This window comes from Chiloscyllium punctatum, chromosome 16, assembly GCF_047496795.1.
Source record: "Chiloscyllium punctatum isolate Juve2018m chromosome 16, sChiPun1.3, whole genome shotgun sequence".
Classification (NCBI taxonomy): domain Eukaryota; kingdom Metazoa; phylum Chordata; class Chondrichthyes; order Orectolobiformes; family Hemiscylliidae; genus Chiloscyllium; species Chiloscyllium punctatum.
The window spans coordinates 26,796,402-26,864,685 of record NC_092754.1 but is presented as its reverse complement, the minus strand read 5'-3'; the positions used below and the strand labels follow the sequence as shown (position 1 = coordinate 26,864,685).

Sequence of the window (68,284 nt, the reverse complement as noted above, 5' to 3'; positions counted from 1 at the left end):
CCTTACCATTAAGTGTACAAGTCCTGTTAAGATTTGCTTTCCCAAAATGCAGCAGTTTGCATTTATCTAAATTAAACTCCATCTGCCACTCCTCAGCTCATTGGCCCATCTGAACAAGATCCCGTTGTAATCTAAGGTAACCTTCTTTTCTGTCTTCATACCTCCAATTTTGGTGTCATCTGCAAACTTATTAACTATACCTTCTATGTTCAAATCTAAATCATTTATATAAATGATGAAAAGCAATGGACACAGTACTGATCCTTGTGGCACATCTCTGGTCCCAGGCCTCCGGTCTGAAAAGCAACCTGCTACCACCACCCTCTATCTTCTACCTTCAGGCCAGTTCTTTATCTACATGGCTAGTTCTCTGTGTATTCCATGAGATCTAACCTTGCTAACCAGTCTATTGTAGCATGAGGAAACTTGTGAAATGCCTTACTGAATTCCATTTGGATCATGTCCCCTGCTTTGCCCTCATCAATCCTCTTTGTTACTTCTTCAAAAAACTCAATCAAGTTTGTGAGACATGATTTCCCACGCACAAAGCCATGTTGACTACGCCTCATCAGTCCTTGCCTTTCCAAATACATGTACATCCTGTCCTTCAGGATTCCCTCCAACTATTGCCCACCCCACCAATGTCAGGCTCAATGGTCTATAATGCCCTGGCTTTTCCTTACTACCTTTCTTAAATAGTGGCACCACATTGCCCATCCTCCAGTCTTCCGGCATCTCACCTGTGACAATCGATGATATAAATATCTCAGCAAGGGGCCCAGCAATCACCACTGTAGCTTCCCACAGAGTTCTAGGGTACACCTGATCAGGTTATGGGGATGTATCCACCACAGTTCCACTCCCTCATTAAAGGGAGAGATTGGTGTTTAACCTGAGGGTCTCCATGCCTCAAGCTTGGGAAGAGCTTGAGAAGGGGCGGGGGGGGGGGGGGGGGTGCGCTTTCACTGTAATCTCAGCTGGTGCTGGAGTTTAACCCATGCTATCAGTATCCCTCTGCATTACAAGCCAGTCATCTGAGCTAACTATCCCCCACTAAGGTGCACGTACTAAACTGAGATTTCAAGACTTTAATAAAAGGTAACATGTTAATAAATCACCTTTAATATGGTAATACTCCTGATTATTTTCCAAAAATAAATCATTCCAGGGATCTGTGTTTATTGAAAAATCAACATTCATTGCCCATCCCATCCCTTATTGTCCCTGAAAAAGTGGTGCGCAGTTTGTCTCATGAACTACTGCAGTCTTGTGGTGGAGGACTCCCACAGTGCCATTCGATAAAAAGTTCAGAATTTTGACACAGTTACCATGTAGCCACAATGATATATGTCCAAGCTGAGTGATGTGAAACCCAGAGGTTATGTGTTCCTTTGTACCTGCTGCTCCAGGCAGTGGGTTTGGGAAATAGTGTTGGAGAAGCCACTGAGTTCAAAATCCACAGATTCTTTGCTGAACTACTTGATTTCACTCAGGCCCTAAGTTGGTTTCAGTATCCTTTCATTTGGAAAGAGTGGGTAAGTTCAGCTAGGAGTTTTGGCCCTGACCTTTATCAAAGTTCCCGGCTTGTTTTGGACCAGACCAAATCCTCTCAAAATAGTTTAGGAGAGTAGCCTAGACCCTAATTTGTTTTATTTTAAAGGGAAATGTAATGTGTCTGTTCCAGATGCAATGCAACTGGTCAAAATACTGAACATGAAACAAAATGTAAATTATTTGAACACCGTACAGTCAGTTCTGCGGTAACACGATTGTTCCATTTTCGTGCAATCACATGTTCCAAGAAAATAATGTAATAGCAGCAGCGTTTAAACGAATGGGGCCAGAATCGCATTATAACCAATACACACTTTAAACGTTTGCCCTATAGAAACAATGTCCACAATTTGTCAATTGCGTTATAGTGCATTCGCATTAACGAAACACACATTACAGCAGAATGACCTGTAGTTAAAACACAGCCAAAGAAAGAGAAATTTAGAATAACTTAACACTAATGGAAAACTTAACAGAATAATGGAAATCATAACTATTACTAATTAACTGTCCAATATAGTAACATCCCATAAAAAGTAAAATTCAGACACTGATTCTCATATGTAGTTCTCCATCCACGAGGGAAAAAACATCAAGAGAAAATTCAGTGAGTGTAACTGCAAGAAGACATTCACTGAGGCTTCCAACTCTGTTGAGATCCTCAATAGCTTCTGATGCTACTGAAATAGTAAAACTCAGAAATCCTGGTCTATGAGAGCTGGCCACATCCATCCAGATTGTTAAAAAATCCCCAAGGCCTCCGAAGCTGTTCACTCAAGTGATCTTAAACTAACCAGCTTGTCACCTCTCCTTCAATCTCTCTCTTTAAATAAAACCACGAGGACAAAATAACCTCTTAAAGTGAAGCTCCATCACATTCTTGACAGCACAAGCTTTGGATGTTGGGTGAAGAGAAGATTGGGTTTAATGCCTTGTCTCCAGAGCCAAGCTATTCCTTAACCTGATTTCCAAATGAAACTTTCTATATAGACCCTCATTGTCTGGCTGCACACTTGGCAAATGGACTCTTGGGTGAAATATCTGAGTGGGGCTAGGACGGTGGAACCCAAACATCAGCAAAGGTGGGGATAAAATACAGAGAGTAATGCAAGTGTGAAGGTTTTGTTTACCATATCAAGTGGAAGATGTACAGTAATGCGTTGTCTTAATAATAGAACAATCTCTCCAGGCTGAATCTATTCATGGCTTTCAGTGCAAGTTCCTTCTGAACATATTTATTAAAGGAGCAGGTGAGGAACTGGAATACCCTGTGTTGTTCTCCCCAGCCTGGACCCTGTCTATTGTGCAATGGAGCAAGACCAACAGAATCCCAGCCTAAAGCAAGCAGAAGGAATCATTCAGTTGAGAAAATCAACTGGGGCCTGGGAGGCAGGATGACAAAGAGTTGGATCTCCTGAACCCACCTCCACAATGAAGACAGAGTGAGTGAGAATGGAGCCATTTCATCCTTCTTTTTCCTTCCCAATCCTTTTAAAGTCCACAGAAGGGAAGGAATGCAGGAAGGTGCGAACTGACTCAGCAAAAAATAACTGGGAGGTTCCAGTAATTTGAGCGATAATGATTTCAGGACTTTCCAGGTGAAGATTGGTCTTGTTGGGACTGGCTTAGAAGCAAAAAAATTCAAGGCCACGCTGACTCAATGCATCAGTAGTCTCATCAATGTGCTGACTCAGATCTGATCGTGTCTTGGTTATCAGTGTCAGTTCCTCGACCTTGCTCAATACTTCAAGGTAAATACAGAGAGGGAACGATCATCTCCCTTTATGGCAAAGTTCAAAAGGGGGCGGGTTCACTTTAAATCAGGTCAGGTTCAGACAGGGTTTGCAAAACCTGTTCACGTTGAAAGACCAACATCGTAAGACAATTACTAGATGATTGTAATTTGTATTTTTATCATATATTTTCATGAGAAACAAACAAGCCTGGTAATGCGTTGCCAAGTAAACTTTCTAAAGTGTGGCAAATTTTCTTGGACAACAAATGCTGGTGGCAGTGAATGTAACAAAACCAAACCATCTTGACATCTATTATACATGCTGCAGGAGTCACTGTTGGCCAGTTTCACTTTGAGGTTAAGAACTATATTTTGCAGGAACTAATCGACTCATTCATTGTATTGCAGATTGACCAACTTCCATTCCTTTTCCGAGCCAGTAGAAACATTGTTTTTGTACCAAAGCCAACTAGTCCTCATATATCAGTCACTGTCCAATGCACCAACTGTTTGCCAGTATTATGAGCAGATATCCCTGAAGGCTTGTGGGAGACTGACTCTTGCTCAGCAGTTGATTGTATTTTACGTTTTAAAAAAAAGTTTATTAATTGCATTTTTCAGTGACATCAGGAAGTATTTAATAATAGTACAGTGTAGTACAACTTATAGTGCCTCTTCAACAACACAGTTATTAGTTATCTTGTCCATTCAACTGAATGGGTAGATTATATACCATCCCTTATATATCTATACGCTGCCCTTTTAGCAGCAGAGATATGAATACAGGTGTCCCCCACCAACCACCCCACTCCCGTATCTGCAGGTGATATGTTCCAAGGCCTACCACGGATGCCCGAAACCACAAATAGTAGCAAACCTTATCATTTAAATGGGAAATTTACCTATCCAAGAGCCTCCTGGAATTATTTCTGGCATGTTCCATGTAATATTTTTGGGCTGTGGTAAACTGCAGATAACTGAATCTGTGGATATGGGGGTTCTACTGTATACTGTTCCTTGACGTGTTTGGTAAAATACTAAAAATCTGCTCTGTTAAGTTTCTCTCAGAAGCTGAATCTCAAGCCTAATTTGCAGTCTCTCAATCAACATGATCCAGATTTTGTTTCCAAATCCTCTCAGGTTAGACCAAAGGCTGGAGCAAAACTCCAGAAGAGATGGTCAGGGACAAGACCCTCAACGTGGCCCTTCAAAAATGGGCATTAATCTGTAACCGGGGAGAGGAACACATTCTGTTTCAAAGTGTGTGCTTCAGCTGCTGAACCTGGTCTCCAAGGGAACAGGAGCTAAATCATTCTCTGATTCGCCTCTCTCTTTATGTGTAGTGCACAGCCTCCATTCTCCAACAACCAAAGTCAGGGGCTGCACACGTGTACAATTTAGTTTCAAGGTTCTATTCAAATTTGTCTTAAAAATAGCAACATTAAATATATTACACCGTTAACCAAAGTAAAACATCCCAAGGTGCTTCACAGGAGCATTACAAAGCTAAATTTGGTCAGAGGATCAAAAATTTGGCCAAATAGGAGAAGCTTTAGGGAGTGTCTTAAAGGAGGAAAGAGAGGGAGAGGTGGAGAGATTAAAGGAAGCAATTCCAGACACACTGCTACGAATCCCAACAGTGATGGGTGCACAGGACACTAGAGGAGCACAGATAAAAAGTCATATTTATATGTCTCTTCCCGTCAACTTTCTGTTGTTTTTTCTCTCTCTATGTCACTGCAGGACAAACAGTTCTGAGGTAAGATTCCATTAAAGTGCGGTTTATCTTGGGTGAGGTCAGGCAGAGATCGATGTTGTGCTGGCTGACCCTCAGCCAGGACTGACCCTGCCCTCACCTGTCAGTTGTACACATTCATTTCCCATGAGAGAGAGGAATTAGTGGCAGCAATCCTGAATGACTCTGCCCCAGCCCGAGGTGCTGTACTGATCAATTGCAGCTGATGTAATACATTTGCAATTGGATATCTGTGTGCACCCTTAGACATTTGCTGAAAGCAGTAATGAAAAGTAACTGGAAGATATACCAATACTGGCTGATGACGGGGTGCCCACGCATAGATTAAAGCAGATACCTACATTTGCATGGTAACCATGGAGATCACTACAAAAAAAGACAAGCCGGTGTAATTTGAAACACACACACAACATGCCAGAGAATGCGTTCAAACTCAGCACAGTTAACACAGATGTTATCTTTCTGATGGTATCTGCTGATAGTGGAGGCATCTTGCATTGTAACGTAGGTAGATTAATGAAGAGAGCAGTGCTACCTTGGCATAGACAACTATTTACTGAGACTAGGAGAAAGTGAGCACTGCAGATGCTGGGGATCAGAGTCAAAAAGTGTGGTGCTGGAAAAGCACAGCAGGTCAGGCAGCGTCTGTGGAGCAGGAGAGGCGACGTTTCGGGCATAAGGCGTTCATCAAGAATGATGATAGTCTTACGCCTGGAATGTCGCCTCTCCTACTCCTTGGATGCTGTCTGACTTGCTGTGCTTTTCCAGCGCCACACTTTTTGGCTATCTACTGAGATCGTCAGACTTAACCATGAAATGTGCCAGTTGAGTGAGGCAGTATAGCAGGGATGTCCCCCTGTATGATGGGCAGAACATTTTCACCCAGCCTGTACAGACAGGGATCCTGCTTAAAGTTGGGTTTGGTGAGGCTTCACCCTGGTGACCGAAGCTTTAACAATCAGAACACTGTGGGGAGAAAGGTAGAGGGGCCAGGATGAGATCAAGCTGCTCACGCTGACCCCACAGCCTGGCTTCGAGCCTGAATGCAGTCAGAAAGAGTCACTGATTTCTTTGGTTTACTTTGCCACTATTTATGTTGCAATCAGAGAAGTCCAGGGCACCCGGATTGTGTCAAGACCCAAGTGTTGTGAATTTCTCCAATGCAAGATCAATCCTTGATGGATGTTTCTGACATTAAAGCCGCCCAAAGGTTACATTCCAATATCTGTGCTGGTGAGAACAGAATGACATAATTAATCGTCTGCCAAAGAAGTATCATAACAATTGGCATATTTAGACTTCTGTGAGAGTGTCCATCATCAGAAACTGAACCTGTTTTTTTTAATCTGATATGTCTGTGTGTTGAATGTACTGAATGTATATAATGATAGCAACAACAACAACAAAGGCTGGGGCAAAGTGGTGGGTTTTAACCGGCATATTAAAGGAAAATAAGGGAGTTAAGATTAGGTTCCTTACAGTGTGGAAACAGGCTCTTCGGCCCAACAAGTCCATACCGACCCGCAACCCACCCAGTCCCAATCCCCTACACCTAACACCACAGGCAATTGAGCATGGCCAATTCACCTAACCTGCACATTTTTTTTGAACTGTGGGAGGAAACCAGAGCAAACCCGGGGAGAAGATGCAAACTCCACACAGTCAGTCGCCTGAGGCGGGAATTGAACCTGGGTCTCTGGTGCTGTGAGGCAACAGTGCTAACCACTGTGCCACCATGCTGTCCAGAAACGGATTCCAGAGTTTAGGAGTGTGGGTAGCAGAAGGCACAGCCACATATGGCAGAGTGATTCTGATTGGGAATGCTGAAAGGATCAGAATTCAACGTTCACAGATATCTTGGAGTGTTATGGCGCTGATAAGAATAGAAAGGGTAGGGTGAGGGCGTGGATGATTTGAAAGAAGGATGAGAGTATTAAATATCCAGGTGCTATTTAACTGACAAACTGGGTAGGTCAGTGAATATGGGGGAGATATGTAAACAAGGCTTTGGTGTACGTAAGGAGTTTGGCGTCAGAGTTAGAAAGTCAATCTTCAGAAGACCATTTAAAACCAATTGGTTTCATGGAAATGTGTCCAATGATAGAATTTATATATAATTACATAAAATTAACAGCAAAAGGTCATTTAACCCATTTAGTCTATGCCAGTGTTCAAGCCATGAGTGAGCATCCCCTCTCCTTTCTTCATCTCACCCTTATCAGTATAACCCTTGATTCTCTCTCCCTCACGTCATAGAGTCATAGAGGTTTACAGCATGAAAACAGGCCCTTCGATCCAACTTGTCCATGCTGCCCAGTTTTCACAATTCAACTAGTCCCATGTGCCTGTGTTTGGTTCATAAATCTCCATATTTATCCCATCCATGTACCTGTTCAAAAGTTTCTTAAATGACAAAATTGCACTCGCCTCCACCATTATCACTGGTAGCTCGTTCCAGAAGCTCACCAGCCTCTGCGTGAAAAAATTGCCCTCTGGACCCCTCTCACCTTAAACGAATGCCCTCTAGTTTTATATTCCCCTATCTGTTGCCTTCTCAATGTATCTACTTATTTTGACTGCTCCCTGTCTATTTGCAACTACACTCTGCTTTTCTTAAAAATATAAATATGTGTGTTTTCCTCCAATGTTATCCTTTCCTAAGAGTACTGAATCCAAGTGGTGCTACAGTTTCACCAACACTAGTTGTTTTTTAGTACAAAAGAAAGTCAGACCACGACTTGGAAGTGAGTTCCACATTCCAAACGATCCTTGCATACAGATATTCCACTTGAATTTCCTATTGGATTTACTGGTGATTTAATTATTTGTGTATAGCCCAATATGTCTAACTATATGGAGCTCCCATACAATTTATCATCCTTTTTCTGTTTAATAATATCTGATGAATGTGGCTTGCACCAAATGTCAGGTCATCAGATCAGCGCCACATTATAAAATGCATTGACTCTCCTGTACACTAAAAGACAACTGAGTTAATGAATCTATACAACCACCATGATTCAATCCTTTCAGGAAAGGATAACGTTGGAAGAAGAGCAAGTATATATTTTTTTAAGGGAAGCATAATGCAGTTGCAAAAGGACATGCTATGCCAAACATGTGAGTTTCTGAAACAATGTTCATGGTCAATACTGGAAGAAATAAATATTTGCCTTTACTTGGTGTTTTGCATGACTGTTGGACACAGGTTTTGACAGCCAATGAAGTTTTTTTGAAGTGTAATCACTGTTTGTAATGTAGGAACCGTGATCGCTAACTGGACTACACCTCGGACAAACAACTACTTGCTTATATCCAAGCAATCTGTCTTTTAAGGCTGTTGACTGAGGGATAAATATTATCCCTAGCCAAGGGGGTAACTCCACAGCTCCTCATATATCAGCCTGACCAGGCAGAGGGGATAATGGAGGGGTATAAATATCTCCTGGAAGTCTTATTTAAACTGAGGATTGCCTCAATATGCTGTCACCTATTTTGAATTTGTTCCCCACTTTTCAGAAATTATTTTTTTCAAAAACGTGACATTGCAACAACTTACCTTTATATTGCGCATGTAATGTCATGAAACATCCCAAGGTGCTTCACAAGAGCAATACAACACAAAGTATGGTCCCAAGTCACATTATTTGATTTGGTTCATTTATTGTCATGTGTATTTACTACAAATACAGTGAAGTATTGTTTAGTGTCACAGTCTCCGGCGTCATTTTAAAAGTCAGAAAATAAACCAAAAAACAGAATACAAAGCCAGAAAAATAAAACAATAAAGGTCATCTTATAGCCATATCTCAACAAAGTGAGGCGGGTCTTTGGAATAGGTCCCACTTCGAGGCCAGCCAGGGGCCTGGGTCCAGGCTCCTTCACCACGATGCCTTGAGTCCATGTGGCCACATTGATGGCACTGCTATAACTGTGCTGGAACAAAATGTCACCACTCTCCGGTGCCATGGGTTCACGCTGGGCTGACCTCACAGATGCAGCAGCCACTGTCAATTCCAAACTTGCTGCCGTCTGGTAGCTGGGCCTAGCTGCAGTCCTGGAGCCTCAGCTCAGCCTGTGGGTCTGGACAGGGGCATGAAGCTTGGGACCGGCTCCTCACTGGCTGGGAGAGCTCGGGCTGCGGTGAAGCCACATCCATCTCGTCCTGGCATTGATGCCGCTGCCATCAGACACCTCCTCCTTCAACTTTTACAAGGCCTCACTACTCCCCGGGCCCACATCGCCCAGGAGATCGAAAAGCAAAGTTCTGTAGATTCAGAAGTTGCACCCTGAAGGAGAGTCAAATTGGACATGGAATTTCAAATCTGTCTTTATTTCCCATAAGAAGATACCGTATCTGATGACAACAGTTTGGTCACAGAGGTGCAGTTCAGGACACCACATCTTGGGAAGGTGTGGATGCATTGGGAAAATCGAGACTGTTTTCCTTGGAGAGGAGTTGGCTAAGAGCAGATTTGGGAGAGGTTTTCAAAATTATGAAGAGTCTGGACAATGTAGACAGGGAGCAGTCATGAAGGATCAAGCATTAGAGGGTGCAGTTTAAAGTAATTTGCAAAACAAGCAAATGTGCAATGAGAAAGAATCCTTTTTCACACAGTGAGTAGTTAGCTCTGGAATGGACTGCCTAGAAGTGTGGTGGTGGCAGATTCTACTGAGATATCCAAGAGGGCTTTAGATATTACTTAAACAGAAACAACGTGCATGGTTACATGGAGGAGATTGGCACTAAGTAAAAATGCTCAGAAAGCAGGTGCAGTCACAATGGGCTGCAGAATCCCTCCTATATGATAACAATTCTATGATTCTGTAGGTGAAGGAGCCCCTTACACAAAGGAGGAAATTGAGTTACAGATGCAGAGAGGTGTAGGGAGGGAGTTCCAGAGTTTGGAGGCTATAGGCACAACCTCACAAGAGGCTGCAATTGTAGGAACGCTGCTATCTCAGAAGGTTGTGTGCTGGAGGAGATTACAGACATAGAGAGGATTAATCCCATAGAGAAATTTGAAAGCAATGCTAACATGCTTAAAATCAAGGTGATTCTGATTGGGAGCTAACATAGGTCAGTGATTACAATGGTTTATAGGGGAGTAAGACTTGCTGTGAGTTAAGACACAAGCAGCAGAACTCCGGTTTATAGGCAGCTCCAATTCCCGCAAGCTTCTGACTTCTTTGAAAAGCTCAAACGTTTAGTTTAATTGATCTTTTAATAGACCGCGTTTCTCAGTCAACAGCTTTATCTCTAGGTGGGGTGAATCACTCAAAAGACAGGCAGAGAGGTTTCCAATAAGTTCAAATTCCTCTGCCCCTACAGGGCGTTTATTAAATATCTCACTGAACGGCTTTTTTGTTGCTAGGTAAATGTTATCTCTAAACAACTTTGGAAATCTGCCATTAAATGGCATAACATCTGAGTCCAGGGAAGTGCTTTGTACTTGATATTTTTGCTGCTTATGTAAACACATAAATATTGGCATCAGAGTCAGCAAGAGGCTAAAATAACCAACAGATTGGAATCAGAACTAGAAGTTGCCAGGATTCTGATGGGAACAAGCCCATAAGATATTGGAACAGAAGTAGGCCATTCAGCCTATTGAGTCCATGCGGCCATTCAATTACAATATGGCTAATCTGATCATCCACAAGTCCATTTTCCTGCCATGTCCCCATAATCAATTATTCCTTTAATAATTAGAAATCTGTCTATCTCAGGCCATAAGAAATAGCAACTGGAAAAGCCCCTTCAGCCTAATCCAACATTCAATAGGACCTTTGTTGATCCAACATTTCTCACGGCCACTATCCTGCCCTTTTGCCATTACCCTTGATTCCCTGACTGATCAATAATCTATCTACTTAAATCTTAAACATATACTAGGTCTCTGACTAGCAGCTCTCTGTGGTAAGGAGTTCCAGAGAATCTCAATCCTCTAAGGGAAGAAATTCCTCCTCATCTCAGTCTTAAACTGGTTCCTCCTTTATTCTGAGACTATGCTCTCTGGTCCTAGACTCTCCCCATGAGGGGAAACATCCTCTAAAAACTTACCCTGCTAAAACCTTAAGAATGCTATATATCTCAATGAGATCACCTCTCATTCTTCTAAACCCCAGTGAGGAGACCCCCCAGTCTGTTCAGCATTTGCTCAAAAGACAATCCTTCCATACAGGGGATCATCCCAGTGAACCTTTTCTGAACTGCCTCAGGTGAAACAATATCTTTCCTTCCATAAGGGGACCAAAACTGCTCACCACCAGCTGTGATCTCACCAGCATCTCGTACAGTTGCAGTAAGGATTCCTTACTCTTAAACTCCAACCCCCTTGAAATAAAGGCTAACATTCCATTAGCCTTCCTGATTACCTGTTGCATTTGCGCACTAGCTTTCTGTGTTTCAAGCACAAGTATTTCAATGTCCCTTTGTGTTGCAGCTTTCTGCAGTTTTTCTCCATTTAAAGAATACTCTGATCTTTTGTTGTCCTTTCCACATTACACTCATTTGCCAATTCTTTTGTCCACTTATGTAACATATCGCTATCTTGCTTTCATCTGTCTGCATCTCCTTCACAATTTGCCTTTCCACCTCTTCTTGTGTTGTTTACAAATTTAGCTATGATACATTTGCTCCCTTCCTCCCAGTCTCTAATGTAATTTGTAAACAGTTGCAGTCCCAGCAATGATCTCTGTTGGACCCCTCTGATCAGGAGCATATGGACACAGAGCTCAAACATTTCGTATCCTGCCGTGGCTGCCATCTTGTAATCTTGTAGTTAATAGATGAATCATAGTAACTTACAAAGCACTATGAACCTTGTTGATACAATCTTTTAATCACAGAATTGGACATGAAATTGTTTTTGTTGTTGTGTTTGCTTTCTTGTCATCTATTCAGAATCTAGTCCCTCCATGGAGTTTGCACATTTTCCCCGTGTCTGCGTGGGTTTCCTCCGGGTGCTCCGGTTTCCTCCCACAGTCCAAAAATGTGCAGGTTAAGTGAATTGGCCATGCTAAATTGCCCGTTGTGTTAGGTGAAGGGGTAAATGTAGGGGAATGGGTCTGGGTGGGGTGCACTTCGGCGGGTCGGTGTGGACTTGTTGGACTGAAGGGCCTGTTTCCACACTGTAAGTAATCTAATCTAATCTGATCTGGGAATAAACACCTCAGGTGAACTCCAGCAGCTTTGGCTCAATTCAGTCAAATGATTTTCTAACAATGTATTGAATCTCCATTTCACATGAACTTGTTTTTTTCTGAGTTTAAATTATAAACTTGTTGTTTTATTGGTACTGATTTCCCTACATTAACATCATACCTATATATCTATTGTTTCTCTGCAGATTTCCATTAATTTTCAAGGTTTTTCCATTAATTTGTAGGATGTGGGCATCGCTGGCTGGTCCAGCATTTATTGCCCATCCCTAGTTGCCCTTGAGAAGGTGGTGGTGAGCTGCCTTCTTGAACCACTGCAGTCCACCTGCTGTGGGTTGACCCACAGTGCCATTACGAAGGGAATTCCAAGATTTTGACCTAGTGACAGTGAAGGAACAGTGATATATTTCCAAGTCAGGATTCTGAGTGGCTTGGAGGGGTATTTAAATTGTACTAGATCTTCCTATTGTCCTTCCACTAGTACAAAAGTAGAATGGCCAGTTGTCTCAGTATTTCTGTAATGGCTAGTCAGATTACAGGAGGTTCACTTTGTGAACTATCTACCCCTTCTGCTATTCATTCTCACAGTCTCTACTACAACCTGACATACTTTCTCTTTCATATCTTCCTCTTTACAATAACGTAAATTTGATAATACTGATTTCAATTCCTCTGCAGTATGGGTTACCTTGTATGGATCACCAAATCTCACCCTCACAGATTTGCCTCGTAAAGGTAATAACACTAAGACTTCAATCCGGTTTGAAATATTCCAGTTATAGCATGTTTGTCTGCCCATTTTTCCTGGTGAAGGGCTCTTGCCCAAAATGTCGATTTTCCTGCTCCTCGGATGTTGCCTGAACTGCTGTGCTTTTCCAGCACCACTCTAATCTTGAATCTGGTTTCCAATATCTGCAGCCCTTGGTTTTACCCATTTTTCTTTGTTGTCTGTGATTATCTTTTCATGCTCCTGTGCTATTTTGCGTGCTCCATGCTCCTGTGCTATTTTGCGTGCTCCAATGAGTCTCTCTAGAATATTGACGTATAATTGTTAATTCCCAGATCAGAGGTTCTCCAAGGTATTCTCATTTCCCCTGAGTACTCCAAACTGTTAAGCTCCTGGTGAGGAGGGAACAACAGCCTCCCGTTCTTTATTCACCCGACCCCTTGCTTGGTTGCAGCAAGTTAAGTTTAAGAAGGATCCCTCCCTTGTTGATTCTTTTCTCCCAGACCAAACACATTTATATTTTAAATGGAGCCAGTTTAACCAGATTTATTTAAGTTAACAAAATAATGAATTTATTAGCTAATGCAAAAGGAAATATTAATGAGCCAACAAATATATAGGCAGATTAGAAACAAGTGAGTCCAAAACAATCAAAGATGATTGGATCAGTCTCAGGGGATTGTTCATGAAGAGTAGACTGTGCAATGAACAGTTGATATCAGGAACTTTGGCTTTTCAGTCATTTGAAATTCTTTTGTTCCGTTTCCTTTTAACAATGGTTACTTGATGGTGCTTAGAGCAAGATGGTCCCTCTTCCCATTCTCCTTCTGACTGGCTTGCTGGCTGATTAGCTCCTAGCATGCAGAGTGAAAGATTACTTTTATCTGCAATGCAGGGGTGATCTCTCAACTGTAATGTTTGCTACATACCAGCACTCAAACCCAGATTAATATACATGAATCTCAATTCTCTAACACAGCTTCTCTACTCGCTCACCTACTCCAACTAACATATATAGACCAGGTTTGCGGTAGTTTTCAACCCCATTTTTTGTACATTCCTGAAATGGTAAAACAGAAAACATGTCTGCAAGAGGAGGCTTTCTATTGACAGAGGGAAATACCAACTCACTTATTGTTCTTTTCTATTAGATTTCTCTCTGGTTCCCCTGACATTCTACACATGCAACATTCCTGGGTTCCCTCACAGGACTTTGTCAAACAGAACTAAACTTACTCCTGATTTTTTTTGGTTGTTATCTTTAGCAGTCCACTTTTAGATAAAACATTTGGGGATTCGAAGTTTAAAATGTCCTAGTACATTGGAGTTCTAATCTGTCATAGTCTAACAATGAGGATTTCTCTTTTTGTCTTAAAAACATGTCCTTTTATCAATTTTAACAGATCTTCTGTCTCATGAGCATAGGTCAATTCAAATGGGCTAAACCCAGTAAATTCATTTCAGGAATGGTGATATCAAATAACAAAACAAAATCAACCATTGTCTTCAGAGTCTGAAGAGATCTTTCCAAAGCTCCCCATGTTTGTGGTTGATTAATGGTAGACTTCATTGTTTTATATCCAAATTACTTACAATTTCCTGAAATATTTGAGGTTTCCACACTACCAGAGTTGTACTATATCTTTGTGATGTTTTGGCTAGTTAAAATGCCTATTCATTGATATTTGAATTTTCTATATTCCTACATTTCCTGCCATAGGAATTTTGTGTCCCTACCTGCAATACTTCCTTACGACATGTCGGCATACCACTACCCGAGGAACAACCATCATTCACAGACCTGCAGGTCTGTGAGCATATTTCCACTTCCTTATCGCAATTACATTTTTAACATAATGCTACTCCAATATTCTTTCAGCCTCAGTTTATGTTAATTTACCTTACACTGCATCTGCTTTCTGAGTCTTAACTAAAGACATATTAAACTCTTCTTTTAACTATCCCCAGACCTAAAGACAGTTTCATTTACTCTGACATCGACTTATTATTTGGACTTCCGGTGATGGACTTTGATCAGCCATTGCTCTGGTCACCACCCTAAATGGAAACATTCCTGAAGCTTGTTCCTGCAACTGTTCCATCTCTTTAACCTCACTCAGACTTTCCGTGATTATAGGTGATGTAGACATCTATCCTGTCAAGCCCCTTCAGAATTTTGTATGTTTCAATAAGATCAAAGAATCCCTACAGTGTGGAAGCAGGACATTTGGCCTATCAAGTTCACGTCTACTTATCGAAGAACATCTGACCCAGACCTGCCCTGTCACCCTATCCCCATAACCCCACATTCCCCATGACCAATCCACCTACCCTGCACATTCCTGGACATTACAGATAATGTATCATGGCCAATCCATCTAACTTGCACATCTTTGGACTGTGGGAGGAAACTGGAGCACCCGGAGGAAACCCACGCAGACATGGGGAGAACATGCAAACTCCACACAGTCACCTGACAGTGGAATCACTTCCAGGTCCCTGGCACCCTCAGGCAGCAATGCTAACCACTAAACCATCATACCACTGCTAATTCTTTTAAATTCTAATGAAGTAAGGCCTAACCTGTTCAGCTGTTTTTGATAAATCAATTCCTTCATCGCAGAAATCAGCTTAGTGAATCTCATTTAAATAGCCTCCAATGCCAGTACGTTTTTTTAAAATACGGAAATCAAAACTGTATTCAACATTCCAGGTATGGCCTCCCCAACACACTGTACAGTTGTAACAAGACTTCCCTATTTTTAAACACCAACCCCTCAGCAATAAAGACCAAAATGTCATTTACCTTCCTAGTTACTTGCTGCACCTACATGCAAATGTTTTGTGTTGCATGCACAAGAACACCCTGTGCTGCACCTTTTCAGAATCTGTCTTCATTTAATTAATAATCTGCCTTGTGCTTCCTCCTACCTCACACTTTCCCACATTGAAGTCTATCTGATAAGATTTTGCCCATGCTCAACTTATCCGTATCCCTTTGCAGATTCCTTATGTCCTTATCATAACATGCGCTTTCAGGAGTTGGAACATACTCTCCATTTATTTCACTTATTAAAATTTTGGCTTTTAATGACTTCTCTGGAGGGAACATTCTTTTCCAGCTAAAGAATTTGAGAAACTCTGAATCCTTTAATACATGATAAGGTGATGATAAAACCTGAAGCTATCTCATGGCTGTGACTTAAAAGAAATTCTGGGATTTACATATTAATCAATCCAAATCTGCATCCCCATTCTAAGTGATTAAAGACTTAACATCAATCTAGGCTTGTCTAATAAATTGCATCAGTTGTATGACACTTTGATCTTTTACATATAAATTCTGTTTCATATTTATCCTGCCTGATTAGCTACCTGAAACTTGAAAGGGTTCAGAAAAGATTTACAAGGATATTGCCAGGGTTGGAGGACTTGAGCTATAGGGAGAGGCTGAACAGGATGGGGCTGTTTTCCCTGGAGCATCGGAGGCTGAGGGGTGACCTTATAGAGGTTTACAAAATTATGAGGGGCATAGATAGGGTTAATAAGCAAAGTCTTTTCCCTGGGGTGGTGGAGTCCAGAACTAGAGGGCATAGGTTTAGGATGAGAGGGAAAAGATATAAAAGAGACCTAAGAGGCAGCTTTTTCACACAGAGGGTGGTACGTGTATGGAATGAGCTGCCAGAGGAAGTGGTGGAGGCTGGTATAATTGCAACATTTAAGAGGCATTTGGATGGGTATATGAATAGGAAGGGTTTGGAGGAATATGGGCCAGGTGCTGGCAGGTGGGACTAGATTGGGTTGGGATATCTGGTCAGCATGGACGGGTTGGACCGAAGGGTCTGTTTCCATGCTGTACATCTCTATGACTCTATGACTCTATGATGAAGGAGCAGTGCTCCAAAAGCTTGTACTTTTTAATAAACCTGTTGGACTATAACCCGGTGTCGTGTCATTTTTAATTTTGTCCTTTAATACAGTAACGAGTTTTGCTGTATCATTTGAGAAAGAAGGGGTTACCTTTCCTTGCGACAAAAGTCTTTTATATTTCTCACCCACCGCCCTCACAGCAGTGTTTACTTTTGATTTCATAGCTGTAATTAAAACCTAACAACTTATACCTTGAAAGATCGGCAAAGGTTCCATGAAAACATGATGTTGCTGGATTTATTATTAACAGAGAGATTTATTTTTAACTCTATATCACCTCAACTGGATTTCTCCCATTGAGGCTATAAGGCATTCACTAACTATCCAAATAATCAGCCACACAACACCAAACTAAGCGAGACACTGTCCCAACAGCTATTGATAACATGTGAAATCATACTAGGTGAATCTGGATCTTATCTGCTCTTGACCAGTTGTTCAGTGTTCCACAAATCTTTCGTGCAAACTTCGCTCAATTTTCAGGAGACTCATGTTCAGGAAACAGTAGTCTGACGCCTCCAGTGAGGAAGGGCTTTTCCATTTCCTTACTCATGTTACGATTCCAGATCAACTTTGGAATGTCTGGTATGTGATTTCCTGTGACTAGTGACCCCACCCCATGTGTTACACCAGCCATCATTGTAGCCTGAGCGAGGTAGCCAGTTAGTGATAAACTATGGGAAGTTTTCAATTCTGTGCTCACATACTTTTGAACAACTCTGCAAGATCATTTTAGTTGTGGTAGAACAGATTGTTTATAACTGGACTCTGATGGCTTGGAACCCAGTTTTCAAAGACGATAGCATGACTGGAATGGAACGATGGTTCAGTGGTTAGCACTGCTGCCTCACAGCTCCAGGGACCTGGGTTCAATTCCACCCTCAGGTGACTGTCTGTGTGGAGTTGGTACATTCTCCCCTGTGTCTGCATTGGCATGCTCCAGTTTCCTCCCTCAGTCCAAAGATGTACAGATTAGGTGGACTGGCCATGATAACTTGCCCATAGTGTCCTATCTCTGTGACATAGTGTGCATGCTAGGTGGATTAGCCATGGCAGAGGTGGGGGGAAGGGGCGGTGGGTCTGGGTTGATGCTCTTTGGAGAGTCAGTGTTGACTTGATGGGCTGAATGGCCTGCTTCCACACTGTAGGGACTCTATGACTGAGTTTGGTAACTGCCCAGCAACTCTGCAATACATTAAGGACAGTGGTTGCATTTCCAATTCACATTCACTCGTTGACATTTTTACTCTCAGTAATTAACAGCAATTCTTCCAGTCAAATGGCACACCCAGACTTAAAAATCAACTCCATCACCTAGCCAGATGCAAGCAGAAAGCAATTCAAGGCACGGAATGTGGTGCTGGAAAAGTACAGCAGGTCAGGCAGCATCCAAGGAGCGGGAAAATTGACGTTTCAGGCAAAAGCCCTTTATCAGGAATTCCGTTGAAGAGCTTTTGCCTGAAACGTCAATTCTTCTGCTCCTCAGATGCTGCCTGACCTGTTGTGCTTTTCCAGCACCACACTCTCAACTTTAATCTCCAGCATCTGCATTCCTCACTTTCACCTATTGCAAAGAATCCCAACCAGGAAAAAAGCAATTCGGAAATAATGGATGACAGGCAAGCAAGTAAAGCAAAACCTGAGCTGTTATTTAAAAAGACAAGAGAAATAGAGAAAGCACAAAGAAGCAACTTGATTTGCAAATGCCAAGTTGAAAATGTACACCAGGGATGATTTGTGAGATAGCGGAATGGAGCTATAAGAGGGCCAAACATTAGAGTGACCAGGGTATAAAATGGTGCCCAAGCTAAGAATGGATTTACAATGTCCCAAAATAAGAAAAGCAGTAAAACTGGCAAATCATGCATAAAATTCTAGTATGACCTGTATATTCATTCTCCTAGTTTTAGCTAATGGATTAGAATTGGGCAATCTTTAAAATAGAGTGAAGGGTTTTGAACTAGAGTTTTAAATAAGGCCCTAATTTGGAATCAATTGGTTTAGAATGGGGATTCTAGAAGGAACTACTGTTTATAGAATCCCTACAGCAGGCCATTTGGTCCATCAAGTCCACACTGTCCCTCTGAAGAGCATCCCACGCAGACACACCTCCCAACTCTATCCCTGCCTTTCCCATGGCTAATCCACCTAGGCTGCACATCCCTGGACATTATGGGCAACTTAGCATGGTCAATCCACCTAACCTGTACATCTTGGGAGGAAGCCCATGCAGACACAGGGATAACGTACAAACTCCACACAGACAGTCACCCAAGGATGAAAGCGAATCCAGGTTCCTGGTGCTGCGAGGCAGCCGTGCTAACCACTGAGCCACCATGCTGAAGAATGGGTCCAGGATGTGAGTAAGTCTTTGATCGGAATAGTGGCAGAGTTTTGAACGTGCCCTGCATTTCGAAGGGGGTCCACGTATAAGCTCGCACTCTTTCCAGGAACAGACTGAAATAAGATCAGCGGAACAGCACAAAGTGGGGTGTGCTCAGGTTTTGGCTACCAGATAATATTTTCATTTGATCCCCTGTAGACGTGGCTGAGATTACACCTGGATCTTTTCTTTAACAAAGAGTGAAATGTTGTCTGATTGACATGCAGGCAAGGAACATCGCTGACAGCAGTTTGGAAACAGAGAGGACACACAGCTAACGGGGCAAGGTACATATAAATGAAGATGTAGCCAGAGGATAGAAAGGGAATAGTAGGAGCATTTCATTTCAGGTGTACAGTGTTCAAGAGCCCATTCATTATCCGACCTTTGAACTTCCTGTTTGTGCTATGGAAAATACAATTTCAGGGAGATAGAGCTTTGCACTATGAAACAAACAAGATGGTTATAGAGAAATCGCTGGCTCAGCGTGGCTCCGGATTACACTGCCACCAATGAGAGTGCAGGGCCTAGACAGGAATGTTCTAGTGAAACATTTCCAACACTGAACTTTAACACTTTCATTACTAACGAGAGAGATAGCCAGGCCGCCGGTTGCTCATTCAGAATCAGCAATAACTGAATTGGAAGTTCCACATCAGGAGCAAATGGCGAACTTGTGGAAAATCGCAATATTCATCAGAACCACTACAAGGTGGTAGTTGATTCCCATCTACCTTAGCCTCAGATAGACCCACTACCCTGTATCAGAAACAATACTTTAACAGTACTGCAGAGTTTCCAGCTTAGACTATTCTAGTTTTTAATCACTCTTTGTGGTGCACATTTCCTGATATCAGCCCTGAACAGATCCTTCATTAGAATCCAGCCCAAAGGGTTTAGTTTCTACCCGGGCTGTTTTACTTGATATTGTCTTGTCACATGCTGAAATTCATTGTCAATAAAGCTGCTATTAGTTCTTACATGGAGCCTTTCCACTTATGACTGGAGGTAGATAGTGTAAACAATTAGAATTCTGCTCCCCAGGTGAATGTCATGAACCCCATCTGACAGTTTCTCTAGTTCTGGGGGTGCTCATGATCTTACGGCACCAGTTGAAAAACTGACCTCTCTGTGTCCCAGTTGACAACTCCCTCCTCCTCCAACATAGATTATCGCATCTTCATCTCAGTGTTACATCTCACTGGGGTAGCACACTGGAAATCAGTCCCCAGGGTCATCACAACCGTTAGATTTTTAAAGTTAAAAATCACACAACATCAGGTTATAGTCCAACAGGTTTAATTGGAAGCACACTAGCTTTCGGAGCAACGCTCCTTCATCAGGTTAGATTTTTAAAGGAACACAGAATTCCCCAATTTCCCTGTCTTCTGGTCCCAGGATGACAGAAAGCATGGACCAGGTTTCTGTACTTAACAGAAATTGCTATTAATCATAAACAAATAGAGAGGTGGTGGTGTAGTGGTGAGCATAGTTGTCCTCCAAACAGTTTGATTCCCAACCTTCGCACTTTGCTAACATTTGCAATCTGTTTTAATTCAAATACAATTTCACAATGGCAGGGGAGTAGAGCTCTTCAGACAGAGCTCAGCCGTTCTGTCCATTTCCTTCCTCTCTCCCAGCCATGGATTCCCAGCCTCCGGACTCAGCGCAGACTCGGCAAAGTGCCCTCCCCAGCCTGATGGTGTGACTTCCTGGCCTGGAGTGGCAGGCTCTCGGCCCAGCATGGTGATCTCTCGGTGGCTCAGAGCCGCGGTCTCTCGGCCCAGCATAGTGGTCTTTTAGTAGTACGTGGCGGTATCTCGGCCCGGCATGACCTCAGCCTGGGCTTCTGGTCTCGAGGTGATTTCTCAAAGTGTGGTCCCAGCACTAAAGAAAGCCTGTAATGTTTGAACTTTTAGCTTTATTTCTTTATTTTCTACTTAAAATTAAGCAAGTCTGTTATATGTAACTTGTAACCTTATTTTGTACGTTTTAGGCTATATTATAATTACAGCAATTTTTAACTTTTAACTGTGTTCTTTCTCCCTTGTTCTTAGGATTCTGTACACCAGGTACCTGTATCTAGGGTGGCACCTTATGTGGCAACATTATACATTTTCACTGTACTCCTGTACTTTTGTACTTGAGTACATGTGACATTAAAAAAAATCAAAATCCCCAACTCCATTTTTTTGGGTTTTGTGGTGCAGTGGTAGAGTCCTTACCAATGATCCATGAGACCCAGGTTCAAGTCCCACCTGCTCCACCTGCAATAATATTTCTGAAAAGATTGATTAGGAAATATCTATAACTAAATAGAATCTAGTTACAGGCGAGCAATTATGAACCATCAGCATATAACGCAACTGATTAAATATCTAACCTCTTTAGAAACTCTCCCTCTACACACACACACACACACAAAACAAGTGTTATGGGTGGTGGGAAAGACTGGTGAGGTGATTTGCTGAGATAATTCATGTCGTGATCATAATATCGTTTCTTGATCTATCTTCTGCAGATGTTTTTTACGTGCTTGCTGGAGGCAAAAGGTAGCTTGTTCATACTTATAAAGGTCTCTGACATTTCAATGAAAAGTTACAATTTATGACAACCACAGAAGGAACAATGAATTGGTTTTCTCCAGGCTTCACGTGTTTTTTCTCTGACAGCTTTTGAACCTATGGAGGTTGATGACTTGTCACTATCTCACTCCTAGCCCCAGCTGTTCAACCACATGGGAACCAAACACATAGTTGTCAGTAGCAGAGGGTCTTTGTCATTGATAACTGGTTACTAGTCCACAGACCAATAATTTGTTGCTAGCTGAACCTCTATTCACACACAGTCCTTGGCTCTAGCCAATTGCCACTGCTTGAACCAGCAGCTGTGTAAAGAGTGCTTACAATGAGTCAGGTTACTTGCTTTTATAAAATGGTATAATCCTTCAACGATTCTTGTTTTTAAAAACTATTCTTTTCCCATTTCAGTCTGGAAAAATAAAAAGCTGCGATCTTTACCTCAGAATTTGTGCACAAAATAGCTTTGTTTGTTTAAACACTAAAAATCAGTGCATTTCAAAACAATTAACCAAGTGAATTATTCTGGAATGGTTCTGAGGATAAAGAGTGAAACGTGTCCTTATTGATTTAGCTCCAGTGACAGGATTTATTTTTTCCCTTTTGTTAATGGCCATGTGAAATGCAAACCATTGTCCCCAGAACATTAACATGAGGTTCCTCATTATTACTTCCGAGACATTCCCACTACACCATCACTACACCTTCTCGTAAGAGACGGGAGTAGAACAAATTGAATAGCTCTTTCAACCAGCATACACTAGCATTGTGGGCTGAATGGTCTTCTTCTGTGTGGATATATTTTCTAATCAACCTGTTCAGACATGTTCTGAACTACCTCAGGAGGAGGAGGAGGGACTTAAATGCAGACCTTCTGGCTCAGAGGTACATACACTGGCACTGCATCACAAAACCTCCAGCAGGATTTATTATCTGGGCACTGTTTCAGAGGATCTAAGCAATCTTGATGAATACCTGCACTAACAGCTGAAATCAGTACTAGCCCTTAATTCATGTCTTCTTGTGAAAGATTTGCTGCATCAACAATTGAGATTAAAATTAAGGAGGCTATTGTTTATTCAGGAGGATTCTTCCGTGATTAAAGGTAATAAGGCATAACCATAAGTACATTGTCTTGTCAGATTACCTCAGGATTTTAATTCTTGGAATTATGTACTAAACCTTTGAATTAATTATCCATTTCAGACCCAGGAAGTTATCAGGTGAGAGAGGTACCGTAGTGAGTAGTGGATGACAAAGATCATTTTGTTACAATGATCACAGCCATTATTTGATTGGATATAATTGTTATGAGTCCACTTAGGTAACAAAGCCTTTCTGTTGGAACTAAAGCATATCATTATCACAGAGACATTGTGGCATCATTGCTGCTGAGGTAAAGTTGCAATTACCATAAGGTCTGCCGAGCTCCTCATACTGAATGGAGGGTGTTTCTCATCATGAAGAAATAATGACTGTTATTTCTTGAGTACACATGTCTTGACAATTAGTCTGCCTTAATGTTTCAACATGACCTCTGCACCATTTGGCAATGCTCATTGGCTCACAGCATTTGCTGTGGTATTCAGTAATTGTTAATTGATGTCTTCCATTCCCTAGTGTGGGACTGATTGAGTGTGAGTGCTGTTTAAACAATGAGCTGATCTGCATGATGGATTCATGGACATTGTTTCAACAAATGTGTTATCTGATACGCTGGGATTCATTTTTGTTCCATTCTTCTCTTTCACCTGAAGGTGCTGGTGGTTGGCTTAAAATTCAGCACTCCTCGGGTAACCATTTTCAACATGAGCCATAGGCTAACTCAGCAGGGGACATAACATAATTGAGCTTGATTAAAACCAAAAGACCTGCAGATGCTGTAAATCAGAAATAAAAACAGAAATCGCTGGAAAAGCTCAGCAGGTCTGGCAGCAACTGTGGAGAGAAATCAGGAAGTGGAGGTCCTGGTGTTGGACTAGGGTGGAGCAAGTTAGAAGTCATATGACATCAGGTTATAGTCCAATAGGTTTATTTGAAATCACAAGCTTTGGGAGCGTTACTCCTTTGTCAGGTGAACCTGGACTATAACCTGGTGTCATGTGACTTCTGCTGGGAGAAATCACAGCTTAATGTTTCAGATCAAGTGACCCTTTCTCAGAACTGAGTCCTGAGGAAGGGTCACTTGACTTGATACATTACCTCTGATTTCTCTCCACAGATGCTGACAGACTGTCTGAAATTTTCCAGCAATTTTTGTTTTTGTTTGTGGACAATTGAGCCTGAACCTATTCTCACCCAATGTTTACCTACTTTTTGCCATAGTAATTTATTTTTTCAAACAGAGATTAAGGATGATCTAATGTATCCAGACTCCAGACCAGGGATCAAGTGGAACACGTAGCAGTTAGGTATTTTAATCAATTTGTTCAGACATGCTATGACACACCTCCAGGGTAGGTGGGACTTGAATCCAGATCTTCTGGCCTGGAGGCAAGGACTCGATGACTGTGCCACATAATCCTAGCGTGTAGCACTTACTCTGCTGTTTGGTTGGCTGCACCAGCTCTTTAAACATGTCCTTCTTCCAGATTTATCCACTGCAAAGAGCTTCTAAATCAGAAATAGAAAGACTTAACTCCAACTATGATATTGGTATAGCGTTCTGGCCAGAATGATAGAGCAGTACAGCACAGAAATAAACCTTTGGGCCAATTCACCCCTGCCGACCAGATATCCTACATTAATCCAGTCCCAATTGCCAGCACTTGGCCCATATTGCTCTAAACCCTTCCTGTTCATATACTCATCCAGATGCCTTTTAAATGTTGTAATTGTACCAGCCTACACACTTCTTCTGGCAGCTCATTCCATACACACCATCTTCTGCGTGAAAAGTTTTCCTATTTCCTAATCCCTATTTCCCTTTTCGATCTTTCCCCTCTCGTCTCAAAACCTATGCCCTCTTGTTTTGGACTCTCCTACCCTGAGAAAAATACTTTGGCCATTCACCCTATCCGTGCCCCTCATGATTTTATAAACTTCTATAAGGTCACCCCTCAGCCTCCGATGCTCCAGGGAAAACAGCCCCAGCTTATCCAATCTCTCCCTATAGCTCAAATTCTCCAACCCTGACAACATCTCTGTAAATCTTTTCTGAACCCTTTCAAATTTAATAACATCTTTCTGACAGGAGGGAGATCAGAATTGAATGCAGTATTCCATAAGTGCCTAACCTATGTCCTGTACAGCCGCAACATGACATCCCAACTCCTATACTCAATGCACTGATCAATAAACACAGGTGTAGTAAACGCCTTCTTCACTATTCTGTTTAGCTGTGACTCCACCTTCAAGGAACTGTGAACCTGCACCCCAAGGTCTATTTGTTTGGCAACACATCCTAGGACCCCATCATTAAGTGTATAAGTCCTGCTCTTGTTTGCCTTTCCAAAATGCAACACCTCACGCGTATCAAAATTAAGGTCCATGTGCCTCTCACAGCCCAACTGACCAGAGTCCCATTGTACTCTGAGATAAACTCCTTCGCTGTTCACTTCACCACCAATTTTGGTGCCATCTGCAAATTCACTAACCATTCCTCTTACATTCAAATCCAAATCATTTATATAAATGACAACAGTGGACTCAGCACTGCTCCTGGCAGCACACTGCTGGTCATGGGCCTCCAGTTCAAAAACCAAATCTCCACCATGACCCTCTGTCTCTTACCATCAGTCCAATTTCACATCCAAATGGCTAGCTCTCCCTGGATGCTATATATCTAACCTTGCTAACCAGCCTACGATGCGGAACCTTGTCGAACGCCTTTCATCATCAGGTCACATTCTGGTCACGACGACAGGATCTCACATTGAATCATTCATAGAAGAGCCAGGAGAATAATCTTTAGCATCAGCATTGTAATATTTGAGGAAAGATTAGAGAGAAGCTGTAGCATCTTCACACTTGTAAGGGGTAATCTGAGTTTAGAACAAACAACAATGGCTGTATGGTGGCTCAGTGGTTAGCACTGCTGCCTCACAGTGCCAAGGGCCTGGGTTCAATTCCAGCCTTGGGCAACTGTCTGTGTGGAATTTGCACATTGTGCTTGGGTTTCCTCCCACAATCCAAAGAGTGCAGGTTAGGTAAATTGTCCATGCTAAATTGCCCATAGTGTTCAGGGATATGTAGGCTAGGTACATTAGTCAGGGATAAATGTAGAAGAATGAATTTGGGTGTTCTGAGGGTTGGTGTGGACTTGTTGGGCCGAAGGGCCTGTTTCCACACTGTAGGTATTCTATGAACATGGAAATGTATAAAGTGAAATATCAGAGCTGAAAAATGTGTTGCTGGAAAAGCGCAGCAGGTCAGGCAGCATCAAAGGATGATTCTCCTGCTCCTTTTATGCTGCCTGACCTGCTGCGCTTTTCCAGCAGCACATTTTTCAGCTCCGATCTCCAGCATCTGCAGTCCTCACTATTTCCAAAGTGAAATAACAGCTTGAATTAAATCATGACATTGTACAAAAGCACAACCCAAGTTAATACAAGGCAAAGTTAGGGCTGATTCCAGGACATTCTTCACACAAAGAATAATCAATTTTTTTTTATTTCAAAATATACTTTATTCATGTAAATAAATCTTTGGTACTTGTACAATTTTCCATGTCGTTCATAGTTATATACATTGCATGTCTTAACATTACAAAGAACAAATTGAATTAATCAAATTCACAGTTATCCTATTAACAGTTACCTTTATTAACTATCCAGTCCCTTGGTATTTGGCTGTGGCTTCAGCGGAACCCACCTACTGAGTGGGTGCCCTGTTATATGAAAGCAAATGAAACTTCTTTAATCCCCAGTTTATGGGGTTACCATTGTCCATTTGACTGTCCTGTCTCTGGGGTGGCTGTCTACATCCCCAAGGTAAGCACGAACTGCTGGACCTTCGCTGGGCTGAGGTAGCTATCCAGCTCCTCACTGGGGTCATTTACCCACTCTGGTGTCATTGAGCCAAGGCAAGGGTCCTCACTGTCCAGTTCTGTGTCTGACAATGGGACCGTCAGAGGATCACAGCTCTCGGTTGCCTGTAGTTGTGGGGCAGTGGGTACCTCCTGGTTCTCACTGGGTGGAGGGTGGACTTCAGGGGGGTCCGTTGTTTCCTGGTTGGGAGGAAATGCCCTCCTCTTTACCGACAGCGCTCTGTCTCTTCTTCTGGTGGTGATGGCCTTCTTTGCGTCCATCTTCCCCCTCCAAAGAGCTGGCCGTCCCTCCCTTGTGCAGTTGTCTTTTCCCCCTTTGCTGGGAGGCTTTGGGGGCCTGGCAAGATTTCCTCTTCCTGTTTTTAACAGGTATCCACTCCTCCGCCTGCTTGATTACTTCCTCCTCCATTTCTTCCATCTGCCCATCTAGAGCTAGGATCAGCTGCTGTGTCTCTCCACTGGCTGCCGCCTCCTCCACTCCAGCCTGTTCTTCTTTCTAGGTGCCACCAGACTCCATTTCCCTGCTGTCTGGGTGGACCTTACTGGTCTTTGGGGGTCCATGGCTCACATTGCCACCTCCAGCCATCTGTGCGTAAGTGGGGCCCCCATGTCTTGGGCAGGTCTTATACATATGGCCCCCCTCCCCGCACAGGTTGCAGCTCTTTTCTTCCTGGCAGTCCTTAGTCAAGTGATCCTCCTGTTTGCAGTTCCTGCAGATGGTCACTTTGCAATCCGCCGCCACGTGTCCCGACTTCCCGCAGGTTCGGCACACTTTCGGCTGCCCTACATATGTCAGGTAGCCTCTGCTCCCTCCAATTGCGAAGCTCGAGGGTGGGTGGAGGATGTTTCCACTATCATCGGCCCTCAGAGTTACCCTGACCTGCCACTTACTGGTCCAGATCCCAAAGGGGTCGATCACATCAGTGGCTTCTCCATCAACTTGGACGTACCTTCCCAGGAAGGTCAGGACATCAGCCGCTGGAACATAGGGGTTGTACATATGGATTGTAACAACCCGATTCCTCTGTGCAGGAAGCACACACAATGGGGTCGCCGACAAGATGGAAAACAGCGGCTCCCCTTCCTTCTCCTTGAAGACCTTCAGGAGCTGTTCGCACTGCTTCACGCTTCTGAAGGTCACATCAAAGTAGCCTGCCCCAGGAAAATCCTGCAGGCAGTACACATCCGCTGCGGCAAACCCACAGCATCCCAACAGTACCTTCTTAATAAACAGGGTGCGGTCGAGGGGTGTATGATCCTCAATCTTCTTCACAGTCACCCTAACTGTGTTTCGAACCCCCTGCCCAAAGCTGCGGGCAGCTGTTGAGGCCATAGTTCTGAGGTTGGCTGGTCCCTGAATTGGCGTTAGGCCGAAGCCAGCATGAAGATCCACCAAGAGCAGGTCAGCACAACCAAACGATCCTCCAATGTCCAATTATGATCCAGCGATGATCTCTTAACTAGCTCTGATGACTCGCAACCTGTCCTGATAAGAACAGATACTTGATCCTAGCCTCATCCTGGGAGAACCACCTTGGTGATCATGGTATCTCCCCTGCCAGGTAAGTAGACTAGCTGACACAGAACTGACAGTCTGCACAGAGAATTTGATTTCTCCTCTCTGGAGTGAGAGAGAATGATCACCCATGTGCACAGACACATGAATTCTCAGTCTTCACACAAAGAATAATCAATTCACCATGAAATCAAGCAATGGAGAAAAAACATTGGTATCGTCTGAGAAACAATTCAACGCTGTATTTAATGAAGGAACTTTATGGTCTGCCTGAATAAATTCACAAAAAAAAGCCTGCCGTTATCTGTAATTATTTCCTGATCACAAGAGCTTCTGGTGTGGCTCTGGAGCTGTCAGATCATGGCTCATCATCTCCAACATAATTAAAAATGAAGAGTTCATTCAAGCACAAAGAAATGTCACTCAATTGAACAGCTGAGTACAACAACCAATACTTTTTCAGTGGTGCTCCCCTGGTGACCTCAGATGAGGTGGAGGTAGCCCACTTTCCTGATAAAGAGCTTATGCTCATCAATGCTCCTGCTCATCGGACACTGCCTGACCGGTTGTGCTTTGCCAGCACTACACGTTTTGGCTCTGATCTCCAGCGGCTGCAGTCCTCACTTTCACCCACTTTCTTGTTCCACTTGTGGGTAAGATGCCCGTGGTGGGGGTCACTGGTGACAAGTCCAGAAGATGGGCATCAGTGGCAATGCCGCCCTCACTTGGCCCTGCTCCCAAGATGCTCCTTCAATGTGGAGCTGGGTGATCATAGAGTCATAGAGTTGTACAGCACAGAAAAAGACCCTTCGGTCCAACTTGTAGATGCCTAACAGATATCCGAATCTAATCTAGTCCCACTTGTCGGCACTTGGCCCATATTCCTCTAAACCCTTCCTATTCATGCACCCATCCAGATGCCTTTTAAAATGTTGTAATTGTACCAACCTCCACCACCTCCTCATTCCACAAATGTAATACCCTCTGCATGAGAAAGCTGCCCTTTAAGTCCCTTTTATATCTTTCCGCTCTCGCCGTAAACCTATGCCCTCTAAATCTGTACTCCTGTACCCTGGGAAAAAGACGATGTGATAAAGATGGCGGCACCCTGGTCAGTGACTGGGCCAGCCCCTTTGATGACATTCTTGAATATTAGAGTAGACCACTAGCAACAGCACATCTGGCAACTGTTCATATATCTTTGTGCTTTCAGCTGCACTTACTGGTCAATTCTGTGCAGGTCAGTGTGTTGTTCCTGCATCCATCTGGAGTTCTGGTGCATATGGCTCTCTGTGAGGTTAGTCACACAGTTAATGGAGAAATACATGGGCTCAAAACCCTGAATCTCAGTGGTGCACAAGAGTGAATGTGATCAGCCCCAGTTTCAGACTGCTTTCGGGATCTCCAACTCTTGCCCACTCATCTCAAACAGCCGATGAAAGTGGAGCTTCCTTATTACTGATTTCTAGCTGACGGGATGTTGTGTGTGTGTCCCATCCTCAGACATGGACTGGCAATGCTGCCATAGTCTCTCTCACCTCTGCCAGCACTTGTGATGTGTTCTTCAGTGAGTCCCACACTAACCTCACATATCAACCCACTGAGGCACACGGACCTTTGCTGGTGGAAGGTGTCCTTTAATGACGTGATGGTGGTGGGTCTGCAGCTTTCACATTAATCTGAGAGGACTTCAATCATCGTGCTGTTACACTGGTACTTTCACCCACTGAATTGGCCCTGTCGGAAACACAAAGCAGAAGATGTGAAAACCTGCTTCTGAAAGCAGAGGCTATTGTGCCAGAAGGAGTACACTCCATTCCCTTCATCTATGGAACTCAATATGTTTGCACCCTCTCCCATAGCTATTTCCATCTCTCCATCACTGACTTCCTCAGGAGGTAGTAGAATGTTCTCCTCAGTTGCAGTGAGGATGTCGAGCTTGGGCACTCCTCCTCCTGTGCCCACACTCTCCATGGCATTCAGATCCCTTTTGTCCTGTGAGGACAAGAGAGGTAGAGAGTGATAAGGGAATGCCGGCCTAATTCTCACCAATATCATTGTCTCCTTTAAATAAGATGCAGCTTTGATTATTACTGCCGGCTCTTTAGAGGTGCTTACGGCTTCTGACCTTGCTGATAGATCAGTGACTCCCTTAGGTGCTCATGTCTGCCATATGGAGCCCTCAGATGCTCCATGGGTCCTTAAACTGATGCCTACAGCCCAGAGGCCATCATCCCAGAAAGTCAGCAAATATTTTTCAGAGTTATCCCCAGATGCTCTTACAGACTTTGTGGCTGAACAAATGTACTTTCACTTCCAGCCAGACCTACGTGGGTTGACTGAGTGCTTTTCACCTGCCAGCTTCTTCGAACAAGACCCCTCTTCTTTCTCCTACAGCTTTCAACAAGACCACAAGGATGGCATCGCTAAACCTTGTGTCAGCTCAGCCACACACGCCTGGCTTCTTCTCTGACTGACCTCTGCCCACCTTTGGGTTTCATGATGGCTGCCATACCACTGGCTGCCATTATATCGGGCCCCACCTACAGCCTCCCATGCCCATTGCTACTTATTGGCTGGCAAACAAGTCCTCCCACCAATCACAGCCAACTTTGAGAAAATCAGAACTTGTCTCTGTTTGCCCTAGGATTGGGGATGGGACCTGGAAATGGTTACGATATCAGGATTCTGATCCCAAAGGGTGAGCATGCACACTTAAGAGACTGAGGTGAGCGTAGCAGGCAGCTGAAGAAAACGGTAAACAAAGATGAGCAAACAAAGTGCTGTTTCAATAATGTGGGACAGACTCCTCATTCCTGATGAAGGGCTTTTGCCCGGAACATCGATTTTCCTGCTCCTCGGATGCTGCCTGACCTGCTGTGCTTTTCCAGCACCACTCTAAATTAGACTCCTTTCTAATAAATTTGAATAAGTTGCTTTAACAGCCAAGTGGCTCTGCTTAACTCACACTTCCATATTCTGTGAAGTTCACTTTTACCCTTGCTAAGGGACTTCATTGAGTAAAAATGCTCTCCAAAAGCAGTGCTGAGGGAATGCTCAAAGATTGACTGGAAAATAGCCAATTTTTAAAGTAGTGAAGAGGAAACAAGTAGCAGAACAGACAGTGCCCAAACAATGGGCAAGATTCAAACAGGAGATGATTAGGGTACAGACTAGACATTATCTGTATGAAGTAAAGATTATGCAGCAAACATAAACATTCTGTGAACAAGTAGAGAAATTAAAATTACACTTAGGAAAGAAAGATCCGACAGTCCTAGGTCTAACAAAACAAAACAAAAATCAAGTGAAACAAAGAAAATATAGAAAGGGGAAACAGAAAAGATTAGAGGAATTATGAAGAAAGACTGGCAGGAAACATAAAGGATAATAAAGGATTTAATGTTAAATTAAAAGAGCAGGTAAAGACAACTAAAGCACCGGGAAACAGAGAGAAAGAAGAACAATTGCATTAATTAACACATTAAATAGATGTTAACAAAGTAGCAAGATCATTTTTTTGCTGTTCTTAAGATATTTACCACAGAACAGGTGGCATGGTAGCTCAGTGATTAGGCCTCACAGTGCCAAGGACCCGGGTTTGATTCCAGCCTCAGGCGACTGTCTGTGTGGAGTTTGCACATTCTCCCCGTGTCTGCGTGGGTTTCCTCTGGGTGCTCCAGTTTCCTCCCACAGTCCAAAGATGTGCAGGTTGGATGGATTGGCCATGCTAAATTGCCCGTAGTGTTCAGAGATCTGCAGGTTAGGTGCATTCATCAGGGGTAAATGTCAGGTAATAAGGAAGGGGAATGGGTCTGGGTGGGTTACTCTTTGGAGGGTCAGTGTGAACTTATTGGGCTGAGGGCCTGTTTCAACATTGCAGGGGTTCTATGAATAAGAAGTATTTGCTAATTAGAGCTGCATCTTAGAGCATAACTAATAATATTATATTAGAATTCTCTAAGTGAAAAGGCAATGTCGCAACTCTGTCTATTCCATAAGAAGATTATAGAATTGAGGTACATGCACATCACTTACCAGGGCATCCATAAGAAGAATCTGAAAGCTATATAATAGTGTGGAGGTAGTTCATACAAGGCAGTGAGAAAGATAAGAACCTGATACGGGAGACAAACCTGAATGGTTAGAAGGTATGATCCTTCAATTACCCACCAGGGTGTACAAGTCAGTACAGTTGCAAGCCAGGAGGCAAGGTATCATACCATTGGAGACGAGGAGAAAATGAGGACTGCAGATGCTGGAGAGTCAGAGTCAAAAGGTGTGACATTGGAAAAGCATAGCAGGTCAGGCAGCATCCGAGGAGCAGGAAATTCAATGTTTCAGGCATAAGCCCTTTTTCAGGAATGTGATGGAGACCATTGGAGACCCATTGCACAGATTGTGCATGGAAGAACTTGTTTGGTGATTGGTACAGAGCAAACAAAAGCTGAAACTGCACAGCTATGAAGCTGGCTCTAGCTGATGCGAGGTTAAGGAGGTGGCCCCAATAATTAGGTAGTAAATGAAGCAATATATGATGATGCCTAAAACTGGTAATCATTCCAGTGTGTTTTGATCTATCAAGTGTAAAAGAGATTATGCTGATGCTGAATATTCAGAAACACCTGATTTGGAATGGCCACCGAGAATGGACTGTTCAGAGGAGGAACAAGAAAATGGACCCTTTGCCAGTTACTACCAATGGTATTAGCAATAACCTTCCACATAGGAGGGACAGGAGAGGATTGGGTAAGTAAATAGGTGTAAATGCCATTATTGAAACCTCAGCATGAAACTGAGGTAGTGAATCCTTATGATGAGGCTGTGAGACAACTGTTAAAGGGGTTGTCAATGGACAGAGTGTAGACCTGGTCTACAAATAGAATCAAATACAGAGGAACCTTATTATCTGAACAAGATGGGCGGGCATTATTTCGTTCGGATAATTGATTATTCAGTTAATTAATTCAATGCCTCTCCTCTGGGTCGTGGAGTTTTCTGAAGTTTCTTTCTTCCTCGCTCTACCTGCCTAGCTCCCTCTCTCTGTCTCAGGGTTTGTTTCTGAGCAAACACACACTTGCGTGTAAGGGGCCTGCAGCATTGCTGAAGCTTCCTCCTCCCCCACCTCAATCACTTCAATGGATTGACACAGTGAGCGCTTGCTAAGTCTGCTCCCCATTTGGGAGGCTAGACAGTAGCACACCGTGTGCAAGCCCCCACCCCCATCTGCCGCCCGAACCTCATCCAAACCCGCCCTGGTCCATCCCCCAACCCCGTCCAACCCCGCCCAACCCCGCCACCAACCCTGCCCCGTCTGTCCCCCCAACCCCATCCAACCCCACCCCCATCCTGTCCAACCCCAACCCACTGCTCCCCCCCATGCGCCCCCGCCCCCATCAGCCCTCATGAGCCCCCTGTTCACACCGTCCCCGCCCCCCCCCCCATTCCATCTTCATCTCCAGGGCAGCCGGACTGGACACCAACAGTAAGACTGCTGCTGCCTTTGGGGGTTGAGTCTCAAAATAGCGCATACGCAACACACACACAACCACACACATATATACACACACACACACACACACACACACAAAACACGCGCACATCCACACACACACGCACACAGCCACACACACACCCCCCCACACACACACATACACATATACATATGTACACAGCCAAACACACCCACATACACAGACACACACACAACTTTTCATTGCAAGTTTTTGACAAGTTCCACCTTTGCCCTGTACAGGACAATGTTGGAGAGATTATCTGGGGAAGAGGGGTTCAGGGTATACTCTTGTGTAGAACTGTAAGGAAAGTGTGGGGAGAGAGAGAGAGAGAGAGAGAGAGAGCGGGCAGTCAGTCATTTGGAGATAGTGCCTGCACTCCCATCGATGTCCAGGACTGTTCAGTAAGCCGAGTTCATTTTTAATCATACTAAACAAAAGACGTGATCAGTGTTGAAACACCTCTTTTGGGTAATGTGTCTTTTGGGACCTTGAGATCTTCTTCAGATAATCTGAAATTCGGATATTGATATTCAGATAATCTAGGTTCTTCTCTATTTATTTCCACAATGAAAATAACTGGAAAGTTGAGACAACTGATCAAGGAGGTCAATAATATGGTCAACAAGAACGATTTCTGATGGCAGGCTTCTAACCTACTCCAAATTTTATAGCCAAATCTATAAAATTATCACCGAAGATCAGGTTAGCATGCAGTAAAATGAGTTGGTAACCCCAAAACACAATCACTGCAAAGTGTGCCATGAGTGTAGAATTTCAGAAAGGACTTCATTGACCAACAAGTAGAATGGGGAATAGACTGTCCATTGAGAAACATTTGACATAAAGTTAATTATGGATTAATTGAATTTGAAAAGGTACAAGGTTATAAACATCATCACACACATCATCTATTGCATCCGCTGCACCCGATGTGGCCTCCTCTATATTGGGGAGACAGGCCGCCTACTTGCGGAACGTTTCAGAGAACACCTCTGGGACACCCGGACCAACCAACCCAACCGCCCCATAGCTCAACACTTCAACTCCCCCTCCCACTCCACCAAGGACATGCAGGTCCTTGGACTCCTCCGTCACCAGACCATGGCAACACGACGGTTGGAGGAAGAGCGCCTCATCTTCCGCCTGGGAACCCTCCAACCACAAGGAATGAACTCAGATTTCTCCAGTTCCCTCATTTCCCCTCCCCCCACCTTATCTCAGTCAAATCCCTCGAACTCAGCACCGCCTTCCTAAACTGCAATCTTCTTCCTGACCTCTCCGCCCCCACCCCGCTCCAGCCTATCACCCTCACCTTGACCTCCCTCCACCTATCGCATTCCCAACGCCTCTCCCCCAAGTCCCTCCTCCCTACCTTTTACCTTAGCCTGCTGGACACACTTTCCTCATTCCTGAAGAAGGGCTGATGCCCGAAATGTCGATTCTCCTGTTCCTTGGATGCTGCCTGACCTGCTGCGCTTTTCCAGCAACACATTTTCAGCTCTGATCTCCAGCATCTGCAGTCCTCACTTTCTCCACAAGGTTATAAAGGGCCATAAAGAATTTAGTAATTATGCGAAGCAACCTGATAGGGCATGGAAATCTACAAGTACTACATTTCTATGCACTAAATAAAGCTGCTATGGCTTTCATTTTGCTTAAATTGTAACTGTATGAAGATGGTATACAGAATAGCCCAGATCAATGGGTGAAAACGATATATGAGAACGAAAGTTCGTTTGTAATGATGGTAACAAGGTCAGCCAGGTGGACATCATCGAATATAAGTTTCCTAATTAGGGCTGTTAATCTGTTCCAATCAGGGAGCCCTGGCTGATAGAGAGAAACAGGAATGTCAGAGATTCTGTTCACTCTGAGAGCTAGCTCTGTGTCAAGGACTCTCCAAATTTTAATAAAGGGTGACTTAGTAATGGGATACTGGCCTTTGTGGAGTTATTTCATCATTATAATCAACACAGTTTTGATCAGAACTTTTAACTACCAGTTTTTAATAAAATTCATAAAGAAGCCCTGAATTGTGAAGAAGCAGAATTTGATCAGAAGAAGTTACACAAAGGATAGACCAGAGAATTATTAACCTAAGGGATAAATAAGATGGTGTACTTGTGCGGAGATTATAGGGATGAGCTTGAATAAAACAGCTGACCAGCTGGATCTTGAGAGACTGTGGGAACATTAGAAAACAGCTCTTGAGTCTGAAATAGAGAGGGAGGATGGAAAGTTACTGAGAAGTTTGCTTTGCCAGCAGCCGGGGTATAACGAAGGAATGTTTAACTTTGTTAAAGGAAGAAGGAATAAATAGCTGCAGTCAGTGAGAATGAAGGAGTCCACTGTCCAAGAAGAATAACAAGGTCAAAGTTTGCTGTCAAACAAAGAAGCGATAAACCCTTCAATTTAGATATTTTACAGACTCTCCTCTAAGATAGTAAATATTTTTGGAATAATTTGCAGAACTAATAAAGTATTGTTGATTTAACAAAAATGTTAACTTATGTCTAGCGTTGACCTCCCCTTTGGGTTTGAAACAAAAGTTCATAGACAGTAAGGTGAAACTCTAAAGCAATACTGCCAAAACAGAGATTTGTGGGATTATTTAATTTATTAGTTTGTTTTAAAGACCTTGGTGGATATAAATAAGCTCCATAACAACCTTCAAAAAATAACTAGTTGCACATTGGGATATCCTGAGTTTGCTTCTTTTTATAAATTCATGGGATTTGAACATCACTGACAAGGCTAGCATGGGTCATCTCCAAGTGACTTTGAGAATTTATGTTGAGGCCCCTTGTTTATTACTGGCTCCCTCACCAGGGCCATTTCAGAGGGCAAAATGGTAATGTCCACATGTTGTGAAGTCCCAGATGCAGCCCAGATCAGAGACAAATTTCCAAAGTACATTAATGAACCAGGTTCTTTTTACAGCAATCTAGTAGTTGGACAGTCATGATTACTAATACTAGCTTTTTGTGATACATTTTGTTGAATGTACTGAATTTAAATGCAATATCCAAATAAATTCAAAATATAAAACAAACATTTCAGCTCCTGGTTCTCGTCTAATCTTTCACATAATCCTCCTTGTTTTGTGAAGGTGACAGATTCGCATCACATTCGAACTTGATTTGAACCTTCACTATCACTAGATTTATTAAATAATAAAATAGCAAGTGACTTCAACATACTTTGCTGCTGGTATTGCATAAAAGTCTCCTATACCACTTCCCTTCCTATTCTCACCATTGATAAACGCAATCCAGTCTTACCAAGTCTCTTCACAAAATACAATTCCCCCCATTTGAAAATAACTCTAAGAAAGTCAATCAGCATCACATTTGAATTGTTAAATTCACAAAAAAACCACCTAACACACAATTGTTGAAAGAAATCCTGATATATTGTAATTGAATTCTGTTGCCTGGATTTACCCTTAAATCCTGCGCCTTGGGGAGAGACAGATGCTGTATTGAATTCCCAAATATTGTTGAAAAGTCTCTAATTCTCTCACTAACAGGTGGTGAATCCACACTTCTATCCATACACACACACACACACACACACACACACACCCAGACATTGCCAATAGGGATGGCTGGTTAGCAATGAGAGGTAGAGGTTCTGTAAATTTATCTCCTTGCCTCCCCCAGCCCTCTCCATGTCTAATGGATTAGCCAGGTGATCAGACATTTTGCAGAAAGCAGTTACTAAGGTAAGGGGAAGAGGCTTAAAATCTGAAGAAGACATATAATGGACTCGAAATGTTAACTTTGCAGACCTGTTGAGTTTCTCCAGCATTTTCTGTTCTTTAGATTAGATTAGATTAGATTAGATTACTTACAGTGTGGAACCAGGCCCTTTGGCCCAAACAAGTCCACACCGACCCGCTGAAGCGCAACCCACCCAGACCCATTCCCCTACATTTACCCCTTCACTTAACACGTGGAAGTAAACACGTGGCTAAGGGGTTGGTGTGGGAAAGAGGGATTCCACTTCATGGGGTATTGGCATCAGTTTTGGAACCGAGGGGATCTGTACCGTTGGGATGGTCTCCACCTGAACCGATCTGGTACCAATATTCTAGCGAAGAGGATAAATAGGGTGGTCAGTAGGACTTTAAACTTCTGAGTTGGGGAGAAGGGTAAGTGAAAGTGACAGGGAGTATGGAGTTAAATGGAAAGATAAGCAGGAGGATAGCATGTATGCAGGTGGATTTAAGCTTGAGGCAGACTAGGAATGCAACAAAAAGGAAGGATAACTTAGGACATCTTATGACTTCCAATATCTCTAATGATAAGAAAGTTAACATTAAGGCACTTGACCTGAATGCTTGTAGCATTCGTAACAAAGTAGATGAACTAACGGCACAGATCATCGTGAATGATTATGATGTGGTAGGCATCACAGAGACATGGCTGCAGGGAGTTCAGGACTGGCAGTTAAACATCCAAGGATTTACAACTTATCGAAAAGACAGGGAGGTGGGCAGAGGGGGCGGGGTGGCCTTGTTAGTTAAGAACAAAATTAAATCTATGGCACTGAACGACATAGGGTCGGATGATGTGGAGTCTGTGTGGGTGGAATTGAGGAACCACAAAGGCAAAAAAACCATAATGGGAGTTACGTACAGACCTCCTAACAGCGGTCAGGACCAGGGGCACAGAAATAGAAAAGGCATGTCAGAAAGGCAAGGTCACGGTGATGATGGGGGGCTTCAATATGCAGGTGGACTGGGTAAATAATGCAGCCAGCGGATCCAAAGAAAAGGAATTTATGGAATGCTTACAGGATGGCGTTTTGGAACAGCTTGTCATAGAGCCCACAAGGGAGCAGGCTATTCTGGACCTAATGCTATGTAATAAACCAGACTTTACAAAAGATCTTAAAGTAAGGGAACACTTAGGAAGCAGCGATCATAATATGGTAGAGTTCAGTCTGCAGTTTGAAAGAGAGAAAGCAAAATCGGATGTAATGGTGTTGCAGTTGAGGGCATGAGAGAGGAACTGACGAAAATCGACTAGAAGCAGAGCCTAGTGGGGAAGACAGTAGAGCAAAAATGGCAGGAGTTTGTAGGTTTAATTGAGGACACTGTACAGAGGTTCATCCCCAAGAAAAGAAAGATTGTCCGGGGTGGAATTAGACAGCCATGGCTGACAAAGGAAGTCAGGAAATGTATCAAAGAAAAAGAGAGATCCTATAAAGTGGCCAAGAGCACTCGGAAATCAGAAGATTGGGAAGGCTACAAAAACAAACAGAGGATAACAAAGAGAGAAATAAGGAAGGAGAGGATCAAATATGAAGGTAGGCTAGCCAGTAATATTAGAAATGATAGTAAAAGTTTCTTTCAATACATAAGAAACAAACGACAAGCAAAAGTAGACATTGGGTCACTTCAAACTGATGCTGGAAGGCTAGTGATGGGAGATAAGGAAATGGCTGGAGAACTTAATAAGTACTTTGCGTCAGTCTTCACAGTGGAAGACATGAGTAATATCCCAACAATTAAAGGGAGTCAGGGGGCTGAGTTGAGTATGGTTGCCATTACAAAAGAGTGCTAGAAAAGCTAAAAGGTCTTAAAATTGACAAATCTCCTGGCCCCGACGGGCTACATCCTAGAGTTGTGAGGGAGGTGGTTGAGGAAATAACAGAGGCATTGGTTGAGATCTTTCAAAAGTCACTGGAGTCAGGGAAAGTCCTGGATGATTGGAAGATCGCTGTCGTAACCCCCTTGTTCAAGAAAGGATCAAGACAAAAGATGGAAAATTATAGGCCAATTAGCCTAACCTTGGTTGTTGGTAAAATTCTAGAATCCATCGTTAAGGATGAGGTTTCTAAATTCTTGGAAGAGCAGGGTCGGATTAGAACAAGTCAACATGGATTTAATAAGGGGAGGTCATGCCTGACAAACCTGTTAGAATTCTTTGAAGAGGTGACAAGTAGGTTAGACCAGGGAAGCCAAGTGGATGTGGTCTATCTAGACTTCCAAAAGGCCTTTGATAAGGTGCCACACGGGAGGCTGCTGAGTAAGGTGAGGGCCCAAGGTGTTCGAAGTGAGCTACTGGCATGGATTGAGGATTGGCTGTCTGAAAGAAGGCAGAGAGTTGGGATAAAAGGTTCTTTTTCGGAATGGCAGCCAGTGACAAGCGGTGTCCCACAGGGTTCAGTGTTGGGGTCGCAGCTGTTCATGTTATATATTAATGATCTGGATGAAGGGACTGGGGCATTCTAGTGAAGTTTGCTGATGATACGAAGTTAGGTGGACAGGCAGGTAGTACTGAGGAGGTGGGGAGGCTGCAGAAGGATCTAGACAGTTTGGGAGAGTGCTCCAGGAAATGGCTGATGAAATTCAACGTGAGCAAATGCGAGGTCTTACACTTTGGAAAAAAGAATACAAGCATGGACTACTTTCAAAATGGTGAGAAAATTCATAAAGCCAAAGTACAAAGGGATCTGGGAGTGCTAGTCGAGGATTCTATAAAGGTAAACATGCAGGTTGAATCCATGCTTAAGAAAGCGAATGCAATGTTGTCGTTTATCTCAAGAGGGTTGGAATATAAAAGCAGTGATGTGCTACTGAGCCTTTATAAAGCTCTGGTTAGGCCCCATTTGGAGTACTGTGTCCAGTTTTGGGCCCCACACCTCAGAAAGGACATACTGGCACTGGAGCGTGTCCAGCGGAGATTCACACGGATGATCCCTGGAATGGCAGGTCTAACATACGAGGAACAGCTGAGGATCCTGGGATTGTATTCATTGGAGTTTAGAAGGCTAAGGGGAGATCTAATAGAAACTTACAAGATAATACATGGCTTGGAAAGGGTGGGCGCTAAGAAATTGTTTCCATTAGGCGAGGAGACTAGGACCTGTGGGCACAGCCTTAGAATGAGAGGGGGTCAATTCAGAACAGAAATGCTGAGACATTTCTTCAGTCAGAGAGTGGTGGGCCTGTAGAATTCATTGCTGCGGAGTGCAATGGAGGCCGGGACACTGGATGGCTTCAAGGCTGAGATTGATAAATTCTTGATGTCACAAGGAATTAAGGGCTACGGGGAGAATGCTGGTAAGTGGAGTTGAAATGCCCATCATCCATGGTTAAATGGCGGAGTGGACTAGATGGGCCGAATAGCCTTACTTCCACTCCTATGTCTTATGGTCTAACACTACGGGCAATTTAGCATGGCCAATTCACCTAACCTGCACTGTGGACTGTGGGAGGAAACCGGAGCACCCGGAGGAAACCCATGCAGACACGGGGAGAATGTGCAAACTCCACACAGAGTCGCCTGAGGCAGGAATTGAGCCTGGGTTTCTGGCGCTGTGAGGCAGCAGTACTAACCACTGTGCTGTTATGGAAAAATCATTCCAGTGATAATGAAGGCAATAGAAACACAGAATATGAAGGGACATCTTCCTTTCACTGGTAACCATAGTAACCACTAGTCACTTGGGGGCCCTGCATTCTGGAACAATCTGGACATTCAAACTGAGCATATGATTCTGATGGTGTCATGCTGATGGAATTTGCTGCTAATGTGGTAACTATCTGCTACAAACTGGCCCCACTGTACAACATGAATTCCTCTGTTGTGGGTGAATTTTATCCTGAAATTTTTTTAAAAAGCCACAGAAAGGCAAGGATTGCCAGTGATGATGGAAAAACTAAAAGAGACAACGAGGTTAAAAAAAAAGACAAGAGCTGGTGAATTCCGAAGCCTCAAACTGTAGGAAGAATTAATTAATTAATTGTTTAAATTCATTCGATGAAATGTTATTGATCAGAAAACGGAGTGTCATTCACACTATCAGGCTATGAAGCCGATTATTTGTCTCATATATTGCTCCTGTCAATTGCGTTGGCTCTTGTTCATCAAATGTTTTGGGGGAAGTTAAGGGGCGGGGGTTAGTGCTTAATCTGCCCGGGGCAGGAGGTTACATTCAAGCCTCTCTGACAGTGGAATGTTTATGAGGCAACGTTATTTATTGAGGTAAAAACAATAACTGCAGATGCTGGAAACCAGATTCTGGATTAGTGGTGCTGGAAGAGCACAGCAGTTCAGGCAGCTACTTGGATGCTACTTTCAATATACAATTACAACTACGTTGTTCGGGCAGTTGATTGGACCCTCCCTCTTCCTCCTCATACCGAAACGGGTCGACATTGGAACCTTTTAATCTTGGAGAATTCACAGCATCTGGGGCAGCAACGATTAATCAGCGATTGAGTTTAGGTATTAGATGGAGCTGTGTGTGTTTTCAAGCTCCAGATGGACTCCAGATACACTCATTGGAAATAATTTGAGCTTTCCCTTTCCCCCAGATATGTTTTTAAAAAGTACATATTCGGGACTCTTCCTGCAAATCTTGTCTCTACTTCTTTCTCTCCGTCGTTTTTGGTGAGGGTGACCCTTTCTTCACTCCAGTCCGTCTGCTGGCTCACTCACCGAAGGCTTTAAGTTGGTGTTTAATGCTCAGCTTGGAACAGATAGCTCTGTTCATAGTCTCTTGTGTTTTACCAGAACCCAGAAGGTGCCAGCCAGAATAAGGGAAATGTCTGAAAGGATTGAGCAACTGAAGAAAAGAGAATCCAAGTATGTCCAGACACGTAAGTGGACCTTTCCTGGGAGTCAAGGTTGATGCTTCAAGTCCTACAGCAGAGCCTTAACCACAAAAATGTCAGTTGACACTCCAGCAGATTACTGAGGGAGTGCTGCACTATCGAAGATGTCTTTCCAAAGAAAAGTTACATTGATAACCCCATTTGATCCCTTGGGTGGATTTAAAGGCTTTTTTTTAAAGAAATGCTGATGAATAGTCAACTGGTCTTTTGGGCACTATTTATCCATTAGTGAATACACTTAAGATAAATCCCATACATTAATGTATCAGTTTGTTGGAGTTTACTGAGTTTTTTGAAGAAGTAACAAAGAAGATTGAAGGCAGAGCAGTAGATGTGATCTATATGGACTTCAGTAAGGCGTTCGACAAGGTTCCCCATGGGAGACTGATTAGCAAGGTTAGATCTCACGGAATACAGGGAGAACTAGCCATTTGGATACAGAACTGGCTCAAAGATAGAAGACAGAGGGTGGTGGTGGAGGGTTGTTTTTCAGACTGGAGGCCTGTGACCAGTGGAGTGCCACAAGGATCGGTGCTGGGTTCTCTACTTTTTGAGATTTACATAATTGATTTGCATGCGCGCATAGGAGGTACAGTTAGTAAGTTTGCAGATGACACCAAAATTGGAGATGTAGTGGGCAGCGAAGAGGGTTACCTCAGATTACAACAGGATCTGGACCAGATGGGCCAATGGGCTGAGAAGTGGCAGATGGAGTTTAATTCAGATAAGTGCGAGGTGCTGAATTTTGGGAAGGCAAAAACTTAGCAGGACTTATACACTTAATGGTAACGTCCTAGGGAGTGTTGCTGAACAAAGAGACCTTGGAGAGCAGGTTCATAGCTCCTTGAAAGTGGAGTCACAGGTAGATAGGATAGTGAAGAAGGCGTTTGGTATGCTTTCCTTTATTGGTCAGAGTACTGAGTACAGGAGTTGGGAGATCATGTTGCGGCAGTACAGGACATTGGTTAGACCACTGTTGGAATATTGCGTGCAATTCTGGTCTCCTTCCTATTGGAAAGATGTTGTGAAACTTGAAAGGGTTCAGAAAAGATTTACAAGGATGTTGCCAGAGTTGGAGGATCTGAGCTACTGGGAGAGGTTGAACAGGCTGGGGCTGTTTTCCCTGGAGCATCGGAGGCTGAGGGGTGACCTTATAGAGGCTTACAAAATTATGAGGGGCATGGATAGGATAAATAGACAAAGTCTTTTCCCTGGGGTCGGGGAGTCCAGAATTAGAGGGCATAGGTTTAGGGTGAGAGGGGAAAGATATAAAAGAGACCTAAGGGGCAACTTTTTCATGCAGAGAGTGGTACATATATGGAATGAGCTGCCAGAGGATGTGGTGGAGGCTGGTACAATTGCAACATTTAACAGGCATTTGGATGGGTATATGAATAGGAAGGGTTTGGAGGGATATGGACCGGGTGCTGGCAGGTGGGACTAGATTGGGTTGGGATATCTGGTCGGCATGGACAGGTTGGACCGAAGGGTCTGTTTCCATGCTGTACATCTCTATGACTCTACATGAGGAGCAAGTGAAAACAAAAAACACTGGCAATCATAGCGGGTCAAGCAGCATCTGTGAATGAGCTTCAGTACTACTTATTTTCAGTACAGATTCCACCATCTGAAGTAATTTGCTCCGAGCGTATAAGGAGACATATTGGGTCAGATGATGCATTGATCAAGTGATCAAAGTAGTGGTTTTCAGTGCCTGAGGAGGAGGAGGAGGAATGTGACTTGGGTATCTGGAGAGGTTCTGGATTAGTGGTGCTGGAAGAGCACAGCAGTTCAGGCAGCATCCAAGGACCTTCGAAATCGGCGTTTCGGGCAAAAGCCCTTCATCAGGAATAACCACTAATTCAGAATCTGGTTTCCAGTATCTGCAGTCATTGTTTTTACCTATCTGGAGAGATGCAGGGAGCGAATTCCAGGGCTTGGGACGGGGCCAACTAAAGGCCCATCATTGGTAAAGCCGATGCGAGATGGTTAAAGAGATGGAAAAGCCACACCTATGGAAGGAGTTGTAAACAGGAATGTAGGAGAGAATACTTTTACAACATAAAGGCTAGGCTGTTAGCTTTGAAGAAAACAGCAATGAATTCTTGAACCAGAGGATGTTAGAAATGTGTGAGGGGATAGCAGGGCAGAGAGATTATTTTTAGATTACCTTGGCACAGGCATGGAGGACGAAATGTGGTTCAATACATGGACTCCCCACAGGTAGTTTTTTGGGATACCTTTAGTGTGAAAAGGTTCTTGTGTGTGCGTATAGTTGATCCTTTCAGAGCCGTTGAACCAGAACTATTGGTTCCAGTCCATGCACGGAGACCCAACAAGGCCTGGAAAAACCTCTTCGGTGGTGGATATGACACTGTCCCTTGCTGGAGTTGTCGTGTCTTCTGTAATGAACTCTTCTTCCTCTCAGTTTTCTCCCAAAGACTCCAGTTTCATCTCTTGGCACACGATCCCTGAAGTGAAGGAGAGTGGCCTTTTGGATCTAATTAGCATCCGGGAGTATAAACTGCAGGAGGTGAGTGAGGGTGAGGGGGATGTGTATGTCAGGTGGGTATGGGTACAATGAAAGAAGGGATAATAAAACATCTGAGAATTATCGCACTACAAAATATCAAATCTGCAAGAAGTCTAAAATTAAAGAGTACACAGTAATGTGTGAGTGGAGAGAGGGAGAAAACTTTCTTATTTCGAAAATATACTTTATTCATTATCTTTATGTACAAACATAGTCACTGAAGCAGTTTGATTCTGTATGTCTTCGCACATTGAGAGCAAACAACCTTTCAGAGTTTGTTCTTCTTGACAGTTATTACTTAGGCAGGATACTATTTGAGGCACCAGGAGGGTCCAATAACTGAACAGACTCCCATTATACTTGGGCAAAAAGACCTCAGATAGTGGTCATTCCCCACTACCACTTGGCAACAGTTGCCCCAAGCTTTAGTGCATCCCTCAGCACGTAGTCCTGGACTCTAGAATGTGCCAGTCTGCCACACTCAGTCAAGGTCAACTCCTTGTTCTGGAGGATCAACAAGTTTCAGGCAGACCAAACAGCATCTTTCACCGAGTTGATGCTTACCCCATGCTTGTCTCTGGGAACAGATTGTAGAGCACAGAGTCCTGCATCACGGGGCTGCTTGGGATGAACCTTGACAAAACCCACTGCATCTTTTCCCAGACTTCCTTTGCAAAGGCACATTCCAGAAGGAGATGTGTGACAATCTTTACACCGCCTCCACTTCTTCCACCACCATCGAACTCCAAGTACTTGGACTGTTCGATGGCGCCAAGGTGAGCCCCATCTATTGCAGCACCGGCAACAGACAGTTAATCTTTCAGGTTGATAAACTCTTGCACAACTGCAAGAAGTTGGAGATGTAATAGTTTCCAAGTAGGTAGAGACTGGGAAAGAAGAGGCACACAGGAAGGTCTGTGATAAGGCCAAAGGTAGAAATGATTAAATGACAAAAAGCCAGGATGGTACAAAGCAAAAAGAGATGATAATGAGTCAATTAAAAGAAACAACAGATGCATTAGAAAAGCTGTAAATGGCAATGAAAATCTTTAGTAGTGCCTGCCAGCTGGAATAAAAGGGAACGATGATTAAGACCTAATGTTATGAAAATTAACTAATTTACCTCAAACAAAAGGCCACTGAGCTGCAACATTAACTTTTTTTTCTTCACAGATGCTGCCTGACTTGCTGAATGTCTCCAGCATTTACAGTGTACTGTATAAGGCTACATTGAAATACTCCTTTTAGAACTGGTTACTTTTGCCACCACACCCACATGCACAGAATGTGAGCAATTTGTGTTATGACACCAGTTAACCAGCAATCTGTTCACACTCGTTTCAAAGTGATCCAGGGGATCACCTGAAAACATTTGTTTTGCAGTGTAGTTATATGTAATCTTTTATAGGCATAGAGGAAACCTCCTTTGGTTTCACATCAGAAGGGTGAACCCCAACAGCTATTAGTCTGAGTGTATTCACTGTATATGCTTTGCATTATACAGCAAAGCCAAATTGCTTCAAAACCATGCAAAATATGCAACTGTTGTGACAGTGCCTGCTTCCTGTCTTCTCTACTTTACCAGACCTTTGTTAAGAATTATAGACTCCCTACAGTGTGGAAACAGGCCATTTGGCCCAACAAGTCCACCCTGATTCTTCAAAGGGTATCCCAGCCAGACCCATTCCCCTACCCTATTACTCTACATTTTACCTGACTAATGCACCTGGTTTACGCATCCCTGAACACTATGGGCAATTTAGCATGGCCAATTCATCTAACCTGCACAGCTTTGTACTGTGGGAGAAACTGGAGCACCCAGAGGAAACTCATGGAGACACAAGGAAAGTGTCCAAACTACATACAGATAGTTGCCGAGGTTGGAATTGATCTTGGGTCCTTAGCACGGTGTGGCAGCAGGTCTGGCAACATCTGTGGGGAGAGAGAAAGAGTTAACGTTGAGTCTGATATGACTTTTCTTCATAACCTCATTTTCAGACTCAAAATATTAGAGTTAACATTTTGAGGCTGAAGTTAAGAAGAGTCATATCAGACTCAATGATAACTCTGTTTCTCTCCCCACAGATGTTACCAGACCTGCTGAATTTCTCCAGGATTATCCATGTTGTTTCAGATTTCCAGCATCTGCAGTACTTTGCTTTTATTTGAGAAACTGCAAAGGGGCTTCTTTTAAGTTTGAGTGAAGTCAAGTTGAGTTGGAGGCTAAGGAAATTCTTCATGTCCATAAAGATGCTTACAAATCTTTTATAGATGTGCAATTGATAGCAACCTATCTGAATCCGTCACAGCATGGTATGGCAATTGCTTTCCCAAGACTGTAAGAAAGTAGAGAGTTTTGAACATTGTGTTCAGGGATGCGTAAGCCAGGTGCATTAGTCAGATAAAATATAGAGTAATAGGGTAGGGGAATGGGTCTGGGTGGGATACCCTTTGAAGAATCAGGGTGGACTTGTTGGGCCAAATGGCCTGTTTCCACACTGTAGGGAGTCTATAATTCTTAAACATAGTCCATCATGCAAACCAGTTTCCCATCCATTGATCTCATCTTTACTCCCTGCTGCTTCAGGAAAGCAACCAACATATTCAAAGATTTCCTCCCCCACCAACCCCGGTTATACACTCTTCCACCCTCTTCAGTCAGGCAGAAGATATAAATGTTCTTATACATGTATAAACCAGTTAAAGAACAGCTTCTTCGCTGCTGTTATCAGACTTTTGACTCTTCAATGTTGATCTCTGTCTGTATCTTCTCGGTAACTGTAACACTATCCTGCACTGTGTTCTGTAACCTGATGCACTTGTATAGTACAATCTGCCTGTAAAGCATGTAAGACAACACTTTTCACATTACCTTGGTAGAGGTGACTAATAAATCAAATCAAATTGAATGATTGCATCAGCCAATAATGAGTTAGAGGCAGGGATGGGACTTGAACGCATGACCAAATTGCAACAGTGTCTCACACTAGAATAGCAGCACTGTTCCCCCAGCCAGGAGCGAAGGGTAAATGTGTGAAATCAGTCCCAGTTACTGACAACAAGTGCATTGCCCAGACCTGATCTGGAAGGGATTTATTTAATTAGCTCAACATTTGACTGGGGTTATGTTGCCTTTTTGTATAATGCTGAGTATTATAAATTACTAGAGCTGAAGTATCACACATTTCGCTACTTAAGACAAGAGCTCAAGGTGTTAGAGCAGTATATTAGCATGGTAAGATAAAATCGCTATAGTCTTACCAGACAATAGGGCTGCTCACTCATTAGAGAGATGGCTGGTGCTGGTTTAACCTTGCAGTCCTAATGCAAGGGGAGAGGTTGAGAAGGTGTAACGTTCACAGGAACCTTCCCTTATGTTGGAATTAAATCCAAGCTGTTGGCATCACAGTCCAGCCAACAGAGCTAAACCAACCCCTTTAGAGTTGGGATAAAGGTGACAACCTGTAACCAGAGAAGTGCCACTGGAATCAATGCTCGGGCTACGGTTATTTACAATGTATATTAACTTGGATTATGGATGTGAATGTAAAATCACCAAGTTTGCAGAATAACCTAACAATAGAAGGGAGGGCAAGAAGGTGAGGGTGATAGAATCTGCATAAGGGTATAGTTGGGTTAAATGAGTGGGCAAAAGCTTGGCAAATGGGCTACACAGGTTATAGCTATGGCCGAAAGACTAGAGGAGCTGGCTATTATTTGAATGGAGAAAGACTGCAGAAAACTGTACCACTGAGAGTTGGAGAGTCCTTGTGCATAAATCACACAAAGCTAGCTGGGACAGCAAATGAAATGTTGGTCTTTATTTCACAGGGAATGGAATATAAAAGCAAGTCTGTCCTGATAAAACTATTCAAGGCATGGGTCAGACCACAGCTGGAATACTATGAGCAATTTTGATTCCGTTATCGAAGGAAAGATCTGCTAGGATTGAAGGCAGTCCAGAGAAGTTTACTAAATTAATTCCAACTATGGAGAGATTGTGTTCTGAGGACCTGTTGAGTAGTTTGGCAAGAATGAGAAGGTATCTCATTGAAGCAGTAAGATTTGTTTGGGGTTTGACCAGATTAGAAGTGGCAAGGTTATTTCCCCTTGTCGGAGAGTCGAGGAACAGATGGCATCGTGTCAGAAGAAGGAATTGTCCAGTGGGACAGAAATGAGGAGGAATTTCTTTTTTAAAGACAGTGAATCTGTGGCAGATTTTCCTTTAGAGGCTGTGTCATTAAGTACATTTCAGTCTGAGGTAGATTTTTAATCAGTAAGGGCATCAAAGTTTACAGGGAAAAGTGGATTTGATAATCAGGTTAACAATAACCTCATTGAATATAGTGGTGCAGACTTGATGAACCAAATTGCCTACCTTTTTTGTTATTCATCATGTGAGATGTGGGCATCCCAGCATCTGTTGCTGGTCCCTGGTTGCCCTTGAGAAGATAATGCTGAGCTACATTCTTAACCTGTTGTAGACTATGTGCTGTAGGTAGGCCCACAATACCATTGGGGAGGGAGTTCCAGGATTTTGACCCAGTTACCCAAGAAATGGATATGTATTTCCAAGTCAAATTTGATGTGTGGTTTGGAGGGGAAATTAAAGTTGGTGGTATTCTGCTTGTCCTGATAGATGCTAGCGGTAGGGTGGCATGGTGACTCAGTGGTTGGCACTTCTCCTTCACTGCACCAGGGACCAGTGTTCACTTCCCACCTTGGGTGACTGTGCAAACTCCACACATGCATTCTTCCCGTATCTGTGTGGGTTTCCTCCAGGTGCTCCGGTTTCCTTCCACATTCCAAAGATGTGCAGGTTAGGTGGATTGGCCATGCTAAATTACCCTGTAATGTCCAGGGACGTGGAGTCAAGATGGATTTCCCACAGGAAACATGGGGTTATGGGGATAAGGTAGGGGCTCGCTCTGAGTGGGATGCTCATTGCAGATTTGATGGGCTGAATGACCTCTTTCTGCACTGTAGGGACTCTGTGGTTGGGAGTTTGGAAGGTGCTGTCTAAGGATCTTTGAATTTCTTCTGCTTCTTTATCTTTTAGTCTTATGGAAAGATAATTTGGAATAATCAGATCAACCTTGATCTTGTTGAATGATCAATGGATTGATGGGCCAAATGAGCTGCTCCTACTCCTGTTCTTAATTCATATGTTCTCACATAGTGTGCATTTGGTTTTCAGGCTTCTCGATCTATCTACAAACATATATTGACCAAGTGTTTGTAGCCTGAATCAAATGCAACTACCATGATCATTGCCAGTTTTATAGTGGTTTTAAAAAACCCAAAGTTCATAGAAAAGGAAAGATGGGGGCAAATGACAAGAATAAAGTCTTAAGGAAGCTTTTAAAGTTGGTGAAAAGCATTTGGGAAGGGAATTCTACGAGTAGGATTGAGAGGTTGAAGATCATACCATGAATGGGGTTTGAAAGGAGGGGTCAAGGTTAGAGTGGTGCTGGAAAAGCACAATAGGTCAGGCAGCATCTAAGGAGCAGGAGAATTGACGTTTCAGGCAAAAGCCCTGGGATGCCTCCTTTGAAAGGAGGGATGATGAGAGGAACAGTGTACAGGTTAAAGAAGGATAGGAGCTGAAAATGTGTTGCTGGAAAAGCGCAGCAGGTCAGGCAGCATCCAAGGAGCAGGAGAATCGACGTTTTGGGCATGAGCCCTTCTTCAGGAATGAGGAGAGTGTGCCAAGCAGGCTAAGATAAAAGGTAGGGAGGAGGGACTTGGGCAGGAGGTGGGGGGGGGGGGAGGGTGCGTTAGAAATGCGATAGGTGGAAGGAATTTAAGGCAAGGGTGATAGGCTGGAGTGGGGGTGGGGGCGGAGAGGTCAGGAAGAAGATTGCAGGTTAGGAAGGTGGTGCTGAGTTCAAGGGTTGGGACTGAGACAAGGTGGGGGGAGGGGAAATGAGGAAATGGAGAAATCTGAGTTCATCCCTTGTGGTTGGAGGGTTCCTAGGCAGAAGATGAGGCGCTCTTCCTCCAGCCGTCGTGTTGCTATGGTCTGGCAATGGAGGAGTCCAAGGACCTGCATATCCTTGGTGGAGTGGGAGAGGAAGTTCAAGTGTTGAGTCATGGTGTGGTGGGTCCGGGTGTCCCAGAGGTGTTCTCTGAAACGTTCCGTAAGTAGGCGGCCTGTCTCCCCAATATAGAGGAGGCCACATTGGGTGCAGCGGATGCAGTAAATGATGTGTGTGGAGGTGCAGGTGAATTTGTGGCGGACGTGGAAGGATCTCTTGGGGCCTTGGAGGGAAGTAAGGGGGGAGGTGTGGGCGCAAGTTTTGCATTTCTTGCAGTTGCAGGGGAAGGTGCCGGGAGTGGAGGTTGGGTTGGTGGGGGGGTGTGGACCTGACAAGGGAGTCACGGAGGGAGTGGTCTTTACGGAACGCTGATAGGGGAGCGGAGGGGAATATATCCCTGGTGGTGGGGTCCGTTTGGAGGTGGCGGAAATGACAACGGATGATATGATGTAAATGGAGGTTGGTGGGGTGGTAGGTGAGGACCAGTGGGGTTCTGTCCTGGTGGCGATTGGAGGGGTGGGGCTCAAGGGCAGAGGAGCGGGAAGTGGAGGAGATGCGGTGGAGAGCATCATCGACCACGTCAGAGGGGAAATTGTGGTCTTTGAAGAAGGAGACCATCTGGGTTGTTCGGTAGTGGAATTGGTCCTCCTGGGAGCAGATGCGGCAGAGACGAAGGAATTGGGAATATAGAATAGTAATCTAGAACTGGGCGCAGTTGTAAAATTGATGCAGGGTTAAAGGTGGAACATCTTAAATCTTGAGTGTTTGGGCTGGGGCAAATAAAGGTCGGGGTGATCTACGAGTTGAACTGAATACCTGGATTTTGGCCAGGTTAGGATTTATGGAGCGTATGTTACCACAGAAATGGTTTTGTAGTTTCAACCTGATTGATGAGAGATGTGGCATCCTAGATATTCTCTAGTTAACAATCAACTGTTTGAAGTCAATTATTAAGCAGAGGCTTAAACAACCGAAACAGAGAAGCAGTTTTCCGATCATGAGTACTTTGTTTTGAATGGAGGTGACAGTAAACTTTAATAGTTAAATCTGCCTTCACTCAGCTAAGAGTCCAAACTCTCCCTAGGTCAAACTAAATCCGAGAAAATATAGATTGTCTTTGCAACATGTGTAGCTTGAAATGTAAGTGAGAGCTTAGGCTGACAAAACTTGACTAAATGCAGTATAGTTATTTCCTCCCTTCAGGCAATGTTCGAAGTTATTACATCGGAGGCATCTTACTTGCGGAGTTTGACGATAGCTGTCAGTCATTTCAGTAAGTGTCCAGAGATGTTGGACATGCTAACGCTCACAGGGAGGCACACACTGTTCTCCAACTTGCAGGAAGTGAAGGACACAAGTGAAAGGTAGGCACGCAGAGAAAGCAGTCACTAAATCCATTATCCTTCTCCCAGACGTGAATTCTGCAAATGATTTCCCAATGACTGCAAGGGCATCCTGGCAAAATAAGACCTGCTTAACTTGTGTAAAAGCAGATTGCTCTGTCTAAAGGCATCATTAGAGAGTAATATTGTATCATGCAGACCATTGACTCCCCAGTCTAGCCCCTGTGCTGTACAGAAATAGCTGAACAGTGGTGAGGCTTCCATAATTCTCTGCAGTGGTCTCTATCCTGTCCACGAGAAGCCAGTGTGAAGGGGAGAACATGCCAGGTTTTGTTTTGATACCCCTGATATTTTCAATGGTTTGCTGGCGGTCATACCTTTAGGTTCCAGTGTCAATGGTCACCTATGTTAGGTCCTAAAACCTGGTCCTGGACGAAAACAAGAATTAATTCTGTTTGGACAAGTGAGATGGAGCTTGACTGGCCTGAGCTTAAAAATGTGTTGCTGGAAAAGCGCAGCAGGTCAGGCAGCATCAAAGGAGAAGGAGAATCGACGTTTCGGGCGCTTTTCCAGCAACACATTTTTCAGCTCTGATCCCCAGCATCTGCAGTCCTCACTTTCTCCTAGTTGACTGGCCTGACCCAACTTATTTTGGTCATGAGCAAGGTCTTCATGAACCATTGCTGAGGAATGTGTAGGTTCCCTTATTCGTGCAGTAAATGCCTGTAGTGTGCTCCTCTGCATGTAGATCTGCACACACTTGCTGCTGATTAGGTGTTTTCTTATTACACAGGCTTCTGTTGGACCTGGAGGAACGCCTGGGCAAGAATCTCTTGCTCACTGACATCAGTGACATTGTTCTGTGGCACTCTGCTGATTTTCGCAGAGTCTATATCCCATATGTCACAAGTCAGATGTACCAGGAGAAGATGATTCAGCAGCTTGTGTGAGTGTGATGTTCTCCTGACTTTTAGGTTGGCTTATGCTAATGCAGTAACTGAGAACCGATCTCCATGAGCACTGTAGGAGTCAGATGTACAGCACGGAAACAGACCCTTCGGTCCAACCCGTCCATGCCGACCAAATGTCCCAACTGCCAACACCCGGCCCAATACCCCTCCAAACCCTTCCTATTCATATACCTATCCAAATGCCTCTTAAATGTTGTAAGCTAAAGAACCTGTGTGTTCATTGTTCTCCACAACCGAGTCACTGCTGTATGATCCATACATGTCTTACATACACACAGACAACCATGTGGTGAAGCCAGTGTTGGACTGGGGTAGACAAAGTTAAAGATCACACAATTCCAGGTTATAGGGAAACATGTTTATTTGGAAGTTCTAGCTTTCAGAGTGCTGCTCCATCAGGTAACCAGTGGGGCAAGTTCATAAGGTGCAGAACTTATAGCAAAAGATCATAGTGTAATGCAACTGAGACTGGTTCTATCTCCAAAGCAGGAATTTATAAAATGTCACATGGACTGCCTACTGACTGTGTGCTTTTTGAACAAAGTAGAATGTATTGGCAAATACAATAGCAAATATTTGCAATTGTATTTGCCAATACATTCTATTTTGTTCATAAAGCGCACAATCTCAGGCAATCAATCCATGTGACATTTTATAAGTTCTTGCTTTGGAATTAGAACCAAAATAAACAGGTAGGAAGCATCAGGAGACGGTGAAGTCAAACCAGTCTGACTCAAGATTAGAATACACACAGACTCTGACCTCACACCTTTTGATGCATTGTCAGAGTTAAAATGTCACCCTTTTTAAAAATGAAACCTTAAGTTATCTCAGGAATGTGACTTGAAAGAAGTCCTGGGATTTACATACCAATGAATTGAAACCTGCAACCCATTCTAAAAGATGAAAGACTTAATAGCAATCTAGATTTGTTCAATATATTGTATTAGTTGCATGACACTATGATCTTTTGCTATAAATTGTCTTACGAACCAGCCGCACTAGTTACCTGATGAAGGAGCAGGGCTCCGGAAGCTAATACTTGTAAACCTGTTGGACTATAACCTGGTATTGTGACTTTTAACAAACTGGTAAGTTATGGAAGTCTATGCAATTGCATCACACCCCCCTCTCCTCCCTCCATCTCTTTCACAGCACAAGAGAAGGCCATTCAGCCCACTGTATATGTGCCAGCTTTCCAAATGAACAGTGCATCTGGTGCCATTTCGCTACGTTCTCGTAACCCTGCGATCCTTTTTGAAAGGTTGTAATCTAGTTCCTCTATGAATACTGCAATTGAACCTGCCTCTATCATTCTCAGGCAGCACATTCCAGGTCTTGGACAAGCACAGCAGGTCAGGCAGCATCTCAGGAGCAGGAAAATCGGTGTTTCGGGCAAAAGCCCTTCAGGAATAGAAGCAGGGAGCCTCCAGGGTGGAGAGATAAAATTTTATTTCCTATGGCTAACCCATGTAGCCTGCACACTATGGGCAATTTAGTATGGTCAAGCCACCTAAAACTATATATCTTTGGACTGTGGGAGGAAGTTGGAGCATCCCGAGGAAACCCATGCAGAGAGTGTACAAACTTCACATGCGATTACCCGAGGCTGGGATCGAACCCAGCTCCATGGTTGCTGTGATATAGCAATGCTAACCACAGAGCCACCATGCTGCCTGGTTTGCAAAGCCTTTTTCCTGTGCCGAGATGGCTTCTTTTGGTAGTCACTTTGGATCTATATCCTCTCACCATTGAGAGTCCTCGTGATTTTTGAATACCCAGATCTATTCACCTCCCAAATTTCTCTCCTCTAAGGAAACTAGATCCATCTATTCGATCTACCTACATAATGAACACATCCCAAGAACTGCTCTTGTAAATCCTTTTTGCATTCCCTCGTCTAACACCTTTATATTTTAGTGCTGTGTGACTGACTTTCCAAAAGACAGTTCTGTTCCATCTGTCGCAAGATCACATGGACTTTGCATTGAACGGAGGAGGTTTCAGTTTAACAATGCGATGTAAGGAAATGGTAAGTGAATAAGCCACCTTGGGAAGGCTAACGGGTCCAGTATCAAGAGGCAACATTATAGATTGGGACCCTGCTGTATTCTGATACAGAGTGAGCAGAAGGAGATCGAGTGTAATCCTTGCCTTGTGTCTTTGCTCTGTTGTCTCCCAGGCTCAGTGAAGAATTTGTGCAGGTCCTAAAGGAACTGGAGGCACATCCAATCTGCCAGCAGCAGCTGCTGAAATCCTTCCTAATGCTACCATTCCAACGCATCACTCGGCTGAAGATCATGCTTGAGGTAACAGCCTTCAGTATTGCCATATGAATTTTGATCCATTTCTTCACAGGGTTACCTCTCTGTCCTTTCCTGTTCCTCCCCTGAACACTTTGGCTACAGTGAGGACAGGTGACCTGTCAGGCTGATAACTTGCACCCACCTGGTTTTGGCACTCGCTCCAGTTACAGCCATCCAGGAAGAGAGGAGGCTTCCTGCTGTGGTAACTAACTGGATATCTCCTCTTCTGTAATGCAAAATTCTAGTGGTGGATTTAAAATAAAGTGTTGGGGTGGGGGGGGGGGGGAGGAAAAGAAGCTTGATTTGTATTGCAAGATTAGGATTTATTTGCTCTCTTCTCTTGGTAATGTTTTGAGGTTGGAGTGGAATTTAATTTAACGGATGCTTCCAGAAAACATTTCAAAATCATAAGTCATCAAACACCCCCTCCCCCATCTCAAAAGTATTGGACTTTGAACTGCATTCTGTGCCTTTGCTCCAATGTTTTAAATGATAGTTTCTGAAAGACTTTGCAAGTTGGCCATTATGATCAGATGTGGGGAAATTTCTCATTTTCCTTCATGAAGTTGAGTCTTTGTCTCTTGCTCTCTCTCTTTGACCACTGTACAGAGTCTTGTTGTGTTGGCTGCTCAGTCATCTGTTGATGTATTATTTCTTTTCGGGGCTCCTTCAGAATATCCTGATGCTAAATCCACCAGAGAGTCCGGTGGCAGATTCTGTTCGGGGAGGTGAGGCTCATTTGCTTTTTGTGCGGAGATCCCTGTCACCCAAGGACAATGCCTGTCTGCCTGATTTGCTGCTCCCTCATTACATATAGGGACTTGGGGGAGGAATGTAAGTGCGCTGTTTGTTATGCTATTCTAATCATCATAAACCAATCATACAGATTAGTAAAATATTGTGAGTTATTTATTTGAAGAGGAGATTATGTATATAGTCTCACTATTAACTGGGTAGGCATGTGCCTTAGTGAAGATGATAATGTACTTGGAGTACATAATCATGGGATTACTAATCATACTGTCACTGGCCGTGATTGCCAATAATTTAAGGTATGGACCTCCCACCTCTGTATCCCTCCATATCATATAATACTACTTCCCGACATTAACAGTTGTGAACTGTGTATCAGGTATTCTTTGATCAGCTTTTTGTAGGTTCTGCCCAATGGACTGGCTTGAAGAAATGTCCATGTCGTGTGGCAAAGCTTTGCACCAAGATTTTTGGGCATGCTGTCCTGAAATCCCCCAGCACTTCCTACAGGCAATGGAAAACCCAGTTATTCATCACTGTAGCATCCCACTTCCTGAAACCATTTACAGCTGGTTGTTTCAGGTGAGGCAATGACTTAGTTGTAATGTCACTGGAGTAGTAATACAGAATTTCTGGAGGATGTTCTGGGGACAGGAGTTTGAATCTCAGCATACCAGATGATTTGAAATTTGAGGTAATTAAAAATCTGGAAACGGAAAACTTAATGGTGACCGCAGGCAATTGACTTAAACACCCAATTGGTTTATTAATGTCATTTCAGGGAAGGAAATCTTGGAATAAAACCACAGGATCCCTGCAGTGTGAAAGCAGGCCACTTGGCCCAACAAGACCATACTGAACCTTCCCATCAATCCCTGTAACCCTGCATTTCCTATGGCTAATTCGCCTAGCCTGCACATCTTCAGAACTGTGAGAGGAAAACTGCTCAGACACAAGGAGTACGTGCAAACTCCACACACAGTTCCCAAGGGTGAAACTGAACCTGGGTCCCTGACACTGAGGCAGCAGTGCTAATGATTGAGCCACCACGCCACCCCACTGCCCCACGATCTGCTGACCTATTTCTTCACACCCAATGTGGTTGACTCTTAAATGCTCTCTGGGCTATTAGGGAAGAGCAATAAATGCCACCAGTGATGCCAATACCCCATGAACCAATTTTAAAAAGATAAAATTTGACATGATCTTGTTGGCAGATATGGAAAGCATCCGATGTTGCATAAGACCAGAAGACAGTGTTTGAATATAGAGCAACTAGATTGAATCTTTCATGTTGTTATACTTCTAGATGTTGTGATGTTTATTGGAGGGGGGCTAAGACCTGTTTTTCAGGTTCTGACAGGAGAGCAACATGGCTCTTGTATCTTTGAGTTTCAATAAACTCACCCATCATTTGTCTAAATTCCAGTGAGTATAGTTTGGGCCTATACTCCTCAGAGTTTAGAAGAATGAGAAATTACTTACAAGATTCTTATGAGAATTCACAGTAGGAGATATGGAAAGCATATTTCTTGTAGTGGGAGAGTCTAGTATCAGAGGTTATCATCTCCATTAAGCTGTGATCCATTTATGATGACATGAGGAATTTCCTGTTCGAGGGCAGTGAACATGTGGAATTTTGTTTTCCATTGGGCAGTTGAGGCTGGGACTGAGAGATTAGTATTTATTTGGTGAGGGACTTGGTAAGATTAAGAGGAAGAACAGGAAAGTGAAGTTGAGGATGATCAGATCAGCCATGATCTCATTGAATGATGGAGCAGACTCAATGGGCTGAATGGCCTCCTTCTGTTTCTATGACTTAAGGAGGGGGCTCCAACCTGTGAGTTGATAATGTGGCTGGGGTTGAGGATTGTTGGGACATAACATTCTTTTGCTGTTCCTCCTGCAGATCATCCATGAATGTAATGAAAATGTAAAGAGGATGAGACAGATTGAGGAGCTAGTTTCCCTGGAGAAGCAAATGGAATTTTCCAGGACCAAGGTGTGCATTGATAGAGTGCAATGTGTCACTGAAATGAGGGATTTGCTCAGTTTTCCTTATTGTTTTTTTCTGCAAAGCTCTGTCAACCAGTTAACTGTAGCCTTGTAGACATGGACTTCCTTATTTACAGAATATTTCGACTCTTCACAGCAAGGAAAGGGTGACTCTTTAAAATCTTGAGGTGGTGGGGGAGGGGGGGAAGGAAGAGTATTTAATCCAAAACACAGGTTAGATGTAGCAAAGGTAGAGTCACTGTAGTCTATAGTAGCTAGGGGATGCTCTCATTGGAGAGATGACTGGTGTTGGTTTAACTGAGGGGCAAGGATAAGCAGGTGGGACTTTCATGGTAACCTCAGCTGACATGGGAATCAAACCCATGCTGTTGGCGTCACTTTGAATCGCAAACCAGCAGTCCAACCAACTGAGCTAACTGACTGCATATGTGTGAAAGCAAATGAACATCCAGGTCATTCTCATTTACCATAACCTGTCTTTGGTTTCCTCCCTTGTGTATTTTTATTGCAGATTCAGTGTACATTTGAGTGGAAAAGCGCCCCCATTCTCAACCACTGGGGCAAGACAATGATGAATACAGGAAATTTAAATTCAGCTAATGAAAACTTGCCAAACCACACTTCAAATCCTACATCTTATCATCCAGATCTTTTACAGTGGGTGTTACACAATTACCAGCTGTGGGAAATGGGTGACTTGATTTTAATGTGGTTCCTCTTTGTCAGTATAAAGGCTGTCAAATGTTCGCAAAGGTGTTGAGCACATTTTACAGGGTTACCTGTCAAGAATATAGATTAATCAAGCATTGTTTTCAATATTGAAATTACCAGATGTCACTAATAGTGACAAATAAATATCTTTCTGGAACTTAGTCTGAACAGCCCTGACCATGATGAAATTAGGGGCTGAAGAATTTTGGGAATTGAGCAATTTAGTTTTTCAGGTTTCATTCTGATTTGCATACCATTGGTGGTAATGAGTAAATCTCCTTTCTGCTCTTGCAGTCTTTTCGTCTTATCTCTCAAACACGCTTCCTGGTCAAAGAAGATGAACTGGATGAGATTTCTGTGTTCGAGTCCGGACACACAACTGGAAGTCCAACCAGATCTGTATATCTTCATCTATTTAATGATCTCCTGTTGCTGTCCAGGAAAGAGTAAGCACCTAATTTCTATTCATTTTACCATTGATCCTATTAACCAAAGAGCCAGGGTTTCTATTTTCTTTGCAGCATCAAAATGCTTAGAGAATCAGAAAGTTTAATGTATAGGTCCAAATTGTCTGATTTAAGGGAAGGGCCTCCAATTAAAATTGTCAATGGTCTGCCTCTGGATCTGATGAAGTCCTGACGTATGCGTATACACATTTCCTGGTGTGAAGTTTAAACTTCTGATTACTGGTTTTACCTGCCCAGACTGGTTGGTGATCCCAACGATTGTGGGATCTGATGAATAATGCCATGCAGGCCTCAGAACCATTTGTAATAAGGACACAGCCAATTCAGAAATGTGACTAAATTGGCTGGAATGCAGTATTGAACCCCACTCCTCCAGACTTGCTTATGCCCTACCTCACCTGTTGGAATCGCTGGCTCCCCTCCAGCTGATCTATCATCAGGGAGTGGGGCGATGGTCCAATGTTTCTGTAGGCTGAGGTGGAGTGAATGCTTCCCAGGTAGCAGCTGAGGGAGGCAGTGGGGTTTGTACAGTCCGAAGGATGAAGCACTGCAGTTTTGAAGGTTGACATCTCCAGGGAAAAAAACAATAAAAGTCAGTGACCTAAAAAGAGAACTTCAGGGAATTGTGATACTGAAGGAAAAATCAGTAAAACTGGTGAATGAGATACTCTGGTCTAATTCCGCTTGTATCCTCCAACATGGAGCTCCAGTACAAACAGTTTTAGTTTCCAATATTGTATTTTTTTCCCAATTGTTTCCTTTTTGGGATCCTTACCTGGTCAGGCCTGTATGTGACTCCAGACCCATGGCAATGTGTCTATTCTCTGGGCAATTAGTGATGGGCAATCAATGCTGGGTTGGTCAGTGATGCGCTCATCCCATGAATGAATAAGAAAAGGGACCATAGCTATGCTGGAATTTTGAATTACACTCAGCAATCTACATCTGACAATCCTGATGTTGGTTCTAGCAGGGAAGCTGCAAAGGCCCCTGTCTAAAATGGTAAATGAATAGATTTATTTTAAAAAAGCCAGTCTTATTATCGGGCGGTGGTGCAGGAAACTGAAGATGGCAGTTGGTAAGTTGCAAACCCACACCACCTGAGAGGCCAACTCGTGCCTTGCTGCTTTTTTTTGTAAAACCTAGTTGGAGTTGATCCTATCAACAATAGTCCATTTTTTAAAAAAATGTAAACTGAAGTTGGAATAACTACTGGATTTCTAGTCTCCAGCTCCTCTGCTTTTGTAACTTGGGACTTTTTTTTTCTCCCTTCCCTTCTCCCAGTAATGGTAGGTTTTCTGTACTGGACTATGCTAGGATCTGGAAGGTGAGGGCTCATTGCTTTGAGGCAAAATCACTGGTTTTTGCTCTCTGCCTTGTTGAGAATCACAAAGGAACCAACAGGAATTTTATCGTTGGAGCAGGAAATGAGTAAGTGTTTATGGGTAAACAATATAGATAAAGATCCCAAAGATCAAAGTACTTACACTCTCTAACCTGTTGTGAGTTCTATGAAGGGCAGGTTGACATTAAAACTAAGTGCTTTGTCAATCAAATGTTGACAGATTTATCATACTTTTCCATTCTCCCTTTCCTCTTTTGTAGCCTTTCTCTTACACTCATTCACTGTTTTTTCACTTACTCCCCTATCGTCCCATCTGCACAACTTCTGTGTGCTCTCAAGGAAAGTCAGGGTCAATCTCTTGATCAGACAACATGTCAGTGATTTGGGGTATCCTGTTTTTATATTGATTTCATTAATCCAGTTTTTTTTGTGGTAGGTGTATGCTAATCTGAGTGGGATGAATTGTGACCTTCTCCTTTTACTATATCTCATCTATGAACCACCAAGCATCAGTGAGTAGAGTAGCAGCAGCACCTGGGAGAAATACTGGATTACTGGTGCTGGAAGAGCACAGCAGTTCAGGCAGCATCCAACGAGCAGCCTGTTCTATCAGCCATGGACTGTATACAGTCATCAAACCCACTTTTCCTGAATACCATTGACACAACCCTGTGCATTTAATGGCACTCAGTCACCGCTTCCATTTCTTTCCAGATGACTGTCAATTTTCCCAGTAGAATAAGTGGTAATGTCACTGGACTGAGAACCCAGAACCTGAGGCTAATGTTCTGTGGACATGGGTATTGAATCCTAGATGGTGAAATTTGAATTTTATAATAATCTAGCTAGTCTAATAGTGACTATATAACTACTGTTGATTGTCATAAAAACTCATCCATTCAATAATATTCTTTCCCTAAAGAAATCTGCCATTCTTACCTAGTCTTGTTACATTTGACTCCAGACACATGGCAATGTGATTGCCTCTTAAGTGCCCTCTGGGCAATTGGGTATGGGCAATAAATGGCAGTATAATCGGTGATGCCCACATCCATGAATTTTGTTTTAAATCAATTTCTTTATGGTTAAGAGTTCTATCTATGTAGCTGCAATATTCCGTCGATTATGGACTCCATTCCATTTATTTAATTGAAATGAATGTTCAAAACCAGGATGCCTCATCTCCGAGAGTAAAGCAGAAAAAAGCCCGACATTTGTCATCCACACTTGTGTCTCTACTGGCATCTAACTAGTTCAACAATCTCCAAAGCTGCTCTTTAGGAGGAAGGGTTAGGGGAGATGTCAGAGCTCGGCTCTTTACACAGGGTGCTGAGTGTGTGGAACTCACTGCCAATAGTGGCAGTAAAGTCAGATACATTAGGAACATTTTAAGCAACTCTCGGTTAGGGATATGGATGATAGTAAAATGTAGGTATGTAAGTTAGAGTAGGATAAAAGGTTGGCACAACATCGAGGGCCGAAAGGCCTGTACTGTTCTGTGTTCAATCTTCCTTTTACTAAATAGTATCCTATTTGTTTGCTGTAAAAGCTAAATGACTTGGCACCAACTGGTTTTGCTGAGATTTTGGTTCTCTGGGAAGGTTGAGTGTGAATTGAACCCCATAAGATTTTAGATTTTTAAAGTCTAATATACATTTGTGCTTGGATCAGTGGGTGATGCTATCAAGTCTGCAGTTATTCCTTAACCCTTGTTGCCCTCTTTGTAATTATTAATCTTGTGTAATGTTTACTGTACTCCGGTTTTTTGTAGGAAATGCAGAGTACTGGACTGCCATTACCTGAAAAGGATGAAGCAGAGTGTTGAGCTGTCAGTCCCTCTGTTGACCATTCAATTATGGTGTTCACTGCTGAATCTTCTCACTGCTGAGACCTGGTGACTTTGGCAGCTCTTTGCTTGTTATCTCATTCTATTGACAACCTGTGAAATCATGGTGGCTTGAGTTTTTTGCAAGATTGAAATTACCTCCAGCAATGGTCACCTCAGCTGTTCCAATGGGCTGACGGCATCATTGATTTGTGCTGAGTTGCTGCTTCAGTTCTCCCAAAGGTGAACAAGCAAGATTCTACTTAAAATTGTACATCAACTTGGAATTTGAAAAGAACAGATCTGAAAAGTTAATTGAAAACTAAGGACTGATTAAATGACCTCTTGAAGTTCTTGCATTTAAAAACTAATGTAGAGGAATCAATGTAAACTTCTTTTAAATAACAATGTGAAGGAGTCTGTGCACACTTGATTTTAGGATGATCCACAATTAAAGATGTGGAGGTGTCGTCATGTGACTAACAGACCAAGAAGCCATTGGTGTTTAACTCCTTCATTCTTAGACAATATGAATTCTTAATGTTTGGGCAATCGCAATGAATGAGATGGTCTGCATTGCTCCAAATACAAAGCTTCTCCTATTTTCTCACTAGCACCTTTTACAGGACAAGGGATGGCCTGTTGTATGTTGAATTAGTTGAAGCCTGTTCTTATAGAACTTCCATGGGGCCTTGTTTTAGAGGGTGTAAAATTTGTCATTGACTGCAGTAATGATGCATTTTGTTCCTGTTTGCAGAGAACTAATAAAGATTTTGTTTACTCCACTTTCTCCAAACGCCCTTCAATTTTCAAAGTCTCTTCACTCATCAGAGTATAACTGATTAGCGTCATAGCTGTACACATCAGAAACAGGCCCTTCGGTCCAACTCATCCATGCCCACCAGATATCCTAACCTTATCTAGTCCCATTTGCCAGCACTTGGCCCATATCTTTTTAAACCCATCCTATTCATATACCCATCAAAATGCCTTTTAAATGTTGCAATTGTATCAGCCTCCACCAGTCCTTCTGGCAGCTCATTCCATACACTTGCATGAAAAAGTTTCCCTTTAAGTCCCTTTTTAAATTTTTCTCCTCTCACCCTAAACACATGTCCTCTAGTTCAGGACTCCCTCACCCCAGTGGGGAAAAAAACCTTGTCTATTTACCCTATCCATGCTCCTCATGATTTTACAAACCTCTATAAGGTCACCCCTCAGCCTCCAATGCTCCAGGGAAAAAAGCCCTCGCCTACTCGGTCTCTCATTATAGCTCAAATCCTCCAACCTTGGCAACATCCTTGTAAATCTTTTCTGAACCCTTTCAAGTTTCACAACATCCTTCTGATAGGAGGGAGACCAGAACTGCACACAATAGTCCAAAAATGGCCTAACCAATGTCCTGTACCGCCTTAACATGACCTCCCAACTCCAGTACTCAATGCTCTGACCAATAAAGAAAAGCATACCAAATGCTGCCTTCGCTATCCTATTTACCTGAGACTCTACTTTCAAGGAGCTATGAACCTGCATTCTATGATTTCTTTGTTCAGCAACACTCTCCAGACCTTCCCCATTGTGTATAAGTCCTGCTGTGATTTGTCTTTCCAAAATACAGCACGTCACATTTATTGCAATTAAACTCCATCTGTGAATCCTCAGCCCTTTGGCCCATCTGATTTAAGATCCCATTGTACTCTGAGGTAACCTCCTTCACTGTCCACTACACCTCCAATTTTGGTGTCATCTGCAAACGTACAAACTATACCACTTATGTTCACATTCAAATTACTTATATAAATGACAGTGTTTCATGCTGCTGTAGCCTGGAATGAACTTTGTATCCCATGAACAGGTTCAACATGGCTCTTGATTCAAAGAAAGACATGAAATGGAGAGGGTTTGAAGGATTTCTCAACTGGAGCATTTGTATCAAAGTAATCATCTCTGGATACTAGAAGTGCCTCTTGAAAGATGAGTGGGGTTGGAATGTGGGGTTTAGACTTGGACTAGCCTGTTTACTACTCAGGTTGATGATTGCTTAAATCAAGCACCCATTGTAAGAGACAATTTAACCCATAATTCAAGTAGTAAAAATGAGAAAAATGATACCGATTTTAAAAATAAGGTATCTGGCATTGTTTTTCCAAAGCTGCAAAGAAGTGATGCTACCTGGCAAATGTGCATCAATGTCATTTATTTTGGGAACATTGAGTTCAGACAAAGAGGCACCATTATTCATGGGTTCGGAAGAGCTCAGCATAGCAACAAGCCTATAATTGGTCAGGTTGTAGTTCAAGACAACTTCCAGAAGTTGGCTTGAGTCAATTTTTTTCTCTCTCTCGCTCTCCCTTCTCTCTAAATTTGCTATGCTTGTTTTCTGTTGAAAAAAACAGAAAAGGCTCATTTGGAAACACCAAAATAAATAATTCTAAAACCCAAAGATCACCAGAAAGATCTCAAGCCCAACCCAAATAACTAATTAAAGATTGATTATCACTACGCTGAGGTATCACTGAGGAATTGTTGATTGTTGGAACTAACCAACCTATTTTTGTAATTGTTGGACTGGTGATGCATAGCTGTGTTCATTTTCTATCCACTCAATATTTATCTTGCCTGTTTTCTTTTTTCTTTTGTCTGTGTGTGGGAATTTTTGAAAGGGGTAAAGTTTAATTACCATAAATTTAGAAATCCTGTTCTAAACATTGTTAAAATAACTTATTTAATATGTGAAGTAACCTGGCGAGGGCTAGAATGTAATTAGAAGCATATTGGGATTTTGGTAGTTTCACTAAATCTTCATTTATAGCAACTCAGACCATAAAACATAGGTTCAGAAGTAGGCCATTCAGTCCATCGATACACTGTGTCATTAGATGAGAGACTGTCTGATTCAATAATTCTCAATATGACTTTGCTGCCTTTTCCCTTATCAGAAATGATGAGGCTTGATTTTCATTACCCCATAAGACCATAAGACCATAAGACATAGGAGTGGAAGTAAGACCATTCGGCCCATCGAGTCCACTCCGCCATTCAATCATGGCTGCTGGGCACTTCAACTCCACTTACCTGCATTCTCCCCGTAGCCCTTAATTCCCCGAGACAACAAGAATCAATCAATCTCTGCCTTGAAGACATTTAACGTCCCGGCCTCCACTGCACTCCGCGGCAATGAATTCACAGGCCCACCACTCTCTGGCTGAAGAAATGTCTCCGCATTTCTGTTCTGAATTTACCCCCTCTTATTCTAAGGCTGTGTCCACGGGTCCTAGTCTCCTCACCTAACGGAAACAATTTCCTAGCATCCACCCTTTCCAAGCCATGTATTATCTTGTACGTCTCTATTAAGTCTCCCCTTAATCTTCTAAACTCCAATGAATACAATCCCAAGATCCTCAGCCGATCCTCATATGTTAGACCTACCATTCCAGGGATCATCCGTGTGAATCTCCGCTGGACACGTTCCAGTGCTAGTGTGTCCTTCCTGAGGTGTGGGGACCAAAACTGGACACAGTACTCCAAATGGGGCCTAACCAGAGCTTTATAAAGTCTCAGTACCACAATGGTGTTTTTATATTCCAACCCTCTTGAGATAAGTGACAACATCGCATTCGCTTTCTTAATCACAGACTCAACCTGCATGTTGACCTTTAGAGAATCCTCAACTAGCACTCCCAGATCCCTTTGTACTTTGGCTTTACGAATTTTCTCACCGTTTAGAAAGTAGTCTGTGCTTTTATTCTTTTTGCCAAAGTGCAAGACCTCGCATTTGTTCACGTTGAATTCCATCAGCCATTTCCTGGACCACTCTCCCAAACTGTCTAGATCCTTCTGCAGCCTCCCCACTTCCTCAGTACTCCCCGCCTGTCCACCTATCTTCGTATCATCGGCAAACTTCGCTAAAATGCCCCCAGTCCCTTCATCCAGATCATTAATATATAATGTGAACACCTGCGGCCCCAACACTGAACCCTGCGGGACACTGCTTGTCACCAGCTGCCAATCTGAAAAAGAACCTTTTATCCCAACTCTCTGCCTTCTGTCAGACAGCCAATCCTCAATCCATCCCAGTAGCTCACCTCGAACACCATGGGCCCTCACCTTGCTCAGCAGCCTCCCGTGTGGCACCTTATCAAAGGCCTTTTGGAAGTCTAGATAGACCTATAGAAGGAGTTGTGACACTTGCTTACTTCAGTGGAGGAGGTATTTAGTTCAAAACTAAATGATTTGTGTATAAATATGCATGCTTTGTCACAATTTTTAAACCATACATAAAAGACCTAAACAATAGGGTCTACATTGTGCTGAGATTCCCTGACTAATGTACTGTATTAAGGTGCACCTGAAGGTCTAACCTCAGGTTATCTTCCTGTCTTTCACAATTCACCCAGCAATATTTGACTTTCCCATCACTGTGTGCTGTACATGAATAAGATGCCTGAAATCAGAAATTCATGTTGAGTGGTATGAGTTATAAACCAGTGTGGCTGCACCTTTCATTGTTCTGACTTCCTTTAACAGTAAATAAAAGGAGTGTCATGTGGTTGGGTTCCTTTTGTGCTGTTTGTAGCTCTCCCTTCTACTTTGTGCAGATACGTCAAAGGCTGATATTCAAAGCTGAGTGTGAGGAATAATATCTTGTATTGTACTCCTTTATGTGCGCTCCACCTTCCAATTGTACCGTGCACAAATTGATGATATTCTTTGAAGATTCAAGTTTTCTGTTTTAACGTTTTGACAAACGTCCAGAAACCCTTGCCACAATGTCACACTCGAAAACCTCATTGTTCCTTTACTCTGAGCAGGGGCTTCTGCTCAGAGTAGCTGATAGAATACCTCAATACCTTTCACCTACGCAATCCGTATAACCTTTTACAAGTTAGAATGAACAAAAAATTATCAACCCCTAAATAAACCTGAAGACTGAGCCTCTACAGCTCTGTAGAATTGGCAATTCTGAAGTTTTACCACCCTCTGAGTAAATACATTTCTCCTCATCTCAGTCCTAAGTGGTGTGCCCTTTTACTTTTTAAATTATGCACCCCCCCCACCCCCCCACCCGGTTCAAGATTTCCTAATCCAGGATCATTTTAAGGGATAGACAGGTGGATACTGTTAAGTATTTTGTAAGTTTCAACAGAATCACCTTCCATTCTTGGTAACTTGATAGAATACAGGTCTAATTTGCCTTATCTTTCTTCATAAGACAGTCCCAACAGCCCTAGAACAAGTCTGGTGAATCTTTGTTACACTCCCTCTATGATGTAAACATTTTCCTGAGATAAGGTGACTAAAATGACATATACTGGATTAGTGGTGCTGGAAGAGCACAGCAGTTCAGGCAGCATCCAACGAGCAGCTGCTTGTTGGATACTGCCTGAACTGCTGTGCTCTTCCAGCACCACTAATCCAGTATTTGGTTTTCAGCATCTGCAGTCATTGTTTTTACCCTGACTAAAATGACAGTCTAACCAAGCTTCCATATAATTGGAGC

At 43.1% G+C, this 68,284-nt stretch overlaps 1 protein-coding gene across 2 annotated transcripts; it reads left to right on the top strand.

The window, feature by feature from the left end:
- The first annotated feature begins 44,865 nt into the window (after positions 1 to 44,865).
- On the top strand, positions 44,866 to 63,535 carry LOC140486848 (rho guanine nucleotide exchange factor 5-like). Of its 2 annotated transcripts, none has more exons than XM_072585901.1 (6): positions 44,866 to 45,009; positions 55,544 to 55,670; positions 58,330 to 58,422; positions 59,442 to 59,593; positions 60,899 to 61,045; positions 62,731 to 63,535. In XM_072585901.1, the coding sequence occupies exons 2-6, from the start codon at positions 55,626 to 55,628 to the stop codon at positions 62,855 to 62,857; spliced, it is 564 nt and encodes a 187-aa protein (XP_072442002.1). In that variant the 5' UTR covers positions 44,866 to 45,009; positions 55,544 to 55,625; the 3' UTR covers positions 62,858 to 63,535. The 2 variants fall into 2 exon arrangements, with proteins under 2 accessions (XP_072442002.1, XP_072442001.1); XM_072585900.1 differs by lacking the exon at positions 44,866 to 45,009 and adding an exon at positions 54,370 to 54,452 and having other exon boundaries at positions 55,282 to 55,670.
- The last annotated feature ends 4,749 nt before the right edge of the window (positions 63,536 to 68,284 follow it).

What these genes read in the sequence shown, in the direction of transcription:
- LOC140486848 (XM_072585901.1), top strand. Translation starts at nt 55,626, where the DNA reads ATGCTACCATTCCAACGCATCACTCGGCTGAAGATCATGCTTGAG. An exon ending in GGCTGAAGATCATGCTTGAG is followed by an intron (nt 55,671 to 58,329) that starts GTAACAGCCTTC and finishes TTCCTCCTGCAG; the next exon opens with ATCATCCATGAATGTAATGA. An exon ending in CTGTTGCTGTCCAGGAAAGA is followed by an intron (nt 59,594 to 60,898) that starts GTAAGCACCTAA and finishes CCCTTCTCCCAG; the next exon opens with TAATGGTAGGTTTTCTGTAC.